The sequence below is a fragment of the Heteronotia binoei genome, chromosome 2 (genome assembly GCF_032191835.1).
Source record: "Heteronotia binoei isolate CCM8104 ecotype False Entrance Well chromosome 2, APGP_CSIRO_Hbin_v1, whole genome shotgun sequence".
Lineage (NCBI taxonomy): Eukaryota > Metazoa > Chordata > Lepidosauria > Squamata > Gekkonidae > Heteronotia > Heteronotia binoei.
The window spans coordinates 198,404,668-198,475,885 of record NC_083224.1 but is presented as its reverse complement, the minus strand read 5'-3'; the positions used below and the strand labels follow the sequence as shown (position 1 = coordinate 198,475,885).

Here is a 71,218-nt window from a genome sequence, read left to right as displayed (position 1 = left end):
CAAAAAAAACAGGCGCCCTCAGGAGGTCCATCAGTGGGGCCAGGACAATAGAAGCCCTCCCACTGTGCCCCCCCCAACCACCAAGAATACAGAGCATCACTGCCCCAGACATAAGAACATAAGAGGAGCCATGTTGGATCAGGCCAATGGCCCATCCAGTCCAACACTCTGTGTCACACAGTGACCAAAAAAAACCCAGGTGCCATCAGGAGGTCCATCCGTGGGGCCTGGACACTAGAAGCCCTCACCCTGTTGCCCCTCCCAAACACTAAGAATACAGAGCATCACTGCCCCAGACAGAAAGTTCCAACAATACGCTGTGGCTAAGAGCCGCTGAGGGACCTCTGGAGTCCATCGGAGGAGGAGATTGGATTTATACCACACCCTTCACTTGGAGTCTCAGAGAGGCTTACAATCTCCTTTCCTTTCCTCTCCCCACAACAGAGTCCATTGGCACCTTCAAGACCAACAAATCGGACAGAAGAGGAAGTGTGTGTCCTCATGAAAGCTAAAACTTTGTTGGAATAAAAGATGCCACTGGATTCAAACTTTGTTCTAAAGGTTGCCAGATTTTGAAAAGCGAAAAGGAGGACATATTTCCTGACGGACAAGTCATCACCAGTGTTCCCTCTAAGCTGAGTTAGCATGAGCTAGCTCTGAGACTCTTAGCTTCCAGCTCACACATTTTTGTCTTAGCTGAGGAAAGATGACCCCAGAGCACACTAATTTATGCAACTTTAAGGCTAGTCGCTCACAAAGCAGAATTTTTGCTCACAAGACTCTGCAGCTTAGAGAGAACATTGGTCATCATCACTGTGACAAATCTAATTTGAAATACCCCGAGCATTTAAGCTGTGATAATGGCTACTAACTAGGAATATTCCTAACCTGCCAACTCCCAAAGTGGTAAGGTTGCCAGCCTCCAGGTGGGGCCTGGAGATCTCCAGATCTTTTCCAACTGATCTCCAGCTGGCCCAGATCAGCTCCCCTGGAGAAAATGGCTGCTTGGAAGGGTGGTCTCTATGACATTGTACCATGCTGAGACCCCTCTCCCTTCCCCAAAGCCCATCCTCTCCCATCTCCGCCCCCAAAGTCTCCAGGTATTTTCCAGCACAGACCTGGCAACCAGTGTTCCCTCTACGCTGAGTTAGCGCGAACTAACTCACAGATTTTTAGCCTCCGGCTCACACATTTTTGCCTTAGCTCAGGAAGAATGACCCCAGAGCACACTAATTGATGCAGCAGCTCATACCTTTAATACCAGCAGCTCACAAGATACAATTTTTGCTCACAAGATTCTGCAGCTTAGAGGGAATCGCGCGGGCAACCCGACAAAGTGGTCGTTTTCATCAGTTTTTAAAAGCAAAAGCCTAAAAGAGAAGGATGTGGTCTCTTAAAAAGTGGGCATCTGGTAACCAGTGGTGGAGTGGGTCTGAAAATATTGGTTGCCAGAAGACAAAGGGGGCCCACCCACAACTATGAGGCTATCATTTAATTTTTATAAGAAATAAATAAAATATTCAAAAAACACACTAGTGGAAAAAAGGTACAATTAAAACTTTTGCAAAATAAATGTTATTATTCTTTCCATTAAAATAGTAATACAACGTAAATGTTAGTCGCACTACAGTAATAATATTGGGACTTGTATTACATTTTCAAGCTACCGAAAAGTCATTAACACTTTTAATGTATTGCCTAATGTTTAAGGAAGAGCCCCGTGGCGCAGAGTGGTAAAGCTGCAGTACTGCAGTCGGAGCCCTCTGCTCAGCCTGAGTTCGATCCCGGCAGAAGCTGGTTCAGGTATCTGGCTCGAGGTTGACTCAGCCTTCCATCCTTCCAAGGTCGGCCAAATGAGTCCCCAGCTTGCTGAGGGTGGGGGGTGGGGGGAGTGTATGTGACCGGGGAAGGCAATGGCTAACCACCCTGTAAAAAGTCTGCCGTGAAAGCATTGTGAAAGCAACCTCACCCCAGAGTCGGAAACGACTGGTGCTTGCACAGGGGACTACCTTTACCTTTTATTATTATTATATTTTCAAGCTACTGAAAAGTCATTAACATTTTTAACGTATTGCCTAATGTTTAAGGGGGCCCACTTGCCACGGGGCAAGCTAACTCCCTGGCCAGTCCACCACTGCTGGTAACCCCAGCAGAAATGCAATACCTGATCCCCTCATCCGATGAAGTGTACTAAGGAAAGGAAAGGTCCCCTGTGCAAGCACCAGTCGTTTTTGACTCTGGGGTGACATTGCTTTCATAATGTTTTCACGGCAGACTTTTTACGGGGTGGTTAGCCATTGCCTTCCCCAGTCATATACACTCCCCCCCCCACCCCCAGCAAGCTGGGTCCTCATTTGACCGACCTCGGAAGAATGGAAGGCTGAGTCAACCTCGAGCCGGCTCCCTGAAAACCCAGCTTCCGCCGGGGATCGCGCTCAGGTCGTGAGCAGAGCTGAAGGACTGCAGCACTGCAGCTTTAACACCGTGCACACGAATTCCATTCAAGCATTCGCCAAAGCTTACAGTTCTAAATAAAACTGGGTCTTAAAGATACCCCTTGACTCCTGCTTTGTAGAAATGCAATACAATAATGCACGGTTTTCCTCCTGCTGTGGGTTTGGGTTTTTTTTTTTTTTTGCAATGGACTCACCCCCTCCCTTTGAGCTGAATTCCATGAGAACTTCACACACACCCAACTCTCCCCCCACCTTGCAGGGGGAGTCTCTCTCTCTCTCTCTCTTGCTGCTTAGGCTTCACGTGTTCCCTATTAGGCCGTCGGCACGCTTTGGGGGCGCAGCAATAAATTACGTTAATGAGGCGGGGCGTGGAAAGGTCGGTATCCGCCCTGGGGGAGCTGGGGGGGGGGGATGAAAGGGAAAGCCGGGCGGGGGGAGGTAGGCGGAGTTTGGAGCCGGACCCGCTGGAGCACGTGGAGCCATCAATCTCGCCCGCCAGCCGGGGGAGCGGCCCGGGAAAGGCGATCTAGAGCTCGGGGAGTTTCCAGGCGCCGCTTTCCTGGAGCAATGAAGCTGCGGGGGAAAGGAGGGGGAGGCCTGGGGTTGCCAGTCTCCCGCCGGGAAACAATTCGTTAAATCATTAGCGGCTCTTTCAGTGCGAAACGTCAAAGCGCCGATTATTATAATCCAGTTCAACAACTGATACATCGAGGCCAGTACACGCGAATCGTTCCCAAGAGGCATCTGAGCGGGCGCTTCATTAGAACGAATTGCTTAAAGTGCTTAGTGCTACAAGGTGCCTGTATATAAGAACGTAAGAGAAGCCCTGTTGGATCAGGCCAGTGGCCCATCCAGTCCAACACTCTGCGTCACATAAGAACATAAGAGAAGCCATGTTAGATCAGGCCAATGGCCCCTCCACTCCAACACTCTGTGTCACTTAAGAACATAAGAGGAGCCATGTTGGATCAGGCCAGTGGCCCATCCAGTCCAACACTCTGTGTCACATAAGAGAAGTCATGTTGGATCAAGCCAGTGGCCCATCCAGTCCAACACTCTGTGTCACAGAAGAACATAAGAGAAGTCATGTTGGATCAGGCCAGTGGCCCATCCAGTCCAACACTCTGTGTCACATAAGAACATCATAAAAGCCATGTTAGATCAGGCCAATGGCCCCTCCACTCTGTGTCACATGAGAACATAAGAGAAGCCATGTTGGATCAGGCCAGTGGCCCATCCAGTCCAACACTCTGTGTCACATAAGAACATAAGAGAAGCCCTGTTGGATCAGGCCAATGGCCCATCCAGTCCAACACTCTGTGTCACATAACAACATAAGAGAAGCCATGTTGGATCAAGGCAGTGGCCCATCCAGTCCAATGCTCTGTGTCACATAAGAACATCAGAGAAGCCCTGTTGGATCAGGCCAATGGCCCATCCAGTCCAACACTCTGTGTCACATAAGAACATAAGAGAAGCCCTGTTGGATCAGGCCAGTGGCCCATCCAGTCCAACACTCTGTGTCACATAAGAACATAAGAGAAGCCATGTTAGATCAGGCCAATGGCCCCTCCAGTCCAACACTCTGTGTCACATGAGAACATAAGAGAAGCCCTGTTGGATCAGGCCAGTGGCCCATCCAGTCCAACACTCTGTGTCACATAAGAGAAGTCATGTTGGATCAAGCCAGTGGCCCATCCAGTCCAACACTCTGTGTCACAGAAGAACATAAGAGAAGCCCTGTTGGATCAGGCCAGTGGCCCACCCAGTCCAACACTCTGTGCCACATAAGAACATAAGAGAAGCCCTGTTGGATCAGGCCAGTGGCCCATCCAGTCCAACACTCTGTGTCACATAAGAACATAAGAGAAGCCCTGTTGGATCAGGCCAATGGCCCATCCAATCCAACACTCTGTGTCACATAACAACATAAGAGAAGCCATGTTGGATCAAGGCAGTGGCCCATCCAGTCCAATGCTCTGTGTCACATAAGAACATCAGAGAAGCCCTGTTGGATCAGGCCAATGGCCCATCCAGTCCAACACTCTGTGTCACATAAGAACATAAGAGAAGCCCTGTTGGATCAGGCCAATGGCCCCTCCAGTCCAGCACTCTGTGTCACATAAGAACATAAGAGAAGCCATGTTGGATCAGGCCAATGGCCCATCCAGTCCAACACTCTGTGTCACATAAGAACATAAAAGAAGCCATGTTGGATCAGGCCAGATACACACACACACACACACTGTGGCTAATAGCCACTGATGGACCTCTGCTCCATATTTATAAGAAAGGTCAAAGTACCTGTGCAGATCTGTAGATCAAAGTGCCTGTGCAGATTTTTCTTCCCAAAAGAAAGAAATCCGAAGATTCCCCGACATCCCTCTGACGAAGCTTGTCGCACTGTTTCCACTGTCTTTCTCAAAGGAAAGGTCCCCTGTGCAAGCACCAGTCGTTTCCGACTCTGGGGTGACGTCGCATCACAAAGTTTTCACAGCAGACTTTTAACGGGGTGGTTTGCCATTGCCTTCCTCAGTCATCTACACTTTCCCCCCAGCAAGCTGGGGATTCCTTTTACCGACCTCGGAAGGATGAAAGGCTGAGTAAACTTCGAGTTGGCTAAATAAATAAATAAATAAACTACCTGAACCCAGCTTCCGCCGGGATCGAACTCAGGTCATGAGAGGGATATCCAAAGTGATGTATTTCACGATGGCACTATTAGCAAAGACTAAAGCTAATACAATCATGCAGTATCGTTCCTAAGGCGTTTTAGGAAGGGACGTCCAGGGAATCTACAGGCACTAAGCACTTTAAGCCATTTGTTCTAACGAAGTGTGCACTTAGATACGTTTTGGAAATAATTTGTATGTACTTACCTTGATATATTAATTGTTGAATTGGATTATAATAATCAGTACTTTGAAGTTTCATACTTAAATAATTGTAATTGATTTAACAAATTGTGTTCGTTATTTTGTCACGGTTTCTCTTTGGGTTTTCATTCTCTCCGTGATTCTCTCGATTGTAATTCTAATCTGCAGGTGGGGGCAGGGGATCTCCCGGTTTGGAGGCCATCCACCCCCCATACACATCATCAGAAAGCAGGGGGAGGAGGAAAATGTCTGCTAGGCACTCCATTATTCCCTATGGAGACTGAGGGTAATGGAAAATCGATTTGTGGGTATCTGGGGCTCGGGGGGGGGGAGCTGTTTTTTGAGATAGAGGCTCCAAATTTTCAGCATAGCATCCGGTGCCTCTCCTCAAAATACGCTCCAAGTTTCAAAAGAATTGGACCAGGGGGCCCAATTTTATGAGCACCCAAAGAAGGTGCCCCTGTCGTTTATTATTTCCAGTGGAGGGGAGGCATTTAAATGGTGTGCGGGTTCCTTTAAATGTGATAGCCCGAACTCCCTGTGGAGTTCAATGATGCTTGCCACACCCTTGCTCCTGACTTCACCCCTGATGTCTCCTGGCTCCACCCCCAAAGTCCCCAGATATTTCTTGAATTGGACTTTGCGACCCTACTTCTGCCAACTCACACGGTAAAATCCAGCTGGAAAGTGCATTGTTGAAAGGGCATTATTTCTTGCATGTGATTGCAGCCAAGGTTTCCAGGTCCAATTCAAGAACTATCTGGGGAATTTGGGGGTGGATTTATATGGTCTCGTTGTTTACAAACAGAGCCCGTGGTTCAGAGTGGTAAAGCTGCAGTACTGCAGTCGGAGCCCTCTGCTCACGACCTGAGTTCGATTCCAGTGAAAGCTGGTTCAGGTAGCCGGCTCCAGGTTGACTCAGCCTTCCATCCTTCCGAGGTCGGTCAAAGGAGTCCCCAGCTTGCTGGGGGGGAAGTGTAAAAGACTGGGGAAGGCAATGGCAAACCACCCCGTAAAAAGTCTGTTGTGAAAACGTTGTGAAAGCAACGTCACCCAGAGTCGGAAACGACTGGTGCTTGCACAGGGGACCTTTCATTTCCTTTTTTGCTAATTATTTAGCTTTGTCTTAATTTATGTAACATTACTGGTGAGTTCATGTTGTTTCATATTTTGGAACTTTATGTTTTTCTGTAAGCTGTTTGAGTTTATAATAAAGAAAAAAAATATTTAAAAAAAACCCCTAAGACCTCCTACAGACTTTCCTGGGCTTTCTCTTTAGCTAACCAATAGATAGGTTACAGTAAAGACATGTGACTTCCTGTTGACTAACAAAAACAAAGTTAACTCTGTAATTACTGAAGTGTTGCAAACTTGCTATTCCCAACAAAATGCCATCTAAAGTCCCATCTCTGCACATTTCAGTCTGCAAGGAACTTTCTGCCCCAGGAGCTGCTACTAGTCACAGTGAGTGGACCAAGGGTTGGAACAAAATGGCATAATAAATCAGCTTTCTATGTCTAGTAGGCTTGCCAATCCCCAGGTGGGGGCAGGAGAGACCCTGGTTTGGAAGCCCCCCCCCCCCGCTTCAGGGTCATCAGAAAGCGGAGGGGGGGGAGAGAGGGAAATGTCTGCTGAACACTATGGAGACCGATCCCCATAGGGTATAATGGAAAATTGATTTGCGGTATCTGGAGCTCTGTGGGGGCTGGTTTTTGAGATAGAGGCACCAAACTTTCAGCATAGCATCCAGTGCCTCTCCCCAAAACACCTTCCATGTTTCAAAAAGATTGGACCAGGGGGTCCAATTTTATGAGCCCCCAAAGAAAGTGCCCCCATCTTTCATTATTTCCAAAAGAAGGGAAGGCATTTAAAAGGTGTGCGATCCCTTTCAATGTGATGGCCAGAACTCCCTTTGGAGTTCAATTGTGCTTGTCACACCCTGGCTCCACCCCAAAGTCTCCTGGCTCCAACCCCAAAGTCCCCAGATATTGCTTGAATTGGACTTGGCAACCCTAATGCCCATTGTTCTTTCCCTGTCTTGCTAGCTAATTGAAGGTTGGGAAGTTCGCAAAGACCAGGGAAAGAGTTCCAGTTATGGGGGATCGTGAAGCTGTTTTGTCTGCCCTCAGACTTCAGAAGGTTTTGCAGAAGGGCAGGAAATATGCTTAACAGCTGTACTGTGCTCCAAACAATGGCAAACTATAATGTATGTTATAACCTCTTGAGAAACCGTACCCTCTATTTAAACTAACAAAGCCAGAATGTTACCTAGATTTATGGTACTTCGCACCCACAACAGAATCTGCTTTTTATCACCCTCCAGTGTTGTCTCAGCCCTGCTTTGTTCTAACCCTAACAAACACAGATCCCTATTTGTGACCCTTTTAATCTGTTAAAACATTTCCATGATTCCACGTACCAACTAGGGTTGCCAATCCCCAGGTGGGGGCAGGGGATCCCCCGGTTTGGAGGCCCTCCCCCTGCTTCAGGGTCATCAGAAAGCGGGGGGGAGGGGAGGGGAATGTCTGCTGGGATCTCTATTATTCCCTATGGAGATTTATTCCCATAGAAAATCATGGAGAATTGATCTGTGGGTATCTGGGGCTCTGGGGGAGGGGGCTGTTTTTTGAGGTAGAGGCACCAAAATTTCAGTACAGCATCTAGTGCCTCTCCCCAAAATATCCCCGAAGTTTCAAAAAGATTGGACCAGGGGGTCCAATTCTATGAGCCTCAAAAGAAGGTGCCCCTATCCTTCATTATTTCCTATGGAAGGAAGGCATTGAAAAGGTGTGCCGTCCCTTTAAATGTGATGGCCAGAACTCCCTTTGGAGTTCAATGACGCTTGTCACAGCCTTGATCTTGGTTCCACCCCCAAAGTCTCCTGGCTCCACCCCCAAAGTTTCCTGGCTCCACCCCCAAAGTCCCCAGGTATTTCTTAAATTGGACTTGGCAACCCTAGTACCAACTCACTGCCCACTTATGTTAAGAATCGCCGCTTGCCATTCCCATTTTGTCTGATGAAGCCTGCTTAAGAGCATACGAAAGCTTCCATTCTGAATAAAACTTAGTTGGTCTTAAAGGTGCATTTGTCTGTTGCTGTGTTCTTCTGCTCCAAACAGCACAGCTTGAAAATGTGCGAGAGTTTTCTGCTGAAGCCAGGGTACAGGTAGGGGAATGAGGGGCTCTGCTTTGGGTGCACTGTGCAAAATGTCCCAGGTTCGTTCCCTGGCATCTCCCCTTAAAAGGATCTGGAAGGAGGTGATGTGAAAGACTTCCAGTATGGGTAGACAATACACACCTTGTCAGAGCGATGGTCTGATTTAGTATCTTCAGGCCTCAGATTCAGCCGGAGCTCACGGGAGCACAGCTCCTGCACCTTTCTGAAGGTTCCCCCTCCTCCTCCCCATCTGCCTTGTCCATTGAATAGGAGGTGCAGCTGCAGAACAATCGAGGGTTGCCAAGTCCAATTCAAGAAATATCTGGGGACTTTGGGGGTGGAGCCGGGAGACTTTGGGGGTGGAGCCAGAAGAAAGCTTGCGACAAGCACGATTGAACTCCAAAGGGAATTCTGGCTATCCCATTTAAAGGGACCGCACACCTTTTAAATGCCTTCCCTCCACTGGAAATAATGAAGGATAGGGGCACCTTCTTTTGGGGCTCATAGAATTGGACCCCCTGATCCAATCATTTTGAAACTTGGGAGGTGTTTTGAGGAGAGGTATTGGATGCTATGCAGCAAATATGGTGCCTCTACCTCAAACAACAGCCCCCCTAGACCCCCAGATTCCTGCAAATCAATTCTCCATTATACCCTATGGGAATTGATCTCCATAGGGAATAATGGAGTGCCCAGCTGACATTTCCCTCTCCCCTTCCCGCTTTCTGATGACCCTGAAGTGGGGGGAGGGCTTCCAAAACGGGGGATCCCCTGCCCCCCACCTGGGGATTGGCAACCCTATAACAATCCCTGGATTAGGAGAGCAGGCAGCCAGCCAGCCAGCCACCAGGGGCTTTGCCACACCCCCAGCAGCCCTCATTAACCTCTTGAGAAGCCCAAACCACCCTTTTCCCACTTCTTATGTGATTTTGGGCTGGCTTTTTGACTGGGGGGGTTGACCCAGGAGAGCCCCAGGCGAGCGAGGCCTGCTTGGGCTGGCTGGATCTCTAGCCAGCCCAAGCAGGCCTCGCTTGCCTGGGGCTCTCCTTTCTTCCATCAGGTTGCTTTTGGCTGGTGGGGGCATACACTAGTGAGTTATGCTAATGAGCCCCACCAACTATTTTTCTACAAAATTACCCCTGGGTATCTTCATATGTGTTTGAGAGGAGATGGTCCCCAAACACCAAGAGTACAGAGCATCACTGCCCCGTCAATACCTTGTGTCTAATAGCCACTGGTGGACCTCTGCTCCATAGGTTGATCCAATCCCCTCTTGAAGCTGTCTGTGCTTGTAGCCACCGCCACCTCCTACAGCAGTGAATTCCATGTGTTAATCACCCTTTGGGTGAAGAAGGACTTCGTTTTGTCTGTTCTAATTGTCGCATATTGTGATTTCACGGGATTAATGGAAATAGACTAGCTACTGTGAATTTCGATTATGGACATTGTTGTTGTTGTACATCAAATATTGAATGATATGAATTCCTAACTGTATATACCTGCTCTGTTTAGCGTTCATTACGGTTGTATTATTTGTTGTGATAAATTGTAATTCATAGTAATTTGAGTCACAGTAGCCATTTTAGGTTAGCGTTGTCTTTGTCCTCAACTGGAGGCGGTCAACCTTATGCCTTCCTTCCTTCCTTCCTTCCTTCCTTCCTTCCTTCCTTCCTTCCTTCCTTCCTTCCTTCCTTCCTTCCTTCCTCCCTCCCTCCCTTCCTCCCTCCCTTCCTTCCTTCCTTCCCTCCCTCCCTCCCTCCCTCCTTCTCTCCCTCCCTCCCTCCCTCCCTCCCTCCCTTCCCTCCTTCTCTCCCTCCCTCCCTCCCTCCCTCCCTCCCTTCCTTCCTTCCTTCCTTCCTTCCTTCCTTCCTTCCTTCCTTCCTTCCTTCCCTCCCTCCCTCCCTCCCTTCCTTGCGGCTCTCAAACATCTAACTTTATTCTACGTGGCTCTTAAGTTAAGCAAGTTTGGCCACCCCTACCATAGCTTAAACTAAAGCTGTTTTGGTTCTGGGATGTTGCCATAGAGATAAAAACCGGGTGGGGAGGGGGGAATAAAAGAGTAAAACCGTCTCTTTTTAACAAACAGGAGCCATCTGGGTTGCTGAAATGGCACCTTCTTTCCCACCTCCTTTGGCTTCATGAAACTCTTATATCCAGGGAGGTTTGGCTAATCTGCAAAAGGCTTTAAATCAGGGGTGTCAAACGTCTGGCCTGGGGCTGAATCAGGCCCCCGGAGGGCTCCTATCAGGCCCCCAAGCAACTGGCTGTCATCTGCTTCCTTCTCCCTCTCTCTTGCTTACTTCTGTGTAACGAGGCTTGCTCAATCACACAGAGCAAATAGAGCAATAGAGCAAAACCTCTGTTTTCTCCGCTGGCTGAGGCTCTTCACTTGGGGAGGAAGGGGAGGGGGAGAAAGAGCTTGCTTTGCCAGGCTATCACAATCACACAGCACAGCTACTGAGCCAAGAGTCTCTTGCTTCTATTGGCTGAGGCTCCTCCCCCTCCTGGTCCCCTGGGAAAGGAAGGAAAGAGCCAGAGCTTCCTTTGCCCAGTTCCCTGGATCCCATGGGAGAAATACAAAGAAAGCACCTTTAAGACCAATGTGCTAATGTTTTAAGCATGTCTTAAGTGGGCTTTTTAAATCTTTAATTGTGTTTGTCTGTGTCCTTTATAAAGTTTATATCTCCTCTGCTATCTAATCTTAAATAGGTACACACATGGCCCGGCCCAACAAGGTCTCATTATGTCAGATCCGGCCCTTGTAACAAATGAGTTGACACCCCTGCTTTAAATGACTGTTAAAATCAATGAATCGGATAAAGGAGTCTTCCACGAAGCAGCTCCCGCGTATTCCCAGGGGCCATTCTCTAGGCCTCCACTATACCTTTGCCCCCTGGTCCCTTCATGTGCAACACCTCTCCCGTCTTCTGAGTGGGATCTAAGGACCCAGGATCTCCATTCCTGCTTGTGCCTGCTGAAGGGAGCTTTGGTTCTCAAATGCTTACACCCCGAAAGTCCTGTTGGACTCAAAGGTCCTACTGGACTGAAATTGAACACTTTGTTGTGCAGAAACATCATTAGTAGGGTTTAGGAGGAGAGAGAACGGAACCGTAGCAGAAGCAAATCCATTGTGCGTCTTTCCACAGTGCATCAAAATCTGGGCTGTGCAGAGATTCAGGCAAGCTGGGTTAGCGTCGGACTCCGAGTCAAGAGACCCAGGTTCAGACCTCCGCTTAGCCAGGAACCCAACCACAAGCCTACCCAGTCTCTCTTTGCTGACCTTACAGAGCTGGTGAGGATAAAATGTAGGGAGAGCCATCTGCGCCACTGTGAACTCCATGGAGGCAAGGTGGGCTAATGTGGGGTGTCAAACCTGCAGCCCGTGGGTCAGATCAGGCCCCCGGAGAGGTCCTATCAGGCCCGCGAGCAAATCAAAAGTAGGTTTGCAACTTAACAGATACACACTTGAACAACACCTGAACAGCATACTCAAGATTGCTGCAGCACAGATGACATCTTCAGTTTTTGATGCAATAATTCAGAGCGAGAGCTGTTAGTTATCAGTTTATTTAAAATAAACAAAACATTGCAAGAGTGCTAATCTTTTAAGCATGTTTTATTGTAAGCTTAAAAAAAATTCTTTGTGTTTGTCTGTTTCTGCTACCTAGCATTACAATTAATTACACACTTAGCCCAACCCAACAAGGCCTCGTTTATGTCAAATCCAGCACTTATAACAAAGGAGTTTGACACCCTGAGCTAATGATACAATAAATAAGAAGCTCCCAAGCTGCGAGGAAACTGCTGGCATTACTGCAAAAAAAGGAGGAATTAAAAATGCATGCAAGTGGAGGATGCTGCCTGCTGTGTCTCTGCAAGAGTCCCAGCTCTGAACGTGACTCCTGGAGCCGACTCTGCTTTGAAGGTGGTTATATTGCCACAGTTCAATTGTTCAGTGATTCCTGATGTGTCTATGCATGAACCCCTGTTCTAAGCGTCCCTTTTTCCTCCCAGCTTGCGGATAATTCTTGCAACACTAACTCTCACGCATGCTAAAAATGAATGGGGGTGTAAGAACCAAATGCAATTAATTCAAGGAAACTGCATGCCCCATCTGTATAAATTCGGTGTCACCGCCAGCTCTAAATCATTGCCTTCCCCTTTCTCCCCTCTTCCCGTGGGGTGTGCTGGAGCCGTCAATACCCGAGGGCTCCGGCGCTGTTCAATTAAGGTTAACGGCTTTTGCTCAGCCGGACATAAAAATTAATGAAGACGTTGTTAAAAGGACAGAGGGGGGAAAGGCCGTTAAATTTTCATAAGGCAGGATGAATCAGGATTCAGCTGTGAAAGAACAGGAACCAGCCAAATTTGGGGTTGTAGGCACAGATGTGTTCCCTCCCCAAAAACACTCCGCTCAACCTAATCAACAATAACCCAATTTTTAGGCACAACGCTGACAAAAGCCCTGTTTCTCACAATGGGATTTACTTCGAAGGGAGTATGATTGTGGCGCAGTCAAAATATTGGGCCTGGCACGTGCCTTCCAGGACTAAATTGGATCCCCGTCCATACAAGAGTGCCAGTTAAAGTGTCCTGCTATGATCTGGGAGACCCAGGTTCAAATCATTACTCTGCCATGGAAACTTATGTTCTTATAGACAGCTTCAAGAGGGGATTAGATCAATGTAAGGAGTGGAGGTCCATGATTGACTCTTAGCCACAAGGTATAGAGGGAACCCTGTGTCTGGGGAAGTGATGCTCTGTATTCTTGGTGCTTGGGGGGGCAACAGTGGGAGGGCTTCCGGAATTCTGGCCCTGCTGGTGGACCCCCTGATGGACCCTGGGTTTTGGCCACTGTGTGACACAAAGTGTTGGGCTGGATGGGCCATTGGCCTGACCCAACAGGACTTCTCTTATTTTCGTATTACCTTGGGCCAGTTACAGACTGAGCTACTTCACAGGGTTGTTGTGAAAATAAAAGAGAAGAGAGGTGGCAGATGTGAGCTACTTTGGGTCCACATCAGGGGCGGAATTCTAGCAGGAGCTCCTTTGCATATTAGGCCGCACACCCCTGATGTAGCCAATCCCAAGCTTACAAAAAAAAGAGCCTTGTAAGCTCTTGGAGGATTGGCTACATCAGTGTGTGTGCAATCTAATATGCAAAGGAGCTCCTGCTAGAATTCCACCGCTGGTTCACATCATGGAGAAAGACAGGGTATAAACAAAGAATAACAAGGGGTGGGGGGTGGGGAAGGGCAGATTATGGGAGCGATCCTAAACAGGTCTACTTAGAAGAAGAAGATATTGGATTTATATCCCGCCCTCCACTCCAAAGAGTCTCTGAGCAGCCTACAATCTCCTTTCTCTTCTTCCCCCACAACAGACACTCTGTGAGGCGGGTGGGGCTGAGAGGGCTCTCCCAGAAGCTGCCCTTTCAAGGACAGAGTCCCAGAGTGGCCTACAATCTCCTTTATCTTCCTCGCCCACAACAGACACCCTGTGAGGCGGGTGGGGCTGAGAGAGCTCTCACAGCAGCTGCCCTTTCAAGGACAACCTCTGCCAGAGCTACAGCTCACCCAAGGCCATTCCAGCAGCTGCAAGTGGAGGAGTGGGGAATCAAACCCGGTTCTCCCAGATAAGAGTCCGCACACTTAACCACTACACCAAACTGGCTCTCCCAGAAGATGGGTTTAACTCCCAAAAAACTGTTTTTAGGATTGCAGGCATAGGATTGCATTCAAAGAAAAATGCACCACTTTAAAAAATATATTATTTTTATTTTTAAGCGAACAAAAACAGAAAAAAAGATATGCTACTACATTTTTACATGCGCAATTGTGTTTAGTGAACAAAAACATGAATATAAATAGCAAGACCATCATTCATACTCACCTATGTTGTCTATTATACCTAGCTGCAGTTTTCTATCTGTCAGTTATCAAACAGATTTTACTTTATTACATACAAATGACTTACTTTTATTTTAATTTGTGTCATCATTTTTTCGGTCCTTCATTTCTAATATTTAATCACCATAAACATATGCTTAGTTCTGCTTTTTAATAATTCCGCACTTTATCATTCAATTCTTGTTATAATCCAGGGGTGGCCAAACTACAGCTCGGGAGCCACATGTGGCTCTTTCACACATGTTGTGTGGCTCTCAAAGCCCCCACAGCCCCATCAACTGACTTGGAGAAAGCATTTCTCTCTTTAAATCATTTCTCCAAGGCAGAATGCATTTCAAATTAAAGTCGCTTTCTTTCTACCTCTTCCTCCCCATCTACTTCTCCCTCCATGTGGCTCTCAAACACCTGACATTCATGTTCTGTGGCTCTCAGACATCTGACATTTATTTTACAGTACATTAAGCAAGTTTGGCCACCCCTTTTATAATCCTTATTGTTCAGTCCTGGTTTCGATCTATATAGTAAAAAAATACATTCAATTTTTCTTGAAATTCTGAATCTAATATGTTGAGCAAGTAAGATGTTAGCTTTGCCATTGTTGCATATTCAGTTAGTTTATTTTTCCAGTCATTCTGGACACTTTCCAGCCTTCCATTTAGGCGCCAATACCACTCACTGCTGCTACTATATATTTAAATTGTACACTGTGAATTCTTAAGATATTAATAACATTTTTTTGGGATCCATTGGAAATTTGACTTTTAATATATTTCGTATTTCTTCATGAATCTTTATCCAATACTTTTTTGCTTTATCACAATAATAATGTTGTGTCTGTAGTTTGACATTCCCAGTGTTTAACATTAACAGATTTTGTTAGCTTCTGCAATTTCTTTGGGTGTGATGTACCATCTGAAAAACTGTTTATACCAGTTCTCCTTTAGCTTTTGGGACTCAGTCAATTTAATTTCTTTGATCCACAGATTTTCCCACTGAAGCAAAATCTCAAAAGGTATAATCCTACAGGTGGTGTGGGGGAGGTAACATTCCTCTGGGGGGAGGGGAAGAAGCAAAACCCAAGCCTTGAAGCCTTTTTGACTGTTAATCCAGTTCATAAACATAATAAAAGAAGAAATTGGATTTATACCACTCCCTTCACTACCCAAAGAAGTATCAAAGTGGTTTACAATCTCCTTTCCCTTCCCTTCCACACAACCGACACCCTGTGAGGTAGGTGGGGCTGAGAGAGCTCTCCAAGAACTGCTCTTGAGCAGAACAGCTCTGAGAGAGTTATGACTGACCCAAGGTCACTCCAGCAGTTGCATGTGGAGGGCAGTGTTCCCTCTAAGCTGAGTTAGTGAACATATGAACATATGAAGCTACCTTATACTGAATCAGACCTTTGGTCCATCAAAGTCAGTATTGTTTTCTCAGACTGGCAGCGGCTCTCCAGGGTCTCAAGCTGAGGTTTTTCACACCTATTTGCCTGGACCCTTTTTTGGAGATGCCAGGGATTGAACCTGGGACCTTCTGCTTCCCAAGCAGATGCTCTACCACTGAGCCACCGTCCCTCCCCAGTGTGAGATGGTTCACAGTTTTTTAGCCTCCAGCTCACACATTTTTGTCTTGCCTCAGGAACAACGGCCCCAGAGCAAACTAATTCATGCAGTAGCTCACAACTTTAATGCCAGTAGCTCACAACGTAGAATTTTTTCGCAAAAGACTCCATAGCTTTTAGGGGGAGTATTGGTAGAGGGGTGGGGAATCAAACCCAGTGCTCCCAGGTAAGAATCCACGCACAGAACGATTACACCAAACTGAAAATGTGAACCTCACCATTTCCTGGGAAACCTTTATTAACGTTTACGCAAGCCCAGTTTAATTCCATTCGAGAACAGCTGTGTTTCCTCATTCAAAGAGAACTATGTGGCTGATAGCTCATGACAGAACCTATGCCACGTGAATTTACCAGTCCCGTTTCAAACCTTGGGTCTGCTGCTGCATCTTGTGAAAGCGAGTTCTGTAAGCCTGTGTGAAAATTTTTTTCTTTAGCTGGAACCTTTTGGCATTGCAAGGAACACAGAGAGAGAAAAGTCGCATGCTCTTTATTATTATTATTATTATTATTATTATTATTAATATATTGCATTTGATTAATCGCCCTATCCCGGCTAGTGCCAGGCTCAGGGCAATGTACAACAGTAAAAACACACATGTATAAAATCAATTATACTAAAATTTACAGACCCTGATGGCATCTTTAAAGTGCTCTTAGTTATTACATCACGTCAGGGGTGGGGGAATCCCCCCAAGAGGAGGTGGAGAGAAGAAGGTGCCACAGCAGGCAACCGTTGCTGTCCTTATACAAAGGCTTGATGGAAAAACTTTGCCTTACAGGCCCTGCGAAACTGTAATAGATCCCGCATGGCCCTGACGTCTTCCGGCAGAGCGTTCCACCAAGTTCATCATTTCTATGCCATTCATCATTTCATAAACCTCTGTCGTGTCTCGTGCTTTGCTTGGCGCCCTTTGTTCCTAAGCTAAAAAGCCCCACATTAGTCAGGCCCCTTCGTTTCTTCCCTGGTAGGGGGTCTCTCATTGCTGGTGGAGGGAAGAAGAAAGAGAACAAGAGCCTGCAAGAACACAGGGAGGGACTGAGCAGAGTCTTCATGCTGACAGAAACATAGTTGGTCTTTGTTTTATTTTGCTACAACAGACTCAACGCAACACCCTCTTTGCAACCGAAACCCCCGTTCTTCCCAGGGCTGAAAGTAGGGATGCCAATCCCCAGGTGGGGCAGGGAACAAGGTATACACCTCCGCGAAAAACCAGCCTCAAAAAAATATAACAAATAATACAAATGGTTATAAATATAGCAACCAAACATATAAAGTGAAATTAATCATGAAATAGACAAAGACCACGTTCACACTCAAGTCCCTTTATAAAGTAAAGTAAGTAAAGTAAATTTATTTTTATATCCCGCCCTCCCCCGCCAGAGGCGAATTGACGCCAAGAAGATGAGAAGAGTAGCCCAGGTCGTGGCAAAGGTAGTTTCTTCTAGGGAGTCCAACGCTCCAGGACGTCTTCACAAATTTTAAAGATGAAATAATCCAGTGCGGCAGGGCACAAGAAACGCAACAGGGCCGTACTTGATTCCGTTTCACTAACAAGCTTCTACGAGCTTCAATTTGTTGCCCCTTGTCCAATGCACCTCCAAACAAGACTTAGGGACTCCACCCCACCTTTCCTTGCTTCCTTCTCTCCTGAGTGGAAAGGAGAGAAGGAAGCAAGGAAAGGTGGGGTGGAGTTCCTACCTTTCCCTGCTTCCCCACCTTTCCTTGCTTCCTTCTCTCCTTTCCACTCAGGAGAGAAGGAAGCAAGGAAAGTTGGGGCGGAGTTCCTAAGTCTTGTTTGGAGGTGCATTGGACAAGGGGCAACAAATTGAGGCTCGTAGAAGCTTGTTAGTGAAACAGGGGATCAAGTACGGCCCTGTTGCTTTTCTTGTGCCCTGCTACACTGGATTGTTTCATCTTTAAAATCCGTGAAGACGCCCTGGAGCATTGGACTCCCTAGGAGAACCTACCTATGCCATGACCTGGGCTACTCTTCTCATCTTCTTGGCATCAAGTCGCCTATAAAGGGACTTGAGTGTGAACGCGGTCTTTGTTTTTTCATGATTAATTTCACTTTATGTTTGATTGCTATATTTATAACCATTTGTATCATTTGTTATATTTTTTTTGAGGCTGGTTTTTCGCGGAGGTGTATACCTTGTTCCCTGCTCCATTTTTCTGCAAGTCTCTGTTGGTTGCCTAACCCCAGGTGGTGGCAGGGGACCCCCCGGCTTGGAGGCCTTCCCCCCGCTTCAGGGTCCTCAAAAAGCGGGGTGAGTGGAGGGAAGTGTCTGCCGGGAACCCTATTATTCCCTATGGAGACTTATTCCCATAGGAAATAATGGAGAATTGATATGCGGGTATCTGGGGCTCTTGTAGGGCTGTTTTGTGAGATAGAAGCACCAAATCTTCCATATAGCATCCAGTGCCTCTCCCCAAAATACCCCCCAAGTTCAAGAAGATTGGACCAGGCGGTCCAATTCTATGAGCCCCCAAAGAAGGTGCCCCTATCCTTCATTATTTCCTATGGAAGGAAGGAATTGAAAAGGTGTGCTGTCCCTTCAAATGTGATGGCCAGAATTCTCTTCAGAGTTCAGTTATGGTTGTCACACCCTTGGTCCTGGCTCTGTTCTTTATGATGAACATAATTAATTAACTATATTATTTTGTTATAAACGGAAACAAATAGGAGATAAAGCAGAATATCTCAAAGAGAAGTGCATATATTGCATAACAGCCAGCTACTTAAAATTGGTATTTGAATAAATTTATAAATTATTATAAAATGAATGCACATAATAATTTTTAATACATTTTTATTTCATTGTTAACAGAAATATCACCGCTTGAGTTGTACACAATTGATGTCCTGGATATAATTGATTGAAGGTCAGCCTGTATGAATAATAATACAATATGATATTAATTATAATGTAATTAATTTTATTTTACATGTGATTAGTGTAGAACAGGGGTGGCCAACGGTAGCTCTCCAGATGTTTTTTTTTGCCTACAACTCCCATCAGCCCCAGCCATTGGCCATGCTGGCTGGGGCTGATGGGAGTTGTAGGCAAAAAACATCTGGAGTGCTACCGTTGGCCACCCCTGATGTAGAATTATGTATCAGATTTTAGAGCCCTAAGCACTGTGGAAGAAAAAATTTAAACGGAGTAAAAAAAAACCCAGGAACTTCATATGGAACTGGGCTATAAGACTCAGTTTTTTAAATAATTAATAATTTTATTATTGTATTTTTTGCCTAAGTGTCGGGTTTTCCTACAAACTGTTTTGAACCGTCACTCCCATCATTATTTGTCATAAAATGCAATGCCAGGCAGCGGACACAGACAAACACTACTATCCACTCTCTTGGGTCTAGAATTGGGCATCAGTGAGATGGGAAGTCCATGATCAAATCTGACCTCTGCAATTAATTTATCCAGGTCCGGATCTGCATGTTTTTTGAGGGGGGGGGGCGGAAATTAAAAAATGGCGCCCCATTATGGGCCCATAGAATAGAATGGACTCCATACCCAATTTGGTGCCTCCCCCTCCGGTGGGGCTCGGGGCAAGCACCCCCCTCTGCCTTCCCCTATATCCGGCCCTGAATTTATCAGAGTTTTAACAGTGAACATAAGAGAAGCCCTGTTGGATCAGGCCAATGGCCCATCCAGTCCAACAGTCTGTGTCACATAAGAACATCAGAGAAGCCCTGTTGGATCAGGCCAATGGCCCATCCAGTCCCACACTCTGTGTCACATAAGAACATAAGAGAAGCCCTGTTGGATCAGGCCAATGGCCCATCCAGTCCAACACTCTGTTTCACATAAGAACATAAGAGAAGCCATGTTGGATCAGGCCAATGGCCCATCCAGTCCAACACTCTGTGTCGCATAAGAACATGAGAAGCCATGTTGGATCAGGCCAATGGCCCATCTAGTCCAACACTCTGTGTCACATAAGAGAAGCCATGTTGGATCAGGCCAGTGGCCCCTTCCGTCCAACACTCTGTGTCACATAAGAACATGAGAAGCCATGTTGGATCAGGCCAATGGCCCATCTAGTCCAACACTCTGTGTCACATAAGAGAAGTCATGTTGGATCAGGCCAGTGGCCCATCCAGTCCCACACTCTGTGTCACATAAGAACATAAGAGAAGCCCTGTTGGATCAGGCCAGTGGCCCATCCAGTCCAACACTCTGTGACACACAGTGGCCAAAAAAACCCAAGTGCCATCAGGAGGTCCACCAGTGGGGTTAGAAGTCCTCCCACTGTGCTGCCCCCCAAGCACAAGAATACAGAGCATCACTGCCCCAGACAGAGAGTTCCAACAATACGCTGTGGCTAATAGCCACTGATGAACCTTCGCTCCATATGCTTATCCAAACCCCTCTTGAAGCTGGCTATGCTTGCAGCCGCCGCCACCTCCTGTGGCAGTGAATTTCACATGTTAATCATACTTGGGGTGAAGGACTTCCTTTTATCAGCTCTAACCTGACTGCTCAGCAATTTATCAGCTCTAATTCGACTGCTCAGTAAGATGGAAAGCCACAAAGAGACAGATGCAATATCATTAAAAAAAAAAAAGAAAGAAAGAAAAGATTTGATCCTTAAGAGGGTGGAGACCTGTTTGTCATCTCCCCCAAAATGAAGAGTATATTTAACTGGAATGCTACCCAATTCTGTGGCTGTGCTGTTTTGACTGGAAAATTGTATTGGTATAAACACATAATTTATTAGGAATCATGAATACAGCTTTTCCCCTGCAGTTTTGAAAAAAACTTTTGTCATTTGACAGTTTGATAATAATGTTTTTTGAGGAAACTCCCTCCCCCCCCCCCAAAAAAAAATGTGCAAGGTGCTCTTGGGTGAGGTAACAGTTCCGTTTGCAAATTGGGTATGTGTGTGCATGACTGCTTTGACTTGCCTTACAGGGCCATTGTTGTGTGGTAACACAGTCAACACAAGATATTAAAGCATCAGCATAGACACTGTAAACATCAGTAGTTATTCTTTTGCTGAATCTTTCAGCAGCGAGCAAGATTTTCAGGGTAGTTTTTGAAAGTTAAAGTTCTCTCCATCAGAAACCAGATCTGATGAAGAGAAGAACCTAAGAAGACCCTGGCTGGATCAGACGGGTGAAGGTCCATCTAGTCCAGCATCCTGTCTCACTCAGTAGCCAACCGGTTCTTCTGGACAGCCAAGAACAAGGCATAGAGGCTGAGGCCTTCACCTGATAAGGACATAAGAAGAGCCCTGCTGGATCAGACCAGGAGCCCATCTAGTCCAGCAACCTGTCTCACGCAGTGGCCAACCAGTTCCTCTGGAGGACCAACAACAGGGAAGAGGCCAAGGCCTTCACAAGAACATCAGAAGAGCCCTGCTGGATCAGGCCAGTGGTCCATCAAGTCCAGCATCCTGTCTCACACAGTGGCCAGCCAGCTCCACTGGAAGGCCAACAACATGGCATAGAGGCTAAGGCCTTCACAAGAACATGAGAAGAGCCCTGCTGGATCAGACCAGTGAGGGTCCATCTAGTCCAGCCTCCTGTCTCACACAGTGGCCAACCAGTTTCTCTGGAGGGCCAACAATAGGGCAGAGGCTGAGGCCTTTTCCTGATGTTACCTCCTGGCTCTGGGATTCAGAGGCTAACTGCCTCTGAAGTAGGGTTGCCAGCTTTTAGGTGGGGCCTGGAGATCTCCGCTTTTACAACTGATCTCCAGCTGGCAGAGTCCAGTTCCCCTGGAGAAAATGGCTGCTTGGAAGGATGGACATTGCACTATGCTGAGGCCCCTCCCCTCCTCAAACCCCGCCCTCTCCCAGATCCACCCCTAAAGTCTCCAGGTATTTTCCGACACAGACCTGGCAACCCTAGAACCTTTAGGTTCCTTTTAGTCACCATGGCCAGTAGCCACTGATAGACCTCTCCTCCACAAACCTATCTAATCCCCTTACCTAGCTGTTTATTCCTCTAGTCCAGGGGTGTCAAACATGCAGTTCGGGGGCCGAATCAGGCCCCCAAAGGGCTCCTATCAGGCCCCCAAGCAACTGGCTGTCATCTGCTTCCTTTTCCCTATATCTTGCTTCCTTCTGCATAACAGCTTGCTTTGCTTTTGTGTATTCCCCCTTATCTGCCTATATCATATCCTAAATAAACACTTGGCTATACACCAACCTCACAGTATTCTATCGCTCAGAACTCCACCATATTAACACGTCGCCGCAGTTTCAGCTGTAAGTAATAACTTCCAGATGGGGGCACGCCATGCAAAACAGAGCTACAGAGCAAAACCTCTATTTTCTCCATTGGCTGAGGCTCCTCCCTTAGGCAGAAAGGAGGGGAGGGATACCTTGCTTTGCCAGGCTCTCTCAATCACCCAGCAGAGCTACTGAGCCAAGCCTCTCTTCCTTCTATTGGCTGAGGCTCCCCTCCCGAAGTCCCCTGGGGAAGGAAGGAAATAGCCAGAGCTTCCTTTGCCCAGTTTCCTGGATCTCATGGGAGAAATACAAAGAAAGCATCTTTATGACAAATGAGTGCTAACGTTTTAAGCATGTTTTAATTTTTTTTATATATATATATATTTGTGTTTGTGTTCTTTATAAAATTAATATCCCTGCTTTTGTTGTTCAGTCGCACAGTTGAGTCCGACTCTTTTGAGACCCCATGGCCAAAGTCACGCCAGCGCCTCTTTATAAGAACATAAGAGAAGCCATGTTAGATCAGGCCAATGGCCCATCCAGTCCAACACTCTGAGTCACATAAGAACATAAGAGAAGCCATGTTGGATCAGGCCAATGGCCCATCCAGTCCAACACTCTGTGTCACACAGTGGCCAAAAAAAATTATATATATATATACACATATACACACACACTGTGGCTAATAGCCACTGATGGACCTGTCTTCCACCATCCTCCGAAGTCTGCTCAAATTTGTGTTTGTTACATCAGTAACGCTGTCCAGCCATCTCATCTTTTGCCATCTGTCTTTCCCAGCATCAGGATCTTCTCCAGGAAGTGCTCCCTTCTCATTGGGTGGCCAAAGTATTGGAGCTTCAGCTTCAGCATCTGACCTTCCAGGGAACAGTCAGGGTTGATTTCCCTTAGGATTGACTGATTGGATCTTCTTGCTGTCCACGGGACTCTCAAGGTATCCCTGCTACCTAATCTTAAATAGGTACTTACATGGCCCAACCCAACAAGGTCTCATTGATGTCAGATCTGGCCCTCATAACAAATGAGTTTGACAGCCCTGCTCTAGTAATCACATCTTCTGGCAGCAAATGTCACATTTTAATCACTCGCTGTGTAAAAAAAGTCTTTCCTTTGGTCCGGCATGAATCTGCCCTCAGCTTCACCGGGTGGCCTCAAGTTCTAGTATTTGGGGAGGAGAAAAAGTTCTCTTTGTGTCCACTCTCTGAACCCTGCAGATGGTTTTCTAAACCTCTTTCACGTCAAGGGAGCCTGGGTTTTTGCAAGCTTACTCTCTGCAAACCTTGTTGGCCTCTTAAGGTGCTAACTGGACTCGAATCGAGTTGTTTGACTGCGAACCAACATAGCTACCTTCCGAAACGCTGATCGGTTCACAAGTGGCGCGCGCTGAATAGCTCGAGGACATAAGCTACAGACTGAACGCCCCCCCCCCTTTGACCCCCAGCTCTGCATCTGCTCCGTGTCAGTCCAGAGCAAGAATGGATGAGTGAGACACGGTGGCTCCAGGGTGGCCTATAAGCTTGGGTGGGCCACAGGTTGTGCTCTGGCAGCAAAGCGGCCTGCTGGGGACCCAAATGGGAAAGGCACGGTGCCCCACCGGTTGTTGCCCGTTGGCCAACACGGAACAGATGGTGTTTTGTTGGAGCAGAGAGAGCCCCACACATTCCTGGGCGATTATACCACTCTGGCTCGCTTTCACCACCTCTGAAGATGGATGAGGCGCCCGCAGAATGAAAACCCATCTCGGGCCGGGTGAACAACGGGAGAGGTCAGACCAGAAAGGGGAGGAGTCATGACATCATGGCTGGCCAATAAAAACCAACGCACCTTGCACCTTCCATTGGCACGGGAGTGACATCATTGGCGGCCAATCGGAAAAAAGCCACTTGCGTCCCTCGAGCGGCTAAAGTTTTCCTAGCCACGTCAGCTGAGGGCCTCTCCGTGTTCAATTCAGAAAAGGATATGATTTCAGGATTTCCAGTTTTGGAAGAGGCAAACCAGTTTGGGTTGAACGGTTCCAGGTTGTTTCACGCATCCATCTCTACATTTCAGCAACTGGGTCAAGCGTAACTCCAACAACACACCATGTTCCGGATGATCATCAACCCAGCGATCCACAGATGGTACTCATATGGTCTTCTTTGGCACTGTAAGAAACGACTGCAAACAAGTTCTCTCTCCCTCTAAGCTCCTTGCGCAATCTTTCAAATGTGCCGACAACCCAGGCACGCGCTCCATGTACTTTACACAAATAGAGAAGGACCAGAAGATCTGGTTGTGGCTGCAGAATTTGGCATCCTAACAAAGTGGGAGTCAAGTATCACCTTTAAAACAAGCACGCTTTCATTCAGAATGCAAGCTTTTGTGTGTATGCACACTTCTTCAGACAAGGAATGAGGTACAGTAAGCAGAGCTACATAGAGCTGGCGGGGTTTAGAATGAAAAGTGGTACAAAGTGAGAATCCAATAGCAGAATAATAAAATAAACAAATTCAGAAAACTTTTGATCTGGGTGGCATTCGCGTGGGAAACGAATAAAACAGTAACCCGTCAGAATGTGAGAACTCGTCTGTTAATTATTCTTTTGCTAATAAGCCTGGGTCAAAATGGGTCAAATTTCTTTCCCAGAAGTTTTTCCTGCCCAACTAATTTACCTTTTAACATGTAACATAAATATATACATCATTCTAGTTTGCCATTAGAAAAAAAAATACGTTAAAATATAGTGGAAGATGGGTTTAGTAGATGTAATGAGATAAAACAGCCAAAAAAAAATTGACTATTTAGTTCTTGTGCCTGAGGAAGGAAGCTATAATCAAAACCTGAGTGCCGTCTGATGAAATCTCTGCAAAGTGTATTCTTAAGTTGTTTTTAGATGGTTTCTATTTGGTATTTATGTTGTTGATGTAGAAAGGAAAAATACAAATTGCCTAAATCAGGGGTATCAAACATGCGACCTGGGGGCCAAATCAGGCCCCTGGAGGGCTCCTATCAGGCCCCCAAGCAACTGGCTGTCATCTGCTTCCTTCTCCCTCTCTCTTGCTTCCTTCTGCAAAACAATCGTACAGGAACTACGGAGCAAAACCTCTATTTTCTCCATTGACTGAGACTCCTCCCTTGGGGAGGAAGGTGGGGAGACAGAGCTTGCTTTGCCAGGCTCTCTCAATCGCACAGCAGAGCTACTGAGCCAAGCCTGCCTTCTATTGGTAACATAAGGAAATCACCGGAAACAATGTAACTTTCACAAAACCATGTACAAATATATTTAGTGCAAACTGAATTGAACAAAAAGAACAGAACACTGAGTATACAGTATAAGTAATGTCCCCTCAAAGTCTTTCCACAGCCTGTAAGTCGGCTTCTTCTGATAGACACGGGGGGGGGGGGGGGGGGGTAAAATCCCTTGAACTCAGCGTTCAACTCCAAACGGCACGGAGAAAGTAAAGAGGAACTGCTTATTGCAGGACTCCTTGCGATTTTGATAGAATGTACTTCATCAGCCTCCTCCTCTCGATATTATGCGGAGCCTTAGCGAAATTTCTTTACACATGGATTAACGCATGTTCTTCTACAGGCGTCGCGCACCATCCCTGTAATCAGGGGTCGTTTTGCAGAAAAATAGGTGGTGGAGCTCATTAGCATAACTCATTAGCATATGCCGCCTCCCACCAGCCAAAAGCAACCTGACGCAAGGAGAGTCCCAGGCAAGTGAAGCCTGCTCGGGCTGGCTAGAGATCCAGTCGGGCCAAGCAGGCCTTGCTCACCTGGGGGTCTCCTTGGCCGCCGCCTCACCCCCCCACAGTCAAATGGCCAGCAAGCCACCCGCTGTTTAAAATCACATAAGTGGAGAAAAGGGGGGGCTTCTCCAGGGGTTAATGAGGGCTGCTGGGGGCGTGGCAAAGCTCCTGGTGGCTGGCTGGCTCCTAATCCAGGGATTGTTATGCGGCTGCACCTACTACTCAATGGACAAGGTAGGTAGGTGGAGGGGAACCCTCAGAAAGGTTCAGGAGCTGAGCTTCTGCTGAATTCAAGGTCTGCCTGTAGTGCAGTTTTGGGTTTCTTTTTTCCCCCTTATATTTTTTAGTGGCCATGCACTCATGCACCTAGGGCAGTTTTGTGTGTGTGTGTTTTTTAAAGAATACTGGTGTGTGTCCAGAGTGGGCGGGCAGGTTCACACCACCAATCCACCTCGCTTGCACGAGCCACCGTCCCATTTTAGAATGGGTTTAAATTCTCATAGATATGAACATATGAAGCTGCTTCATATGTAGTGCCAGCTTGGTGTAGTGGTGAAGTGCGTGGACTCTTGCCTGGGAGAACCGGGTTTGATTCCCCACTCCTCCCCTTGCAGCTGCTGGAATGGCCTTGGGTCAGCCATAGCTCTTGCAGGAGTTGTCCTTGAAAGGGCAGCTGCTGTGAGAGCCCTCTCAGCCCCACCCACCTCACAGGGTGTCTGTTGTGGGGGAGGAAGGGAAAGGAGATTGTAGGCCGCTCTGAGACTTTGTCCTTGAAAGGGCAGCTGCTGTGAGAGTCCTCTCATCCCCACCCACCTCACAGGGTGTCTGTTGTGGGGGGAGAAAGTATAGGAGATTGTAGGCCGCTCTGAGACTTTGTCCTTGAAAGGGCAGCTGCTGTGAGAGCTCTCTCAGCCCCACCCACCGCACAGGGTGTCTGTTGTGGGGGGAGAAAGTATAGGAGATTGTAAGCTGCTCTGAGTCTGATTCAGAGACAAGGGCGGGGTATAAATCTGCAATTCTTGTTCTTCTTTCTACTGAATCCGAACCTGGGTCCATCAAAGTCAGTACTGTCTACTCAGACTGGCAGCGGATCTCCAGGGTCTCAAGCTGAGGTTTTTCACGCCTATTTGCCTGGACCCTTTTTAATTGGAGATGTTGGAGATTGAACCTGGGAGCTTCTGCTTACCAAGCAGATGCTCTACCGCTGAGCCACCGCCCTACTTTAGAATGGGTTTCAGTTCTCATATATATGAACATATGAAGCTGCCTTCTACTGAATCAGACCCCCCTCGGTCCATCAAAGTCAGTATTGTCCACTCAGACTGGCAGCGGCTCTCCAGGGTCTCAAGCGGAAGTTTTTCTTGCCTACTTGCCTGGACCCTTTTTTGCTGGAGATGCCGAGGATTGAACCTGGGACCTCTTTTTAAAAGACATGGCTGGCTTTGTCCATTTGCTGCGCTTTCCACCCCTCCTCCTTTGTCTCCTTCCATTCCTAGGCTGCCTGAGCATTGGGTTGCCAGCTCCAGGGCAGGAAATTCCCAGATGCTGGAGGTGGAACCTGGAGAGGGCAGGATTTGGGGAGCGGAGAGGGCTTGGCAGGGATGTGACATCAGAGCCCACCCTCTAAAGCAGGGGTGTGAAACATGCGGCCCAGGGGCCAGATCAGGCCCTCGAGCAACTGGCTGTCATCTACCTCCCTCTGTTTCCTTCTGCAGCACAGCTTGCTTTGCAAGGTTTGCTCAATCACACAGGAGCTTCAAGCAAGGCCTCTATTTTCTCCATTGGCTTAGGCTCCTCCCTTGGGGGGGATGGGAGAGCTTGCTTTGCCAGGTACACCAGAGCTACTGAGCCAAGCCTCTCTTCCTTCTGTTGGCTGAGGCTCCTCTCCTTCCTGGTTCCCTGGAAAGGAAGGAAAGAGCCAGAGGTTCCTTTGCACCAGTTCCCTGGATCGCACTGGAGAGATACAAAGAAAGCACCTTTAAGACCAACAAGTGCTAATATTTTAATCATGTTTTATTTTATTTTTATTTTATTTTATTATTCATTGAAATCTGCCTCCATTCCTGAGGACTGGAAGGTAGCAAATGTCACCCCCATCTTTAAAAAAGGTTCCAGAGGAGATCCGGGAAACTACAGGCCAGTCAGTCTGACTTCAATACCGGGAAAGTTGGTAGAAACCATTATCAAGGACAGAATGAGTAGGCACATTGATGAACACGGGTTATTGAGGAAGACTCAGCATGGGTTCTGCAAGGGAAGATCTTGCCTCACTAACCTGTTGCATTTCTTTGAGGGGGTGAACAAACATGTGGACAAAGGAGACCCGATAGATGTTGTTTACCTTGACTTCCAGAAAGCTTTTGATAAAGTTCCTCATCAAAGGCTCCTTAGAAAGCTTGAGAATCATGGAGTAAAAGGACAGGTCCTCTTGTGGATCAAAAACTGGCTGAGCAATAGGAAGCAGAGAGTGAGTATAAATGGGCAGTCTTCGCAGTGGAGGACGGTAAGCAGTGGGGTGCCGCAGGGCTCGGTACTGGGTCCCATGCTTTTTAACTTGTTCATAAATGATTTAGAGTTGGGAGTGAGCAGTGAAGTGGCCAAGTTTGCGGATGACACTAAATTATTCAGGGTGGTGAGAACCAGAGAGGATTGTGAGGAACTCCAAAGGGATCTGTTGAGGCTGGATGAGTGGGCGTCAACGTGGCAGATGCGGTTCAATGTGGCCAAGTGCAAAGTAATGCACATTGGGGCTAAGAATCCCAGCTACAAATACAAGTTGATGGGGTGTGAACTGGCAGAGACTGATCAAGAGAGAGATCTTGGGGTCATGATAGATAACTCACTGAAAGTGTCAAGACAGTGTGCGTTTGCAATAAAAAAGGCCAATGCCATGCTGGGAATTATTAGGAAGGGAATTGAAAACAAATCAGCCAGTATCATAATGCCCCTGTATAAATCGATGGTGCGGTCTCATTTGGAGTACTGTGTGCAGTTCTGGTCGCCGCACCTCAAAAAGGATATTATAGCTTTAGAGAAGGTGCAGAGAAGGGCAACTAGAATGATTAAAGGGCTGGAGCACTTTCCCTATGAAGAAAGGTTGAAACGCTTGGGACTCTTTAGCTTGGAGAAACGTCGACTGCGGGGTGACATGATAGAGGTTTACAAGATAATGCATGGAATGGAGAAAGTAGAGAAAGAAGTACTTTTCTCCCTTTCTCACAATACAAGAACTCGTGGGCATTCGATGAAATTGCTGAGCAGACAGGTTAAGACGGATAAAAGGAAGTACTTCTTCACCCAAAGGGTGATTAACATGTGGAATTCACTGCCACAGGAGGTGGTGGCGGCCACAAGTATAGCCACCTTCAAGAGGGGTTTAGATAAAAATATGGAGCACAGGTCCATCAGTGGCTATTAGCCACAGTGTATGGAGCACAGGTCCATCAGTGGCTATTAGCCACAGTGTATGTGTGTATATAACATTTTTTGCCACTGTGTGACACAGAGTGTTGGACTTGATGGGCCGTTGGCCTGATCCAACATGGCTTCTCTTATGTTCTTATGTTCTTATTTTAAGGTTTTAAAAAATCTTTGTTTGTCTGCGTCCTTTTATAAAGTTTATATCTCTGCTACCTGGCATTACACACACGGCCCAGCCTGACAAGGTCTCATTTATGTCAGATTCGGCCCTCATAACAAATGGGTTCAACACTCCCGCCGAAAGCAGCCATTTCCTCCAGGGGAACTGACCTCGGCCATCTGACGATCGGTAGCAATTCCAGTAGATCCCCAGGCCTCAGCTGGAGGCTGGCAACCCTACAACCCACCATCTCTTCCCTTTTCCCCTCACAGCACATCTCAGCCATGCCTAGGTTGGTTCCATCTCCTCTGAGCCCCACCACCTCTTCTCCCAGCATCTCTCTCTCTCTCTGTAGGCACTCCTTGCTTGTTTCCATCTTCCCTGAGCCCCAGCACCACTTGGTCCAGCAGCTCTGTCTCTGTAGCCGCTCCTGGCTTGGTTACAACTTCCCTGAGCCCCAGAACCTCTTGTCTCAGCATCTGTCTTTCTCTGTAGCCACTCCTAGCTTGGTTCCATCTTCCCTGAGCCCCAGCACCTCTTGGTCCAGCATCTCTGTCTCTGTAGCCACTCCTGGCTTGGGCACAACTTCCCTGAGCCCCAGAACCTCTTGTCCCAGCATCTCACTCTCTCTCACTCACTCTCTGTAGCCACGCCTAGCATGGTTCCCAAATTCCTCTTGGTCCAGCATCTCTTGTCTGTGGCCATTCCTAGCTTGCTTACAGCTTCTCTGAGCCCCTGAACCTCTTTCCCCAGGATCTCGCTTTCTCTCTCTCTGTAGCCCTTTTTAGCTCAGCTCATCTTCCCTGAGCCCCAGCACCTCTTGTCCCAGCATCTCTCTCTCTCTCTGTAACCACTCCTAGCTTGGTTGCAACTTCCTTGAGCCCCGGTACCTCTTTCCCCAATCCCCTCCCCTCTGTAACCATTCCTAGCTTGGTTCCATCTTCCCTGAGCCCCAGCACCACTTGTCTCAGCATCTGTCTTTCTCTGTAGCCACTCCTAGCTTGGTTCCATCTTCCCTGAGCCCCAGCACCACTTGGTCCAGCACCTCCCTCTGTAGCCACTCCTAGCTTGGTTACAACTTCCCTGAGCCCCTGAACCTCTTGTCTCAGCATCTCTCTTTCTCTGTAGCCACTCCTAGCTTGGTTCCATCTTCCCTGAGCCCCAGCACCTCTTGGTCCAGCATCTCCCTCTGTAGTCACTCCTAGCTTGGTTACAACTTCCCTCAGCCCCAGAACCTCTTGGTCCAGCATCTCCCTCTGTAGCCACTCCTAGCTTGGTTACAACTTCCCTCAGCCCCAGAACCTCTTGGTCCAGCATCTCCCTCTGTAGCCACTCCTAGCTTGGTTACAACTTCCCTCAGCCCCAGAACCTCTTGGTCCAGCATCTCCCTCTGTAGCCACTCCTAGCTTGGTTACAACTTCCCTCAGCCCCAGAACCTCTTGTCTCAGCATCTGCCTTTCTCTGTAGCCACTCCTAGCTTGGTTCCATCTTCCCTGAGCCCCAGCACCTCTTGGTCCAGCATCTCTGTCTCTGTAGCCACTCCTAGCTCGGTTGCGACTTCCCTGAGCCCCTGTGCCTCTTTCCCCAGCATCTCTCTCTGTAGCCACTCCTAGCTCGGCTCCATCTTCCCTGAGCCCCAGCACCTCTCTCTTTCTCTGTAGCCACCCCTCGCTCGGCTCCATCTTCCCTGAGCCCCTGTACCTCTCTCTCTTGAGGCCCGGCTCCTCTCGTTCCAGCGTCTCCGTCTCTCTGCGCATTCGTCCATCCATCCTGAGCCCCGGCACCTCTCTTCCCTCGCTCGCTCGCCCGCCTTCCTTCCTTCCCCTCCTCCCAGGCTGCCGGCGCGCCCCTGACGCGCCACCGACGCCTCTCCGCCTCCTTCCCTTCCTCCTCCTCCGCCATCGGCGGCTGCCTGCCTGCCTCCTCGCCCTCTTGCCGCAGCCCCCTTCCTCCCTCCCTCCCTCCCTTCCGTCCACCCTCCCCGGCCTCAGGATGGCCGCCCGCCCCGCTCTGCCCTGCCTGGCCCTCTGGCTGGCCTTGGCTTGCGCCTCGCCGCCGCCCGACGGCGACCCCTTCGCCGCGCAGCTGGGCGACATCTCCGCCTGCCAGGCGCGCTGCGCCCACAGCCTCCAGCCGCCGCCGCCGCCCGGCCCGGCCGCCAAGGTAGGGGGGCGAATCCGCCTGGCCGCTGCGTTGCATGCGCGCTGCATTGGATGCATTGCAGCAACGCCGGCGGCCTGGCGCTTGCAGCCGTCCCAGGAATCCCATTGCATGGCTTGCATTGCATTGCAGCAACGCTGGCGGCCTGGCGCTTGCAGCCGTCCCAGGAATCCCATTGCATTGCAGCAACGCTGGCGGCGTCCCAGGAATCCCATTGCATGGTTTTCATTGCATTGCAGCAACGCCGGCGGCCTGGCCCTTGCAGCCGTCCCAGGAACCCCATTGCATGGGTTGCATTGCATTGCAGCAACGCCGGCGGCCTGGCGCTTGTAGCCGTCCCAGGAACCCCATTGCATGGGTTGCATTGCATTGCAGCAACGCCGGCGGCCTGGCGCTTGCAGCCGTCCCAGGAACCCCGTTGCATTGGATGCATCGCATTGCAGCAACGCCAGCGGCCCGGCGCTTGCAGCCGTCCCAGAAATCCCTATTGCATTGCATGCATTGCAGCAACGCCGGCGGCCTGGCGCTTGCAGCCGTCCCAGCATTGCATTGCAAACGTGGAGCCGTCTAAGGTTGCAACGCGTGCTGTGTCTTTCGTGTTGGGGGAAGGGGGGGTCGGTGTCTTGTTTTTCTTCTCGCCTCCTCTCCGCCGGCAGTAGGGACCGCGAAGCACAAGGCGTCCATCTTCGCAAGTGTGTGTGTGTGTTGGGGGGATGGGGGAGGTTCCCATTTTGTGCACGGCCCTTTTCGGCGACGCGGGCTGCTGCAGCCTTGCCTGGGGAAAAGCAGGATTTCGGATCCCCGCTCCGTCCGCGACGCTGCAGTTATGCCAAGCTCAGTGCGGGTCTTCTTCGCCTCCGGCTTTGGGCAGGGGCTGCCCGCTTCTCCTGCCTCCCCGCGAATCCCAGCGTGGAAAGCCGCCTGCTTGCACAAACGCGCGTGGAAGCACGATCGGTGTTTGTGAGCGCGCAGGAGCGTGCAAAAAAGGCTGCAGCTGTGTGCCTTTCCCCCTTGTCGCGGACAGAACTCTTTATTATTATTTTGAAGCATCAGGATTTATCCCCTGCGGCAAAGCGGGAGAAATTCAGCTCTGAAAGCCCAACCTGGGGCGAAGGGCGTGTTGTCTGTGCCGGGCTTTTTGTGCACCCAGAGGGGTGTGCGGTTGGATGTGTTTCTTTTAGAACCGGGGTGGCCATACTGTGGCTCTTTCACACATATTTTGTGGCTCTTGAAGCCCCCACAGCTCAGTCGGCTGGCTTGTAGAAGGCATTTCTCTCTTTAAATCACTATATTTAAAGTTAAAGTTGCTTTCCTTTTTCTTCTCCCTCCCCATCTATTTTCTTCCCTTCCTTCCTGTCTTGCACCTCTCAGGCATCTGACATTCATGTCTTGTGGCTCTCAGGTCTCTGACATTTGTTCTGTGTGGCTCTTGCATTAAGCAAGTGCAGCCACCCCTGTTTTAGAATAAAAACACGCAGGGCCTTTTTTGTAGTTGCCCTTCTAGTTGCCCTTTTCTGGACTTTCTCCAATGCTATAATATCCTTTTTGAGGTGCGGCGACCAGAAATGCACACGGTGCGGTCTCATTTGGAGTACTGAGTGCAGTTCTGGTCGCCGCACCTCAAAAAGGATATTATAGCATTGGAGAAAGTCCAGAAAAGGGCAACTAGAATGATTAAAGGGCTGGAGCACTTTCCCTATGAAGAAAGGTTGAAACGCTTGGGACTGTTAGCTTGGAGAGGCGTCGACTGCGGGGTGACATGATAGAGGTTTACAAGATAATGCATGGGATGGAGAAAGTAGAGAAAGAAGTACTTTTCTCCCTTTCTCACAATACAAGAACTCGTGGGCATTCGATGAAATTGCTGAGCAGACAGGTTAAAACGGATAAAAGGAAGTACTTCTTCACCCAAAGCGTGATTAACATGTGGAATTCACTGCCATAGGAGGTGGTGGCAGCCACAAGTATAGCCACCTTCAAGAGGGGCTTAGATAAAAATATGGAACACAGGTCCATCAGTGGCTATTAGCCACAGTGTGTGTGTGTATATAAAATGTTTTGCCACTGTGTGACACAGAGTGTTGGGCTGGATGGGCCGTTGGCCTGATCCAACATGGCTTCTCTTATGTTCTTATGTAGCAGGAACTCCTTTGCATATTAGGCCACACACCCCTGATGCAGCCAGTCCTCCTGGAGCTTGCAGTAGGCCCTGTACGAAGAGCCCTATAAGCTCTTGGAGGATTGGCTACATCAGGGGTGTTGATGTGGAATCATTTTTCCACGTATACCCACTGCGTGCTCCAGTGGTCCTATCGGTCATAAATCGGATTCCTCTTCAGGAACAAGCTTGGTTAAAGATCTTTTTAAAAAGATTAAGTTGATAGTGTTTAGAGATCTCTAACAAAGATTGAGAACAAAGCAGGAGTCAAGTGGCACCTTTAAGACCAACCAATTTTTCTTTAGACAGTCAGCTTTCGTGTGCTCTTAAGCACGCTTCATCAGACGAGGAATCCAGCACAGTGAGCAAAGTCATACATAGCTGAGCAGAGCTGTACATAGCTGGTAGGCAGTGGCCCAGAATGCAACATGGTACAGATTTAAGAACCAATGACGGTGAAGTAAAATTATCTATTAGGCAGTGGTTTAGAATATAAAATGGTACAATGACAGAACAGTAAAATTAACCAATTGAGCAAACCTTTGATCTGAGTAGAATGAGCATGCAAAAGCAACAAAACAGTAGTATGTCAGAATGTGGGATTGTCTGTCAATGACAATGGGGGATGGGTTCAATATATGTAATGGGATAAGCAACCAAAGTCCCTGCTAAAGCTAAAAGAGAAATACATTGGATAGTGATGTTCTTGTCCACCTAATTTACTTTTTAACATGTAAACATAATTCAAGTTTGCCATGGCTAAAAGGAATACAATAAAATATGGTGAAAATGTGTAAAGTATGTGTAATGAGATATACAGCCAATATCCCTATTTTGAGCATGTCAGTACAAATAATTATACTGATACACAATTCTAAAAGAGAAACGCATTGCAATATTGTGGATGTACAGCTGTACTCACTGAGAGTGGGTTTAGCATCTGTAATGAGATAAAAAACCAATATCCCTGTTCAGTCCTGGGGAGGCGTTTGTTCCAAGTTTCATAACAATTTGTAATTCAGCAATTTCTCTCTCCGTTCTGTTCTTGAAACTCCTTTGCAGTAAAACAGCTACCTTGAGGTCACCCATTGAATGCTTTGGAAGGTTAAAGTGTTCTCCCAGAGATTTCTCAGTTCTGTGATTCCTAATGTCAGAATTGTGTCCATTTATCCTTTGGCCTAGGGTTTGTCCTGTTTGATTGAGAATATAGAATCGTAGCTGCTACGCTTGAGCACATTTAGAAATCTGGCAGGCAGTGCCGACCCTTCCAGTAGGCAAACTAGGCGGTTGCCTAGGGCGCTGAGAGGTGGGGGGCGGTAAATTGGGCTCCCCCCCCCCCGGTGCCCTAGGCAAACGCTTAGCTTGCCTCCCTCCCCACTGCTGCTGTCGCTAGCCCCCTCCGGGCCGCTGCCGCCCGCCCCCACCACCCCCGGCGTGGTGTCCCGCCCCCCCCCCAGACACTCCGCTTGCCTTGCTCCCTTCCCCCTGCTCGCCGGCTAAAAGTAAGCTTGAGCTGGCTACCTGAACCCAGCTTCCGCCAGGATTGAACTCAGGTCGTGACAAAAGTTTTAACAAAAGACAAAAGCTTTTAGCAGTGGTGGGCAGGCGAGCGGAACGCTGTGGGGGGGGCAGGGGGGACACCATGCAGGGGAGGGGGCGTGGAGCTGCAGGGGAGGCTGGGGGGGCGCTTTGGGGGGGGCACCAGGCAGCAAGTCTGCCTAGGACGCCCCAGGAGCGGGCCCTGCTTACAGGTATTAAACTGTATGGGATTTGCTCTCTAAAGAAATAGAGTGTGCCAGCCTAGCTACTAAAACTGGAAATTATTTTAAGATTGTAAGATTATTGTAAGATTGTATAAGGGTTCTAAGTATAAGAGCATAATGTGTGAGTTTGCTGTCTGTTTTGCTTTTTATATATCGCCTAAGCGCGGTATCTTGAGAGAACACCGGAGAAAAATAAAGCTTATCTGTTGTTTATGGGAAAGTCTTTGTGTCCCATGCACTAGATCAGAGGTGGACAGACTGTGACTCAGAAGCGTTGTGTGGCTCTTGAAGCCCTCACTGCCCTGTTGGCCAGCTTGAATGCATTTAAAATTGCTTCATTTCCACCTCTCTCTCCCTCCTCCCTCCCCCATCTATTTCCCTCCCTCCCTCGTGGCTCTTAAACGTCTGATGTTCATGTCTAGTGGCTCTCAAACATCTGATGCTTATTCTGCGTGGATCATACATTAAGCAAGTTTAGCCACCCTTGCACTAGATTCTGTGAGAAGCAGGATGGTTTGGGGGTTATATGGTAAGAGTATGGTAGTAAATAATGGAGAAGGGTCAGAGTAGTAACCTGCCAAGTGGCCAGCCATCTCTAAGAAATGGCCGGGGCTTGACACAGACCTCCAGAAGGCCTCCCACTGTTGCCCCCCCCCCAAGCACCAAGAATACAGAGCATCACTTGCCCCAGACAGAGAGTTCCATCTAGACCCTGTGGCTAATAGCCACTGATGGACTTTAGTTCCAGTCCCCTCTTGAAGCTGCTTGGAGTCACCACCACAGCTTGTGGCAGTGAATACCATGTGTTAATGACTCTTTGGGGGAAGTCAGGCTCCTTATTATCCGTCCTAAACCTACTGCTCTTTAATCTCATCAAATGCCCACTTGTTTCTGTACTGTGAAAAAGGGAGAAAAGTACTTCTTTCTCTATCTTCTCTATCCCATGGATGACTTTGTAAAACACTGTCACGTTGCCCCTCATAATAAAATCACAAATTCAAAACCTGATAGCTAAGAACAGAAGAGAAGCCACGTTGGATCAGGCCAATGGTCCCTCCAGTCCAACACTCTGTGTCACAGAAGAACATAAGAGAAGCCCTGTTGGATCAGGCCAGTGGCCCCTCCAGTCCAACACTCTGTGTCACAGAAGAACATAAGAGAAGCCCTGTTGGATCAGGCCAGTGGCCCCTCCAGTCCAACACTCTGTGTCACATAAGAACATAAGAGAAGCCATGTTGGATCAGGCCAGTGGCCCCTCCAGTCCAACACTCTGTGTCACAGAAGAACATAAGAGAAGCCCTGTTGGATCAGGCCAGTGGCCCCTCCAGTCCAACACTCTGTGTCACATAAGAACATAAGAGAAGCCCTGTTGGATCAGGCCAGTGGCCCCTCCAGTCCAACACTCTGTGTCACAGAAGAACATAAGAGAAGCCCTGTTGGATCAGGCCAGTGGCCCACCCAGTCCAACACTCTGTGTCACATAAGAACATAAGAGAAGCCCTGTTGGATCAGGCCAATGGCCCATCCAGTCCAACACTCTGTGTCACAGAAGAACATAAGAGAAGCCCTGTTGGATCAGGCCAGTGGCCCATCCAGTCCAACACTCTGTGTCACAGAAGAACATAAGAGAAGCCCTGTTGGATCAGGCCAGTGGCCCACCCAGTCCAACACTCTGTGTCACATAAGAACATAAGAGAAGCCCTGTTGGATCAGGCCAGTGGCCCATCCAGTCCAACACTCTGTGTCACAGAAGAACATAAGAGAAGCCCTGTTGGATCAGGCCAGTGGCCCATCCAGTCCAACACTCTGTGTCACAGAAGAACATAAGAGAAGCCCTGTTGGATCAGGCCAGTGGCCCATCCAGTCCAACACTCTGTGTCACAGAAGAACATAAGAGAAGCCCTGTTGGATCAGGCCAGTGGCCCACCCAGTCCAACACTCTGTGTCACATAAGAACATAAGAGAAGCCCTGTTGGATCAGGCCAATGGCCCATCCAGTCCAACACTCTGTGTCACATAAGAACGCAAGAGAAGCCCTGTTGGATCAGGCCAGTGGCCCACCCAGTCCAACACTCTGTGTCACAGAAGAACATAAGAGAAGCCCTGTTGGATCAGGCCAGTGGCCCATCCAGTCCAACACTCTGTGTCACAGAAGAACATAAGAGAAGCCCTGTTGGATCAGGCCAGTGGCCCATCCAGTCCAACACTCTGTGTCACAGAAGAACATAAGAGAAGCCCTGTTGGATCAGGCCAGTGGCCCACCCAGTCTAACACTCTGTGTCACATAAGAACATAAGAGAAGCCCTGTTGGATCAGGCCAATGGCCCATCCAGTCCAACACTCTGTGTCACATAAGAATGCAAGAGAAGCCCTGTTGGATCAGGCCAGTGGCCCACCCAGTCCAACACTCTGTGTCACATAAGAACATAAGAGAAGCCATGTTGGATCAGGCCAATGGCCCATCTAGTCCAACACTCTGTGTCACACAGTGGCCAAAAAACCCAGGTGCAATCAGGAGGTCCATCAGTGTGGCCAGGACAGCAGAAGCCCTCCCACTGTGCCCCCCCAAGCACCAAGAATACAGAGCTTCACTGCCCCTGACATAAGAACATAAGAGAAGCCATGTTGGATCAGACCAGTGGCCCATCCAGTCCAACACTGTATCACACAATGGCCAAAAAACCAGGTGCCATCAGGAGGTCCATCAGTGGGGCCAGGACACTAGAAGCACTAGAAGCCCCTCCCAAGCACCAAGAATACAGAGCATCATTGCCCCAGACAGAGAGTTCTAACAATACGCTGTGGCTAATAGCCACTGATGGACCTCTGCTCCAGATGTTTATCTTTTCCTCTCTTGAAGCTGGCTATGCTTGCATCCGCCACCACCTCCTGTGGCAGTGAATTCCATGTGTGAATCACCCTTTGGGTGAAGAAGGACTTCCTTTTATCTGTCCTAACCCGACTGCTCTAACCCTATCGAAGGCTACTGAAGAACCTTCATCGGAAGAGCCCTGTTGGATCAGACCAAACATTTCTCTGGCTCTGCGTCCTCAGTTCGAGGTCTCCAGGAAGCCTGCAAACAGAGTGTGGGGGCTCTTGTCATTTTAGGCCCCTTTGTCCTCAGCGTCTGGAATACTGCCCTTGTACATGGAGGTTCTGTTGTGTCAGCACCGTCGATGGTACCCTTGAAGAATCAGAGCCTGGCTTTTTGTTGGCCAGCCGGATGGAAGCTTTGCAGGCAGGCCTGGATTATTATTATTATTATTATTATTATTATCATCATCATCATCATCATCATCATCATCATCATCATCATCATCAAAGATTTCAGGTTTTCACGGCTGGTAACATCATTAGGGTTTGTAGAATCTTTCGGGCTCAAGTGCCGTGTTCTACTGGAGAAAGTTTTCTAACACAGAACAATGGTCACATTCAACAGCCAGTTTCCTTATCACTACCCTTCCAGGAATCCCCACCAAACAATGGGCACATCCACAAACCAATTGCCCTCTCACCACACCCCCTCCAGCCTAGAAATAGCAGCTCTCCAGCAGGCCTGGCCCCACTCAACGCACAGCAGCCAAGAAGGTCAGAGCGCCTGCTCCGGCTGCAACGCCGCTGAGGATGTTCTCCGCAGCTGAGAACGAAACGTCTGGAAGGAAAACTTTCTCCAGTAGAATACGGCACTTGAGCCCGAAAGATTCTACAAACCCTAATTTATTATTATTGTTTGTTTATTTATATTCCACCCACTCCCCCATTGGGGGCTCAGGGCGGAGTACAGCAAATAGGAATAAAATCCCACTAAAATCATAATAAAAACCAGTTGCAACATTCCTCAAAGCGCAGCAAGATGACATGACAGCAAGGTGGTATAGCACAAAACAGTGCCGCAGAGCAGCAGGGGAGAGGCCAACCAATCGATCAATAGACGCCCACCGCCTCATCCAAAGACCTGGCGGAACAGCTCCGTTTTGCAAGCCCTACGAAAGGCCAGCAAGCCAGGTGGGGCCTGGATCTCCGTAGGGAGCTGATTCCACCAGGCCGGGGCCAGAACCGAGAAAGTCTTGACTCTGGTAGAGGCAAGACGGGCATCTCTTGGGCCGGGGACTATCAGAAGATCCTGGGAGGCCGAACGAAGTGACCTCCGGGGCGTATATGGGAGGAGACGGGTTAATAAATAGGCCAAGTAGGCACCAGCCTATGGGCCCCCAAGCCTTTAGGGACCACGGGCCAGTTTTTTCTGCCGGTTCCCCCCCCCCCCCCTGTTTGCAGCCCTCCCAGCCTGCACACGCAGCCAGCGACTGAGCCGTTCTTTGCCCAATTTGCCTGGGGCTGCATTGCCAAGTTTGCCCCTCTCTCGGCCTCTCCGCCGCAACTCTGTCAAAGGGGCTTTTGAGAAGATGCCTCCAAGGCTGCAGCGGGGGCTAGGGGCAGCGGGGTGGATGCTCCAGCATCCCCCCCCCCCAAGATTTCATCTCCCCCCCCCCCCCCCCAAGATTTCATCTGCCTAGGAGCCTCCACAGAGTTTTATCCGGCACTCTTTGTGTGCAACTGAAATCACTTTGTTCTCTCTCTCTTTCTCTTCCTCTCTTGGAGGGCTGGATGGATCCCCCCGGGGGGGGAAAAACCCTTAGAAGGAGATGGCGGGTCTGATCCTTCCACCCACCAGCAGTCTGTTGTTTGTCCTGGGGGATGGTAAAGAAATGTAAAAATGCAACCTTCCTTCGGAGACTGATCTCCTCCTCCTTCCTTCTCTGCCTGTGGCATCAGGAAGAGGTGGCTGTGCCTCCCAGCCCCCCCCCCTTTGCATCTTCCCCATTGGAGCTAACCAGACTGCTCTTCCCACCAGCTTTTCGGCTGGATCTCCAGTTAAAGCAGGGGTGTCAAACATGTGGCCTGGGGGCCGAATCAGGCCCCGCGAGCAATTGGCTCTTGTCTGCGTCCATCTCCCTCTCTTGCTTCCTTCTGCATCTCAACTTGCCTTGCAAGGCTTGCTCAATCGCACAAGAGCTACAGAGCAAAGCCTCTGTTTTCTCCATTGGCTGAGGCTCCTCCTGGTCCCTTGGGGACGGAGGGAAAGGGCCACAGCTTCCTTTGCCCAGTTCCCTGGATCCCATGGGAGAGATACAAGGAAAGCGCCTTTAAGACCAACGAATGCTAATGTTTTAAGCATGTTTTATTTTAAGGGGTCTTTTAAAAAAAAAATCTTTAGTCGTTTTTGTCTGTGTCCTTTAAAAAGTTTATATCTCTGCTACCTAATCTTAAATAAGTACATACACAGGCCAACTAGGTCTAATTTATGTCAGATCCGGCCCTCATAACAAATGAGTGAATGAGTTATCGCTTGGCTGGTTACCTATGGTGAGTGGAGGATTGTCTCCAGGTGAGCAGAGACATAAAAAAGATTGCTTTTCTGCTACAGACTAACATGCAGATAGCAGCCCTGTGGTGCAGAGTGGTAAAGCTGCAGTACTGCAGTCTGAGCTCTCTGCTCACGACCTGAGTTCGATCCTGGCAGAAGCTGGGTTCAGGTAGCTGGTAGCAGCCTTCCATCCTTCCGAGGTTGGTGAAATGAGTCCCCAGCTTGCTGGGAGAGAAGTGTAGATGACTGGGGAAGGCAATGGCAAACCACCCTGTAAAAAGTCTTCCGTGAAAACGTCATGATGCAACGTCACCCCAGAGTCGGAAACGACTGGTGCTTGCACAGGGGCCACCTTTACCATTTTTTTAACATGCAAGTAACTGTTCTGTTGTGTGCTAGACTCTTTTGTAGGTTTCATCCCAAAGCGGTGTTAGTATCCCAACTGATTCTAAAGTCCTTTACTGGGCCATTGGCTTAGCCCTAAGAATAAGCTCATTTTTGTTTTATTAAGCACTATTTTGGAATTGCGAGACTGTTAAATTGGAGGCGAGAGAAGGGCTCTTTTCCTGCCCATACTTGGTAACGGACTTTGTAAGAAAACTGTTGGCACAGATTCGACACTAATGTTTGAAATATAAGGCAACTCAAACGTGAATTGTTTGGGGTTCAAAATAATAATATGATTTTATTTTGAATGCAAACTTGATCTGTATTCCCTCCCCACAGACGCACATCCTTGCTGGGTTATTTTGTTCCCTCGGATTCGTATACTAAACCATCATTTTGTAGCAGCAAAGGTATCTTGGACATCTTACAACAGCCCTGTAGAGGAGGCCAGTGCCTTGGTGACATTGTGAGCTCCTAGGGCAGACGTCCTTTGTAATTCTGACAGAGCCCAAAATGGCCACCGTGGGAGGTGGAGCCACGTGCACACGTACGCACAGAGGAACCCTAAGTGCAGGGGACAAGAAGAGTAAATTTTAAAAGTCAACTGAGGGAGAAGACTGAGAGAGAGAGAGAGCAAAACCAGCCCTGTGGGGGAAGCTGCCATGGAAACAATATTAGAACATAAGAACCTAAGAGAAGCCATGTTGGATCAGGCCAGTGGCCCATCCAGTCTAATACTCTGTGTCACACAGTGGCCAAAACACCCAGGTGCCATCATGAGGTCCATCAGTGGGGCCAGAACTCCAGAAGCCTTCCAACACCAACAATACAGAGCATCACTGCCCCAGACATAAGAGAAGCCATGTTGGATCAGCCAATGGCTCATCCAGTCCAACACTCTGTGTCACACAGTGACCAAAGAAACCCAGGTGCCATCAGGAGGTCCATCAGAGGGGTGAGGACACTAGAAGCCTTCCCGCTGTGCCCCCCCAAGCACCAAGAATACAGAGCATCACTTGCCCCAGACATAAGAGAAGCCATGTTGGATTAGACCAATGGCTCATCCAGTCCAACACTCTGTGTCACACAGTGACCAAAAAACCAAGTGCCATCAGGAGGTCCATCAGTGGGGCCAGGACATTAGAAGCCCTCCCACTGTGCCCCCCAAAGCAGCAAGAATACAGAGCATCACTGCCCCAGACAGAAGAACCTAAGAGAAGCCATGTTAGATCAGGCCAGTGGCCCATCCAGTCCAACACTGAGTCACACAGTGGCCAAAACACCCAGGTGCCATAAGGAGGTCCATCAGTGGAGCCAAGGACACTAGAAGCCCTCCCACTGTGCCTCCCCCCCAAGCACCAAGAATACAGAACATCACTTAACCCAGACATAAGAACAGAAGAGAAGCCATGTTGGATTAGGCCAATGGCCCATCCAGTCCAACATTCTGTGTCACACAGTGGCCAAAATACCAGGCGCCATCAGGAGGTCCATCAGTGGGGCCAGGACACTAGAAGCCCTCCCACTGTGTCCCCCCCAGGCACAAAGAATACAGAACATCTTTTGCAGCAGACATAAGAACATAAGAGAAGCCATGTTGGATTAGGCCAATGGCTCATTTAGTCCAACACTCTGTGTCACAGAGTGGCCAAAAAACCAGGTGCCATCAGGAGGTCCGTCAGTGGGGCCAGGACACTAGAAGCCCTCCCACAGTTGCCCCCCAAGTACGAAGAATACAGAGCATCACTGCCCCAGACAGAGAGTTCCAACAGTACTCTGCGGTTAATAGCCACTGATGGACCTATGGTCCAGATGTTTATCCAATCCCCTCTTATTTTATTTATTTATTTCTCAGATTTATATCCCACCTTCCCCACCAAAGCAGGCTCAGAGCGGCTCACAACAGTCAAACTAAAACAATAAAACAGTAAATAAACAATTAAAGTTTTAACAATTAATTAATACCAATTAGATCATTTTAAAACAATTTTGGTGCTAGTGCCGATTTCATTAAGTTCAGCAATGCTGGGCATCTACTTATACTGTGATTCAGCAGAAGGCAAGTCAGAATAGGACTGTTTTACAGGCCTTGCAGAACTGAGCAGGGCTGCGCAAGTCCCTTACTTCTTCTGGAAGTTGGTTCCACCAGTGGGGGGCCGCAACTGAGAAGGCTCTTTCTCCGGTAGAAATCCACACAGCCGATGGGGTCTCCAGCGTCCAATCAGAAGCCTTGCTGGGCAGGAGACTCATCCAGCCACATCCATTTTCTAAAAAGCTGGGCAACTGTAAAGGTGCCAGTGGGGACCACATTGGGGATGTAGCCCTAAACGCAGAGCATTGATTTTCTTGCTTTTGTGCTCACGAACAGGGATGGCCACACTTGCCTAAGGTAAGAGCCACACAGAATAAATGCCAGATGTCTGAGAGCCGCAAGACACGAACATCAGAGGTTTGAGAGCCCTGAAGGCAGGCAGGCAGGCAAATGGGGGGAGAGAGGTAGAAAGAAAGCAACTTTAACTTTAAATGCATTCTCCAAGCTGCCAGTTGGCTTGGCTTGCAGAAGTGATTTAAAGAGACAAATGAACATATATATATATATATGAAGCTGCCTTCTACTGAATCAGACTCCCCTCGGTCCATCAAAGTCAGTATTTTCTTCTCAGACTGGCAGCGGCTCTCCAGGGTCTCAAGCTGAGGTTTTTCACACCTATTTGCCTGGACCATCTTGAGCTGGGGATGCCGGGGACTGAACCTGGGACCTTCTGCTTCCCAAGCAGATGCTCTACCACTGAGCCACAGTCCTTCCCTAAATGCCTTCTCCAAGCCAGCCAGTGGAGCAGCGGGCCACACTTTCAAGAGCCACACAATATATGTGCAAGAGCAACATGTGGCTCTCGAGCCATAGTTTGGCCACCCCGGGCTATATTAATGAGATGATGGTGGGGAATTGTTGGTAGGAAGGCCTACAAGCAATGTTCCCTCTAAGCTGCAGAGTCTTGCGAGCAAAAATTCTACTTTGGGAGCTACTGGCATTAAAGTTGTGAACTACTGCAGGGGTGGCCAACGGTAGCTCTCCAGATGTTTTTTTGCCTACAACTCCCATCAACCCCAGCCAGCATGGCCAATGGCTGGGGCTGATGGGAGTGGTAGGCAAAAAAAACATCTGGAGAGCTACCGTTGGCCACCCCTGAGCTACTGCATCAATGAGTGTGCTCTGGGGCCATTTTTCCTGAGCGGAAACGAAAATGTGTGAGCTGGAAGCTAAAAATCTGTGAGCTAGCTCACGCTAACTCCGCTTGGAGGCAACGCTGCCTGCAAGTGATTGGTGGGGGGTGCGGAGCTGTTTGTTTGGGCTAGCCTCCTCTGCACACCCCCGGCCCAGTTCTCGGTTCCCGTTCATCCCAGTGAGCCTTCATATATGTGTGATTCTCTGGCAACACGGACTGATGCTGGCGCTGGCGGATATCGTCTCCCACGTGTACCCCTTGCGAAGCTGAATTGTCGGAAGTGCATCTTTTAGTCCAGATCTCTCTTCTTTTTCCATCCCTCCTCCTAGGATGCCGTTCTCAATGCCTGTTACCGCGGCTGCCGGCTGTTTTCCATCTGCCATTTTGTGGATCCCGCCGCTGAGCTGAATGCAACCAGAGCCGAGTGTGAATCAAGTAAGGCAGCGTCCCCAGCTCCTGTTCCTTTACCCTATCCAGGGCCCCTTCTCCATGTCGGGCTGCTGCCCGTCTTGCGCTTTGGGCCTTCTGTGACAGATTCTTAAGGATGCCACGCAAAATTTGGGAGCAGATACAGCAGACCTCTCTCTCCGCCCCCCCCCCCCCGACCACATAACTTTCTTGTTCTTTTACCAGGATTGCTGTGCATATGTGAATTGTTGGAAAGAAACAGTAGAGCTAGCTTGGTGTAGTGGTTAAGTGCTTGGATTCTTATCTGAGAGAATTGGGTTTGATTCCCCGCTGCACCACTTGCAGCTGCTGGAATGGCCTTGGGTCAGCTCTTGCAGGAGTTGTCCTTGAAAGGGCAGCTTCTAAGAGAGCTCTCTCAGCCCCATCCACCTCACAGGGTGTCTCTTATGGGGGAGGTAGGGAAAGGAGATTGTAGGCCGCTCTGAGACTCTGTCCTTGAAAGGGCAGCTTCCGGGAGAGCCCTCTCAGCCCGACCCACCTCACAGGGCATCTGTTGTGGGAGAGAAAGGGAAAGGAGATTGTAGGCCGCTCTGAGACTCTGCCCTTGAAAGGGCAGCTCTGGGAGAGCTCTCTCAGCCCCACCTGCCCCACAGGGTGTCTGTTGTGGGGGAGGAAGGGAAAGGAGATTATAGGCCGCTCTGAGACTCTGTCCTTTAAAGGGCATCGTCTGGGAGAGCTCTCTCAGCCCCACCCACCTCACAGGGTGTTTGTTGTGGGGGAGGAAGGAAAAGGAGATTGTGAGCCGCTCTGAGACTCTGTCCTTGGAAGGGTAGCTTCTGGGAGAGCTCTCTCAGCCCCACCTGCCCCACAGGGTGTCTGTTGTGGGGGAGGAAGGGAAAGGAGATTATAGGCCCCTCTGAGACTCTGTCCTTGAAAGGGCAGCTACTGGGAGAGCTCTCTCAGCCCCACCCGCTTCACAGGGTGTCTGTTGTGGGGGAGGAAGGGAAAGGAGATTGTAGGCCGCTCTGAGACTCTGCCCTTGAAAGGGCAGCTTCTGGGACAAGCCTCTTAGCCCCACCCACCTCACAGGGTGTCTGTTTTTGGGGGAGGGGAAAGGTAAAAGGAGATTGAGACCGCTCTCAGATTCTGTATAGGGCGAGATATAAATCCAATATCATCATCCAAGAATTTACAGGGCTCTTAGTAGAGGGCCTAGCGTAAGCTCATGGAGGATTGATTGGCTACATCAGGAGTCTGTGGCCTAATATGCAAAGGAGTTCCTGCTACAAAAAAAAGCTCTGGCCATAGCTAACGTCTCTCAGAGGGCCTGTCCACTTTGAATTTACCTACCTATGCAAGTCTTGTCAGTCCGTACACAATGTTAGTATGTCTTGCTGGCCGAAAGGTCCATTGGCTTTGCATTCTCTTTCTAGCACTGGCCAATCAGTAGTCCTTACGGAATCCTTTAAAGAGAAACCCTCTTCCTACGTTGTTTTACCGCAGCATCTGATATTCTGGGGTAGAGTATATCTGGCTGTGGAAGCTCTATTTTTACTGTCAGGCTCATTTTTTTTCCTGTCTTTTGCGTGTGCGTATGTGCACACATGTCTGGAAGTCTGGCGACCCCTGCTGGAGCATGGAGTACGTTCAGGGAGGTAGCTTGATACAGCCTGCCTTGGCCTCCCACTCCTGGTATTCCTTGGGGTCCTCCCATCCAAGCACTTGCCAGGGTCCGCCCTGCTGAAATCTGATGAGATCGGGCTCGCCTGGGTTTGATGTGAAAAGGGCTTTCTGATGGATCGTACCAAAGGTCCGTCTAAAGCTGGGATCCAGTTTCCAGCCAGGTCTCAGCGATTGTCACTCACTCCCTGATTGTCCCTGTTGAGTATTCAGAGGTAGACTGTCAATGGATGTGGAGGTTCCCATTTTAAGAACCACAGCCAATAGCCACTGGGTGGGAGGACTTTGGAGGTCTGGATGAGGGTGGAATTCCATCAGGAGCTCCTTTGCATATTCGGCCACACCTCCCTGATGTAGCCAATCCTCCAAGAGCTTACAAGGCTCTTTTTTGTAAGCTCTTGGAGGATTGGCTACATCAGGGGGTGTGGCCTAATATGCAAAGGAGCTCCTGGTAGAATTCCACCCCTGAGGAGGGGACGGAGTTGTGCTGGCCTATCGGAACCAAGAAAGGAGTGGCCAATTTGGGCAGCAGTCAGAAGGGAAACAAGGTGCCGTGACCCAGGATCAGAGAGGATGAGGCGGCTGCAGCCAGAGTGAGAGGTGACCCGAGGGGCCATTTGTTTCTTGTTTCTGCAACGCTGCACGCAGAGCAGCACTGTGTCTTTGTCCACGCGCCCTCTTGTCCTGCTCTTCTCAAGCAAAATCAGGGCTTTCTTTGTAGCAGGAACTCCTTTGCATATGAGGCCACACACTCCTGGTATAGCCAATCCTCCTGGAGTTTATAGTAGGCCCTGCAAGAAGAGCGCTGTAAGCTCTTGGAGGACTGTCTACATCAGGGGTGTGCGGCCTAATATGCAAAGAAACTCCTGCTACAAAAAAAGCCCTGAGCAAAACCATAAGACCACACTGTCGCCTCTCCCCTCTTTCCTCTTTTGCAGCTTGCGTGGAGGCTTACTCAGGAGGTGCGGAGCAGTTTGGCTGCATGACCGGGTGCAGGACGCAGCTGCCGGAGACGGAGAGCAGAGCTGAAAAGGTAACTTCCAGTCTCCATCCTGGGGTGCTCAGACCGAGACAGGGAAATCTGTTACCAGCAAGGGGTTCTTCTCCCAGTGGCAGGGAGCTTCCAGGGTTACAGGATGTTTAGTCAGATGCAAGGCAGTTTTTTTAATCTTACTTGCTGGCGTGGTATTTGCAGGCCTTTTAATGTAGCAGGAGCTCCCTTGCACATTGGGCCACACACCCCTGACGTAGCCAATCCTCCAAGAGTTTACAGGACTCTTCGTACAGGGCCTACTGAAAGCTCCAGGAGGACTGGCTACATCGGGGGTGTGTGGCCTAATAGGCAAAGGAGGTCCTGCTAGAATTCCTTACAGGACTCTTAAGTACAGGGCCTACTGGAAGCTCCAGGAGGACTGGCTACATCAGGGGTGTGTGGCCTAATAGGCAAAGGAGGTCCTGCTAGAATTCCTTACAGGGCTCTTCGTACAGGGCCTACTGAAAGCTCCAGGATGATTGGCTACATCAGGGTTGTGTGGCCTAATAGGCAAAGGAGGTCCTGCTAGAATTCCTTACAGGGCTCTAAGTACAGGGCCTACTGGAAGCTCCAAGAGGATTGGCTACATCGGGGGGGGGGGTGGCCTAATAGGCAAAGGAGGTCCTGCTAGAATTCCTTACAGGGCTCTTCGTACAGGGCCTACTGGAAGCTCCAGGAGGATTGGCTGCATCAGGGGTGTGTGGCCTAATAGGCAAAGGAGGTCCTGCTAGAATTCCTTACAGGGCTCTTCGTACAGGGCCTACCGAAAGCTCCAGGAGGACTGGCTACATCGGGTGTGTGGCCTAATAGGCAAAGGAGGTCCTGCTAGAATTCCTTACAGGGCTCTTCGTACAGGGCCTACTGGAAGCTCCAGGAGGACTGGCTACATCGGGTGTGTGGCCTAATAGGCAAAGGAGGTCCTGCTAGAATTCCTTACAGGGCTCTTCGTACAGGGCCTACTGAAAGCTCCAGGAGGATTGGCTACATCAGGGGTGTGTGGCCTAATAGGCAATGGAGGTCCTGCTAGAATTCCTTACAGGGCTCTTCTCACAGGGCCTACTGGAAGCTCCAGGAGGATTGGCTGAATCAGGGGTGTGTGGCCTAATAGGCAAAGGAGGTCCTGCTAGAATTCCTTACAGGGCTCTTCGTACAAGGCCTACTGGAAGCTCCAGGGGGATTGGCTACATCAGGGGTGTGTGGCCTAATAGGCAAATGAGGTCCTGCTAGAATTCCTTGCAGGGCTCTTCGTACAGGGCCTACTGGAAGCTCCAGGAGGACTGGCTACATCAGGGGTGTGTGGCCTAATAGGCAAAGGAGGTCCTGCTAGAATCCCTTACAGGGCTCTTCGTACAGGGCCTGCTGTAAGCTCCAGGAGGATTGGCTACATCAGGGGTGTGTGGCCTAATAGGCAAATGAGGTCCTGCTAGAATTCCTTACAGGGCTCTAAGTACAGGGCCTACTGGAAGCTCCAGGAGGACTGGCTACATCAGGGGGGAGTGGCCTAATAGGCAAAGGAGGTCCTGCTAGAATTCCTTGCAGGGCTCTTCGTACAGGGCCTACTGGAAGCTCCAGGAGGACTGGCTACATCAGGGGTGTGTGGCCTAATAGGCAAAGGAGGTCCTACTAGAATCCCTTACAGGGCTCTTCGTACAGGGCCTGCTGTAAGCTCCAGGAGGATTGGCTACATCAGGGGTGTGTGGCCTAATAGGCAAATGAGGTCCTGCTAGAATTCCTTACAGGGCTCTTCTCACAGGGCCTGCTGTAAGCTCTAGGAGGATTGGCTACATCAGGGGTGTGTGGCCTAATAGGCAAAGGAGGTCCTGCTAGAATTCCTTACACGGCTCTTCTCACAGGGCCTACTGGAAGCTCCAGGAGGATTGGCTACATCAGGGGTGTGTGGCCTAATATGCAAGGGAGCTCCTGCTACAAAAAAAAGCCCCGGTTATTTGTATTCTACACATGTTTTTTGGAGGGGCCCTTTTGCAGTCATTGTTTTCAAGCCTTTTTCTACATTCCTGAGGGCTAGCAGCTTACTGCTTAAAAACTGCCCTTGTCGTTGGGGGTCTCAGGCCCTTGAAACTTTGGAGTTTGGGGGGTTGTTGCACAGCAGGGGACCAGGGAAGGCCTCTAACGGCTGCCACCATTCTGGTAAGAGTCTGTCTGGGAGGGCCTAGGGCCCCCACCCGACCCCTCTGTCTTCCTTCTTAACAAAACACCTTCTATATGTGACCGAAGAGACATGAGGACCCAAGCAGTATAACAAGAACAAGTTTATTGTAAGTGCTCAAAACAACAAGTGGTTTTAATTGTTAGCCCAACAGTGAAAGGTAGAAACTGTGAAGGGGGTATAATGCAAAATAACAGCCCTGGCACAACTGACTAAATGTTCCCTTCTTCTAATGCCAACAGACTCGCCACTCCCTGGGGGGATGGATTCCTCCTGCTGCAACCTCTAGCCAGCTGCACATTCCCAGAGGCAACACTTTCCTGTCTGTAGCTAGCCCAGCGGTGGCCAAACGGTGGCTCAGGGGGCACAACTGGCTCTTTCACACATATTGTGCAGCTCTTGAAGCTTCCACTGCCCCATCGGCCGACTTGGAGAAGGCATTTCTCTCATTAAATCTAAGCCAAGACAGCTGGTGGCTTGGAGAATGCATTTAAAGTTAAAGTTGCTTTCTTTCCACCTCTCCCTCCATTTGTTTTCCTCCCTCCCTCCCTCCCTCCCTCCCTTCCTTCCTTCCTTCCTTCCTTCCTTCCTTCCTTCCTTCCTTCCTTCCTTCCTTCCTTCCTTCCTTCCTTCCTTCCTTCCTTCCTTCCTTCCTTCCTTCCTTCCTTCCTTCCCTCAAACATCTGATGTTCATGTCTTGTGGCTCTAAAACATCTGCCATTTATTCTATGTGGCTCTTACATTAAGCAAGTTTGGCCACCCCTGAGCTAGCCTTTTTATGCTTTTCTCCCAAGTCCCACCTCTCCAGCCTTCCCTGGTCAAGTTTTCCCTCCTAAATTTCTTCCAATCCAGTCAGAGGGACAAAAGGGATCCTGGGAAATTTAGGCTCTGTAGCTACTCTGATACAGGCTTCCCTGGAGCCTGTAGGCCACACTAGGCCTAAGATCATGACGGGTATTTCAGTAAAAGGCCTCGGCTGTTCTCCGACCAGCAGTCTGGGCTCAGTCTCGAGTGTGTCTAAGTGTGTCAAGAAGGGGTTGCCTCATTAGCTAAACCGGGCAGGAGGTTATCAGCATGATAATTGATCAATGAAATTGCTGAGCAGTTGGGTTAGAATGGTTAAAAGGAAGTCCGTCGCCCAAAGGGTGATTAACACCTGGAATTCACTGCCACAGAAGGTGGTGGCAGCTACAAGCATAGATGGCTTCAAGAGGGGTTTGGATAAGCATATCAAGCAGAGGTCCATCAGTGGCTCTTAGCCACAACAAATTGTTGGAACTCTGTGTCTGGGGCAATGATTCTCTGTATTCTTGGTGCTTGGGAGGGGAAACAGTGGGAGCGCTTCTAGTGTCCTGGCCCCACTGATGGACCTCCTCATGGAGAGCCGGTTTGGTGTAGTGGTTAAGTGTGTGGACTCTTATCTGGGAGAACCGGATTTGATTCCCCACTCCTCCACTTGCAGCTGCTGGAATGGCCTTGGGCCAGCCATAGCTCTGGCAGAGGTTGTCCTTGAAAGGGCAGCTGCTGGGAGAGCCCTCTCCAGTCCTACCCACCTCACACGGTGTCTGTTGTGGGGGAGGAAGATAAAGGAGATTGTGAGCCGCTCTGAAACTCTTCGGAGTGGAGGGCGGGATATAAATCCAATATCTTCTTCTTCTCATGGTGCCTGGTTTTTTTGGCCAGTGTGTGGCACAGAGTGTTGGACTGGATGGGCCACTGGCCTGATCCAACATGGCTTCTCTTATGTTCTTACGTGACACAGAGTGCTGGACTGGATGGGCCATTGGCCTGATCCAACATGGCTTCTCTTATGTTCTTATGTGACACAGAGTGCTGGACTGGAAGGGCCATTGGCCTGATCCAACATGGCTTCTCTTATGTTCTTATGTGACTCAGAGTGTTGGACTGGAAGGGCCATTGGCCTGATCCAACATGGCTTCTCTTATGTTCTTATGTGACACAGAGTGTTGGACTGGATGGGCCACTGGCCTGATCCAACATGGCTTCTCTTATGTTCTTATGTGACACAGAGTGCTGGACTGGATGGGCCATTGGCCTGATCCAACATGGCTTCTCTCATGTTCTTATGTGACACAGAGTGCTGGACTGGAAGGGCCATTGGCCTGATCCAGCATGGCTTCTCTTATGTTCTTATGTGACTCAGAGTGTTGGACTGGAAGGGCCATTGGCCTGATCCAACATGGCTTCTCTTATGTTCTTATGTGACACAGAGTGTTGGACTGGATGGGCCACTGGCCTGATCCAACATGGCTTCTCTTATGTTCTTATGTGACACAGAGTGTTGGACTGGATGGGCCACTGGCCTGATCCAACATGGCTTCTCTTATGTTCTTATGTGACACAGAGTGCTGGACTGGATGGGCCATTGGCCTGATCCAACATGGCTTCTCTTATGTTCTTATGTGACACAGAGTGCTGGACTGGAAGGGCCATTGGCCTGATCCAGCATGGCTTCTCTTATGTTCTTATGTGACTCAGAGTGTTGGACTGGAAGGGCCATTGGCCTGATCCAACATGGCTTCTCTTACGTTCTTATGTGACACAGAGTGTTGGACTGGATGGGCCACTGGCCTGATCCAACATGGCTTCTCTTATGTTCTTATGTGACACAGAGTGTTGGACTGGATGGGCCACTGGCCTGATCCAACATGGCTTCTCTTATGTTCTTATGTGACACAGAGTGCTGGACTGGATGGGCCATTGGCCTGATCCAACATGGCTTCTCTTATGTGACACAGAGTGCTGGACTGGAAGGGCCATTGGCCTGATCCAACATGGCTTCTCTTATGTTCTTATGTGACACAGAGTGTTGGACTGGAAGGGCCATTGGCCTGATCCAACATGGCTTCTCTTATGTTCTTATGTGACACAGAGTGTTGGACTGGATGGGCCACTGGCCTGATCCAACATGGCTTCTCTTATGTTCTTATGTGACACAGAGTGCTGGACTGGATGGGCCATTGGCCTGATCCAACATGGCTTCTCTTATGTTCTTATGTAATTCTGTGCCTGCCCACCCAATAAATTGCCTGTGTGGTGTGACTGGGCAATTTCTGGAGAGCTGCTGCCAGATTGAGTAGACAAGACCGACCTTGACTGACCTGACAACCAATTTGGTGTAATAGTTAAGAGTGGCGGACTCTAATCTCTCAGCCCCACCTTCCTCACAGGGTGTCCGTTGTGGGGAGAGGAAGGGAAAGGAGATCACAAGCTGCTCTGAGACTCCCGAGTGAAGGACGGGGTATAAATCCAATCTCTTCTTCTTCTTTGATGGACCAACTGTCTGATTCAATATAAGGCAGCTTCATATAGTCACTTGTCTTCCTTTTGGACAGGTTCAAGATCTGAAACCAGCTTCATTCTCGGTCTTTGACCTGGTCTCCAACTTCTGCAATGACATCGTCAGCTCCGCCCAAAGTTTCATCTCCTCTACGTGGACTTTCTACCTTCAGTCAGATGACGGGAAAGTGGTGGTTTTCCAGGTGAGTCAGAGGAAGAGGACAGATGCAAAGATGCAGAACTACTTCCCAGAGGCAGGGCAAGAGGGCATCTTGGCTGGGTTGGCCAAAACTGGGGGGAACAGCATGACAGGCTGTGTTGGGGTGGTCAGGGCAGGGGGTATGTGGAAGTTCTGGGGGATCCTCACCTGGAGTATTGTTTTCAGTTTGGGGCACCACATTTTAAGAAGGATCTAGACAAGCTGGAATGGGTCCAGAGGAAGGCGACAAAGATGGTGAGTGGTCTGGAGACCAAGTCCTGTGAGGAAAGGTTGAAGGAGCTGGGGATGTTTAGCCTGGAGAGGAGGTGGCTGAGAGGTGAAATGATCACCATCTTCAAGGACTTGAAGGGGTGTCATGTAGAGGATGGTGTGGAATTGTTTTCTATGGCCCCAGAAGGTAGGACCAGAACCAATGGGTTGAAATTAAATCAAAAGCGTTTCCAGCTCAACGTTAGGAAGAACTTCCTGACCATTAGAGCAGTTTCTCAGTGGAACAGGCTTCCTCGTGAGATGGTGGGCTGTCCCTCCTTGGAGGTTTTTAAACAGAGGCTAGATGGCCATCTGACAGCAGTGCGGATCCTGTGAATTTAGGGGGAGGTATTTGTGAGTTTCCTGCATTGTGCAGGGGGTTGGACGAGATGACCCTGGAGGTCCCTTCCAACTCTTATGATTCTATGAACCCTCCTCAGATATAGGGGGGAAAGGCAAAAGCGTCGGGTGTGGGGCAGCAGAGACTGGAGGCAACATGAAACCTGGCCAGAATTCGTAAGGAGAAAGAGAATATACTTGGAAACCTTGAAGTTATGGCATTTTACAAAATCATCCCTTAGTAATATTCAGTACTTTATCCTGTACAGGAGGGATAACCTGCGTGGTGCCCCTCGACACTTTTCCTGTCGCCCACCAAGTGTTTTTAGAAAATGGGTGGGACCAGGTTGGTCTTTTGCCCAGCAGGGCTTCCGATTGGCCCCTGGAGATTTGATTGGCTGTGCAGATTTTTAAAAAACACTGCTTTGGTAGCAGCCGCCACCACAGCACAAAAGTCTTCACTGGGTGACTGAAGGTAAGCTGTGGAAGCTCCCATCTCCTCTGACCTCTATTCTTGTGGCCTCCATTTTGTGCCCTCCATTTTTTGTGGCCTCCATTTTGCGGCTGAACCCACCGTGTGGTTTCAGAATTCCAGGGGTGCGTTCAGGCTTCAAAAGGTTGGGGACCTCTGCTCTCCTCCTTTACACATGTATGCGTGTATACTCATGCTCATGCACACACACACAGAGTAATAACTAGGTGAACAGAGGCTGTCATTGGGAAGGCTGAAACAAAGTAGACATCAAATTAAAAAGGTAAAGGTAGTTACCTCTGCAAGCACCAGTCGTTTCCGGCTCTGGGGTGACGTTGCTTTCATAATGTTTTCACGGCAGGCTTTTTATGGATTGGCTACATCAGGCGTGGCCTAATATGCAAAGGAGCCCCTGCTACAAAAAGAGCCCTGCCCCACCCTATCCTACAAAGTGGACTCAGAGCAGCTTACAACATTAAAACACTAAGATAACAACAAATAAAACATATCAAATAAAACACAACGAATTTAAGATATCTCATAAACATAAGGAAGAAAGGAAAGGTCCCCTGTACAAGCACCAGTCGTTTCCGACTCTGGGGTGATGTTGCTTTCATAATGCTTTCACGGCAGACTTTTTACAGAGTAGTTTGCCATTACCTTCCCAGTCCTCTACACTTCCCCCCCAGCAAGCTGGGTACTCATTTGACCGACCCTGGAAGGATGGAAGGCTGAGTCAACCTGGAGCCAGCGACTTGTACCCAGCTTCCACCAGGATCAAACTCAGGTCGTGAGCAGAGCTTAGGACTGCAGCACTGCAGCCTTACCTCTCTGTGCCATGGGGCTCTTATTCATCAAATTGAGGGATGCTAATTTCAAATAATTGCAAGGAAATTTGGGCAAGGAGAGTTTGGTTTGAAAGAGCAAAAAAAATGAAGGTTTATGAAGATGAAGATGATATTGGATTTCTATCCCGCCCTCCACTCCGAAGAGTCTCAGAGCGGCTCACAATCTCCTTTCCCTTCTTCCCCCACAACGGACACCCTGTGAGGTAGATGAAGATATTGGATTTATATCCCGCCCTCCACTCCGAAGAGTCTCAGAGCGGCTCACAATCTCCTTTCCCTTCTTCCCCCACAACAGACACCCTGTGAGGTAGATGAAGATATTGGATTTATATCCCGCCCTCCACTCCGAAGAGTCTCAGAGCGGCTCACAATCTCCTTTCCCTTCTTCCCCCACAACAGACACCCTGTGAGGTGGGTGGGGCTGGAGAGGGCTCTCACAGCAGCTGCCCTTTCAAGGACAACTCCTGCCAGAGCTGTGGCTGACCCAAGGCCATTCCAGTAGCTGCAAGTGGAGGAGTGGGGAATCAAACCCGGTTCTCCCAGATAAGAGTCCACACACTAGTTGTCCTTGATTCTAAAATTGATTTGTTTGATTCGGTTAAAAGCACATGCAAAACCACAAATGGAAAATGGAAAAATCAAAATGTGTACTCATGCATCTGAGCTGTTACTAGAGCATCCTTCTACAGTCATGGGGAGACGGGATCCCCAACCTTTACCGACAAAGAAGGTGGGCACAAATTTGTCCAATTTGATCAATTCCCCATTTTTTTCAATTAAAAAGAAAGAACCTATATCGCAGGGGTATTGAACTCATCTGTTATGAGGGCTGGATCTGACATAAATGAGAGCTTGTCGGGCCGGGCCATGTGTCACAAAATGTAATGCCAGGTAGCAGAGACATAAACTTTATAAAGCGCACATACAAGCACAATTAAAGATTTTTTTAAAAACAACCCTTAAAACATTAATACTGGTTGGTCTTAAAGGTGCTTTCTTTGTATCTCTCCCATGGGATCCGGGGAACTGGGCAAAGGAGGCTCCGACTCTTTCCTTCCTTCCCTAGGGGACTAGGAGGGGAGGGAGCCTCAGCCAATAAAAGGAAGAGAGGCTTGGCTCAGTAGCTCTGCTGTGCGATTGAGAGAGCCTGGCAAAGCAAGTTGTTATGCAGAAGGAAGCAAGAGAGAGGGAGAAGGAAGCAGATGACAGCCAGCTGCTTGGGGGCCTGATAGGAGCCCTCCGGGGGCCTCATTCGGCCCCCAGGTTGCATGTTTGACACCCCTGCTATATTGCCTTTCCCCAAAAGCACTTGGACTCCAAACTGTTTTTTGGCCTTTGCTCATTTGTGCGCCTTTCTGGACAGTGTGCCATTGCATCATTAATCTCTTGATCGTTGCCAGCCGTGACAATCAGCCCTGCCTCTCTTTTGTCTTCAGTCACAGCCGGAGATCGAGTACCCCGTTCCTGAGGTACAGGCACCCAAGTCGGAGGTGTCAGAGAAGGCCTGGACCGTCTCGAACCCAAACACCGTGAAGCCACACACAGGTCAAGGAGATGAAGACGGGGGCTTGTTAGGCAAGGGACCACTTTCGTAACACCCCTAAAAAACTCTATGGTGTAGCTGCATCTTATTTCTTATTTTTTAAATTTCATTTTTCACATGACTACGCAACAACCAGTGTTCCCTCTAAGCTGAGTTAGTGTGAGCGAGCTCACAGATTTTGAGCCTCCAGCTCACGCATTTTTGTCTTAGCTCAGGAAGGAGGACCCCACAGCACAATAATTTATGCAGGAGCTCACAACATTAAGACCAGTAGAATTTTTGCTCGCACGACTCTGCAGCTTAGAGAGAACATTGGCAACAACAATTGGCCCCCCTCCAATATTATTATGATCAGGGGTGGAATTCTAGCAGGAGATCCTTTGCATATTAGGCCGCACACCCCTGAAGTAGCCAATCCTCCAAGAGCTTACAAGGCTCTTTTTGTACGCTCTTGGAGGATTGGCTACAACGAGGTGGGGGGGTGTGGACTAAGATTCAAAGGAGCTCCTGGAATTCCATCCCTGATGATGATTATTTTGTTCTATGTTTTGGTGCAGCTGTGCTTGAAATTCCATTTATGTTTCTGATTGCCGTATCTGAAAACGGATAATGCAGAGCTGGGAAAGTTGCAGAAAAGAACAAACTGGGTCAAAGGATGAGAGCATTTTCTGCTATGCGAACAGGCTAAAGAATTGGAGACTTTCCAGTTTAGATAAAAGAGAACTGGTTGGGGTTGGGAATAAGAATAAAACCGCGCATGGAAAAAAGGTGGATAGAACGAATTCCTTTCTGCCTCTCCCGTAATACTAGGATGTGGGGGCATTCAGTGAAGTCAGTGGGTAACAGATTCCGGAAAGACGGTCCTTCACTCAACAAATAATAATAAGATACTGGATTTATTTATTACCTTAAATTTCTATCCCGCCCTCTCCGCAAGCGGTCTCAGGGCCGCTAACAGGGCAGCTAACAAGTTCAATAACTTCAAACGATAAATACAATTTAAAACCTTTTATGGTGCTGTTCAGCAGCAACGTAGGCGGGCTCGTCCTTTACTAACCGTCAGCCCATAGTGATCGCAGTTTCTCAGTAGTTGTAGGGGGGCAGTCCCCTCCTGGTTTAGCTACCAAAGGCCTGTCGAAATAACTCAAGTTCTGCAGGCCCTGCGGAATTGAGAGAGGTCCCGCAGGGCCCTTACGGCCTCTGGGAGGGCATTCCACATTTCAGGTGCTGCCACTGAGAAGGCCCTGGTCCGTGTAGAGCGCAGCCTGGCCTCCCTTGATCCAGGGATGGACAATAGATGTTGCGTCCCTGAATGCGGTGCTCTATGGGGAACATACGGAGAAAGGCGGTCCTGAAGGTAGACAGGCCCCCGATCATATAGGGCTTTAAAGATCAATACCAACACCTTGAAACGGACTCGGAATGCAATAGGTAGCCAGCGCAGTTCTTTCAGCACTGGCTGAATGTGCTCGCATTGAGAGAGCCCCGTTAACAGCCACGCTGCTGCATTCTGCACTAGCCGTAGTTTCTGAGTCAGAATCAAGGGTAGCCCCATGTAGAGAGCATTACAGGGGTCTATTCTCGAGATGACCGTGGCATGGATCGCCGTTGCTAACTAATTGTGTTCCAGGGAAGGGGCCAACTGCTGAGCCCGCCGGAGATGGGAAAAGGCGGATTTGGTAGTGGCTGCTCTTATATCCACCTGCTCTTTGCTTGTCCCATTTTTGTCTGTGTTTTTGACGGAACAACTACGTACTTCCCCTCCTCACACGCAGGTCTTCGGGAGAAACTGGAGAAACCTCCTGTCGAGGAGCCAAAGGGCAGAGTCAAAGGCCACCCTCCAGTGGAGGCCCCGCCGTCGGCAGAACACGACTTCCTGGGCTGCATGTCCAAGTAAGACTGCTTTGGGGGGGAGGGGAGTTTGGTGTCTGGTGAAGGGCTGAGCAGAGGAAGGGAAAGGCAAGGAGGAGGCGGGGGATTTGGACGGCTGTGGACGGTTTTGGTCCTCGGATCTCCAAAAGGACATTGCGGAGCCGGAAAAAGTACAGAGAAGCGCAACCAAGACTATTGGGAGGTTGGAGCACCTGTGCTATAAGGAAAGGCTGACAAGTCTGAGGCCTTTTACTTTAGAAAAGCGATAACCAGGAGGGACGGTGGCTCAGTGGTAGAGCATCTGCTTGGGAAGCAGAAGGTCCCAGGTTCAATCCCTGGCATCTCCAAAAAAGGGTCCAGGCAAATAGGTGTGAAAAGCCTCAGCTTGAGACCCCGGAGAGCCGCTGCCAGTCTGAGAAGACAATACTGACTTTGATGGACCGAGGGGAGTCTGATTCAGTAGAAGGCAGCTTCATATGTTCATATATATATATATATATATATGTTCAAACCAGGGGTGGAATTCTAGCAAAATTAGGCCACACCCCTATGATGTAGCCAGTCCTCCCAAGAGCTTACAAAAAAGAGTCTTGGAGGATTGGCTACATCAGGGGGTGTGGCCTAATAGGCAAAGGAGGTCCTGCTAGAATCCCTTACAGGGCTCTTCTCACAGGGCCTACTGGAAGCTCCAGGAGGATTGGCTACATCAGGGGTGTGTGGCCTAATAGGCAAAGGAGGTCCTGCTAGAATCCCTTACAGGGCTCTTCTCACAGGGCCTACTGGAAGCTCCAGGACGATTGGCTGCATCAGGGGTGTGTGGCCTAATAGGCAAAGGAGGTCCTGCTAGAATTCCTTACAGGGCTCTTTGTACAGGGCCTACTGTAAGCTCCAGGAGGATTGGCTACATCAGGGGTGTGTGGCCTAATAGGCAAAGGAGGTCCTGCTAGAATCCCTTACAGGGCTCTTCTCACAGGGCCTACTGGAAGCTCCAGGAGGATTGGCTACATCAGGGGTGTGTGGCCTAATAGGCAAAGGAGGTCCTGCTAGAATCCCTTACAGGGCTCTTCTCACAGGGCCTACTGGAAGCTCCAGGAGGATTGGCTACATCAGGGGTGTGTGGCCTAATAGGCAAAGGAGGTCCTGCTAGAATCCCTTACAGGGCTCTTCTCACAGGGCCTACTGGAAGCTCCAGGAGGATTGGCTACATCAGGGGTGTGTGGCCTAATAGGCAAAGGAGGTCCTAGAATTCCTTAAAGGGCTCTTCTCACAGGGCCTACTGGAAGCTCCAGGAGGATTGGCTGCATCAGGGGTGTGTGGCCTAATAGGCAAAGGAGGTCCTGCTAGAATTCCTTACAGGGCTCTTCGTACAGGGCCTACTGGAAGCTCCAGGAGGATTGGCTGCATCAGGGGGGTGTGGCCTAATAGGCAAAGGAGGTCCTGCTAGAATTCCTTACAGGGCTCTTCTCACAGGGCCTACTGGAAGCTCCAGGAGGATTGGCTGCATCAGGGGTGTGTGGCCTAATAGGCAAAGGAGGTCCTGCTAGAATTCCTTACAGGGCTCTTCTCACAGGGCCTACTGGAAGCTCCAGGAGGAGTGGCTACATCAGGGGGTGTGGCCTAATATGCAAAGGAGCTCCTGCTAGAATTCCACCCTTGGAGATGACTAAGGGGGGACGTGATCGAGGTTTACAAAATTATGCACAGGGTGGAGAGAGCTGACAGAGAGAGCTTTTTCTCCTCCTCCTAAAATACTAGAACTTGAGGGCCTCCAGCGAAGCTGATTGGCAGTAGGTTCAGGATGGACAAAAGGAAAGGCTACTTGATTAACTGTTGTGGAATTCTCTGCCAGAGGATGTCGTGATGGCCACAGGAATAAACAGCTTTAAAAGTTATTCAGTAGATTCATGGAGGATCAGTGGCAACTGAGGGGGGAGATCCGCATTCAGAGGCACGAATCCTGTGAATCCCAGAGTCAGGGGAAGGCCTCGGCCTCTCTGCCCTGTTGTTGGCCCTGCGCGAGACAGGTGATGGACTAGATGGACCGCGGGTCTGAGCAAGGCTTGAGAGTGTGACCGAACGCCAAAACCAAAACGGCCATTTTCTTTAGGAGAACTTGATCTCTTGCCTTCTGGAGACCCAGTTGTAATTCTGGGAAAGCGCCAGGCCTCACCTGGAGGTTGCAAGAAAATAAAGCACAAAGATTTAAGAGTTGGGAGTGAGCAGTGAAGTGGCCAAGTTTGCGGATGACACTAAATTGTTCAGGGTGATGAGAACCAGAGAGGATTGTGAGGAACTCCAAAGGGATCTGTTGAGGCTGGGTGAGTGGGCGTCAACGTGGCAGATGCGGTTCAATGTGGCCAAGTGCAAAGTAATGCACATTGGGGCCAAGAATCCCAGCTACAAATACAAGTTGATGGGGTGTGAACTGGCAGAGACTGACCAAGAGAGAGATCTTGGGGTCGTGGTAGATAACTCACTGAAAATATCAAGGCAGTGTGCGTTTGCAATAAAAAAAGCCAACACCATGCTGGGAATTATTAGGAAGGGAATTGAAAACAAATCAGCCAGTATCATAATGCCCCTGTATAAATCGATGGTGCGGTCTCATTTGGAGTACTGTGTACAATTCTGGTCACCACACCTCAAAAAGGATATAGCATTGGAAAAAGTCCAGAAAAGGGTAACTAGAATGATTAAAGGTTTGGAACACTTTCCCTATGAAGAAAGGTTGAAACGCTTGGGACTCTTTAGCTTGGAGAAACGTCGACTGCGGGGTGACATGATAGAGGTTTACAAGATAATGCATGCGATGGAGAAAGTGGAGAAAGAGGTACTTTTCTCCCTTTCTCACAATACAAGAACTCGTGGGCATTCGATGAAATTGCTGAGCAGACAGGTTAAAACGGATAAAAGAAAGTCCTTCTTCACCCAAAGGGTGATTAACATGTGGAATTCACTGCCACAGGAGGTGGTGGCGGCCACAAGCATAGCCACCTTCAAGAGGGGTTTAGATAAAAATATGGAGCAGAGGTCCATCAGTGGCTATTAGCCACAGCGTGTGTATATATATATATATATATAATTTTTTTTTGCCACTGTGTGACACAGAGTGTTGGACTGGATGGGCCATTGGCCTGATCCAACATGGCTTCTCTTATGTTCTTATGTGACACAGAGTGTTGGACTGGATGGGCCATTGGCCTGATCCAACATGGCTTCTCTTATTTTCTTATGTGACACAGAGTGTTGGACTGGATAGGCCATTGGCCTGATCCAACATGGCTTCTCTTATTTTCTTATGTGACACAGAGTGTTGGACTGGATGGGCCATTGGCCTGATCCAACATGGCTTCTCTTATGTTCTTATGTGCTTCCGCGATTAGCAGCCTCAGACACTAAAGACACAATAACGATTTTATCAAAAGCTTAGTGTATTCTATGTAACCTAAAGCACAGACACAACTCAATAATTTAGGAAACAGAACATCCCAAAGCAGCCATCAGAAATCAAGTCCAATTTTTAAAGCGGTCCAATGCTGTTTCCTTGATGAAAGATCTGATGTAGCCCAGGAGAAGAACCATGAGTGATGTCTAAGTAGATTCAAATTTTAAGGCAGCCAGCAGTCCAATTATTGCTATTGCGACAAGGATGTACTATTGCCTTGTTTCACAGTTGCTTCTTCAAGCATCAAGTAATCAATCTCAGATACAAGGGTATGAACACCAAGAAATTCAAGTCTCCAAACTTCAAGTCACTGTGAGCAACTTAATGCGTCATTCTTCTCCAAGGCTACATCAGATCTTTCATCAAGGAAACAGCATTGGACCGCTTTAAAAATTGGACTTGATTTTCGATGGCTACTTCGGGATGTTCTGTTTCCTAAATTATTGAGTGGTGTCTGTGCTTTAGGTTACATAGAATACACGAAGCTTTTGATAATATTGTTATTGTTTCTTTAGTGTCTGAGGCTGGTAATCACGGAAGCTTTGTGCTTTATTTTCTTGCTACCTACCACCGTGGTTCTCTTGTTGTGTTACGCACCTGGTGGTTGGCGACTCAAGGTGAAGTCAAGTTGCCGCACCCTAGCCGTTGATGTTCATCTCCTCCCTCCCCACCCCACCCCTACACTGGCCTGCTCTTTCCCCTTTACCTCTCCGTCAGCCAATTAGAAGTTTCCTCCGCCCCCATGGCCGGCCGTAATCTCGTCATCTCTCTCTGGCGGGGGGCATCTGGGTGTTACAGGCGTTCCGGGCTACCCCGCTGGATCCTGGCCGCTTGTCTCTTCCTCTCCATCATGGTGATGCTGTGGCTCAGCTGCGCCAGCCTGGTGACCGCCCCGGATCAGCACGTCAAGGCCCAGGTGAGGGGGAAACAATGGGCATTTCTGGGAGCTTTTGGTCACAAACACAAAGATGTAGCAAGAAAGTTGCGGTCGGTTATGAATGTATACATCCATTTTGTAAAAACTGGAGAAATTTGGGGTTCTCCATGTCTGGATGAGTACTCCTGAAATCCACATGGCTGCCATCCACTCCAGTGTTTCTGCGCTCACAGTTACACTGCACCATGGCCTTCCATTGTCCTAAGTCTGCATAAACATATTAACTTAAAACGGGGGAAATTTGGAGTTCTGAACGTCTGGACGAGTACTCCTGAAATCCACATGGCTGCCATCCACTCCAGGGTTTCTGCGCTCACAGTTACACTGCACCATGGCCTTCCATTGTCCTAAGTCTGCATAAACATATTAATTTAAAACTGGGGAAATTTGGAGTTCTGAACGTCTGGACGAGTACTCCTGAAATCCACATGGCTGCCATCCACTCCAGGGTTTCTGCGCTCACAGTTACACTGCACCATGGCCTTCCATTGTCCTAAGTCTGCATAAACATATTAACTTAAAACTGGGGAAATTTGGAGTTCTGAACGTCTGGACAAGTACTCCTGAAATCCACATGGCTGCCATCCACTCCAGTGTTTCTGCGCTCGCAGTTACACTGCACCATGGCCTTCTGTTGTCCTAAGTCTGCATAAACATATTAACTTAAAACTGGGGAAATTTGGAGTTCTGCATGTCTGGACAAGTACTCCTGAAATCCACATGGCTGCCATCCACTCCAGTGTTTCTGTGCTCGCAGTTACACTGCACCATGGCCTTCTGTTGTCCTAAGGCTGTATAAACAGGTTTAAAACTAGATTTAAGTCCAGTAGCACCTTAGAGACCAACAAGATCATTGGAGTGTCAGCATTTGTGACTCTGGAAAGCTCTCCAAAACTCGAATCTAGCTGTTCTGCTAAAGAAAACAACATGGTCGTCCTCTTAAACGACTCAAACATAAGACTACCAAACCTTGACGGAAGTTCTGCACCGGGGTAGACGTTGATGCTCCAAAACAGTGTTGCTCACACACCAGCAGAGGTTGGTGCTAGATACAAGTTTATTTACAAGATATATACGCAGGCCATCTAGTCAGTTGCAGCTCTCACTGACAAACTGCTTCGCCAGACACCTGATGCCACATTGGCACACCCTGGCAAGTGTAACACAGACTTATATACAGAGTTAGGAGTGCTTTTACCCAATCAGCACAAACACGCTGAGGCACTGAGATACCACCCGCAGGCTGATGCAATGTGCCCCGTCATGTGATCTTTACCTGTCAGATAGATCAACATGCTCTGTCTACAAGTTGCTGTCTTGTTAAGGCAGTTCTCCTTCATATGCCGACAAACCTATGGTGCAGTTTACTTCTGGGCAAATGTCCCTTCAACTCATAGAGAAGAAGAAGAAGAAGATATTGGATTTATATCCCGCCCTCCACTCCGAAGAGTCTCAGAGCGGCTCACAATCTCCTTTATCTTCCTCCCCCAAAACAGACACCCTGTGAGGTAAATGAAGATATTGGATTTATATCCCGCCCTCCACTCCGAAGAGTCTCAGAGCGGCTCACAATCTCCTTTATCTTCCTCCCCCACAACAGACACCCTGTGAGGTAGATGAAGATATTGGATTTATATCCCACCCTCCACTCCAAAGAGTCTCAGAGCGGCTCACAATCTCCTTTATCTTCCTCCCCCACAACAGACACCCTGTGAGGTAGATGAAGATATTGGATTTATATCCCGCCCTCCACTCCAAAGAGTCTCAGAGCGGCTCACAATCTCCTTTCCCTTCCTCCCCCCACAAGAGACACCCTGTGAGGTAGATGAAGATATTGGATTTATATCCCCCCTCCACTCCGAAGAGTCTCAGAGCGGCTCACAATCTCCTTTACCTTCCTCCCCCACAACAGACACCCTGTGAGGTAGATGAAGATATTGGATTTATATCCCCCCTCCACTCCGAAGAGTCTTAGAGTGGCACACAATCTCCTTTCCCTTCCTCCCCCACAACAGACACCCTGTGAGGTAGATGAAGATATTGGATTTATATCCCTCCCTCCACTCCGAAGAGTCTCAGAGCGGCACACAATCTCCTTTCCCTTCCTCCCCCACAAGAGACACCCTGTGAGGTAGATGAAGATATTGGATTTATATCCCCCCTCCACTCCGAAGAGTCTCAGAGCGGCTCACAATCTCCTTTACCTTCCTCCCCCACAAGAGACACCCTGTGAGGTAGATGAAGATATTGGATTTATATCCCGCCCTCCACTCCGAAGAGTCTCAGAGCGGCTCACAATCTCCTTTCCCTTCCTCCCCCACAACAGACACCGTGTGAGGTGGGTGGGGCTGGAGAGGGCTCTCACAGCAGCTGCCCTTTCAAGGACAACCTCTGCCAGGGCTATGGCTGACCCAAGGCCATGCTAGCAGGTGCAAGTGGAGGAGTGGGGAATCGAACCCGGTTCTCCCAGATAAGAGTCCGCACACTTAACCACTACACCAAACTGGCTAGGAAGGGGGTAGGAATATTTTAAATAAGAATAATTGTGTTGCACAAGGGATCAGCTCTGAAACTCAGCTGGATTTTTTTTTACTAATCCTTTTGAGAAGTGAGCAAGACAGATCAGGATATTCCCAGTGTAAAACAAGGATCCAGAATACAGGGGAGGTGAGAAGCAAAAGACCAGGGGTGTTGAACCTTGGGTCAGCCATAGCTCTGGCAGACGTTGTCCTTGAAGGGGCAGCTGCTGTGAGAGTCCTCTCAGCCCCACCCACCTCACAGGGTGTCTGTTGTGGGGGAGGGAGATAAAGGAGATTGTGAGCCTCTCTGAGACTCTTGAGTGGAGGGCAGGATATAAATCAATGTCTTCTTCTCATTTATTGTGAGGGCCGAATCTGCCATAAACGAGACCTAATTCGGCTGGGCTCATGTCTGTCATAAAATGCAATGCCAGGTAGCGCAGATATAAACTTTATAAAGGACATAAACACAAAAGATTTTGTATCCGCCGTGTAATCGAGGGAACTAGGCAAAGGAAGCTCTGGCTCTTTCTGTCAAGTCGGCTGGATTCAATAACGAGTCTTTGGTTGAAACAAAGTTGCTAGTTTATTGAAAGCAGAACTGAAGACCATGATAGAGATTGAAGGACTGGGGTACATAGACATTAACCAAGCATTTAAGTTATAGATCAAAGGATTCCTACAGGCGGGGCACTCTATGCAGTATATTTTCGCACTAGGATGTTACTCCCTCGTTCCCAAGCCAAGGCCTTGGCGCTTCACACTCCCACAGACACCCGGCCTGAGAAGGTTCCACTATCTTGTTCACATATCAGCATTTCAAAGCAGGCTACATAACAAAGGCATAGCTAGGAGGGGGGAAGGAGAGTTAGCTAGCAGCATTCGGTGTTCAGTGTGAGCTACCCAGAATCCCTTACTTCTGAACCAGAGTTAGAAAGTAGGTTGACCAAAATACAGCAGACTTGACACTTTCCCTCCCTCCCCAGGGGATAAGGAGGGGGCGGAGCCTCAGCCAGTAGAAGGAAAAGAGGCTTTGGCTCAGTAGCTCTACTGTGCGATTAAGAGAGCCTGGTGAAGCAAGCTCTTCCTCCTCCCCTTCCTCCCCAAGGGAGGAGCCTCAGCCAGTGGAGGCAAATATCAACAGGTTCCGATGTAAGTAAATAATAAAGCCAAAAGACACCAGAATAACAATAACACTTTTACGCAATATAGAGTATATACAACCTACATTTATCAAAATTCATGCATAGCAATAGTCATCGTTTGTAACTTGTTAACCACTCACGATACTTGATTCACTAACGGTCATAATACATGATACAACAAACAGGGCTGGAAAAAAAAGAAATTAGAGGCTTTGCTCCGTAGCTCCTGTGCGATTGAGCAAGCCTGGCAAAGCAAGCTGTGATGCAGAAGGAAGCAAGAGAGGGGAAGAAGACTTGCTTGTGGACCTGATAAAACCCTCTGGGGGCTTGATCCAGCCCCTGGGCCGCACGTTTGACACCCCTCCTCTATACATTTCTTCTGGCTCGCCACAGAGAGCAGGATGTTTGCTTTTAATATGCCCCACATTCTTGAGGGTAGCTTTTCAGATGAATGGCTTGTTGCATTGTTTGTACATTAACAGATGTTTCCAAGAATAAGTTCAAAATAAAGGACAGGAAAAAACGTGTTCTAGGATGGGCTCCTTCAGGACTATCCACGCCTTTTCTTTACCCATTCAGATGCATTCAATCAGTGAACTGACCGGCTGCGCACTCCTACGCAGGTTTCCTCATACGTGGGGGTGGAAAGTGCCAGGCCTTGAATTCAGCAGGAACTCATGCAGAGCACAGCTCCTAAACCTTTCTGAGGGTCCCTCCTCTTCCTCCCCACCTACTTTGTCCATTGAATAGGAGGTGCAGCTGCATAACAATCCCTGGATTAGGAGAACAGGCAGCCAACCAGCCACCAGGGGCTTTGCCACGCCCCCAACAGCCCTCATTAACCCCTGGCAAAGCCTCCCCCCCCTTTCTCCACTTCTTATGTGATTTTGGGCGGCGGGTGGCTTGCTGGCCTTTGGACTGTTGGGGGACGGGGAAGGCCAAGGAGAGCCCCAGGGGAGCAAGGCCTGCTTGGGCTGGCTGGATCTCTAGCCAGCCCAAGCAGGCCTTGCTCGCCCGGGGCTCTCCTTTCTTGCCTCAGGTTGCTTTTGGCTGGGGGTGGGGTGGCGGCATATGCTAATGAGTTATGTTAATAAGCTCCACCACCTATTTTTCTACAAAACGACCCCTGGAAAGTGGCATCAGGTCACAGCCGACTTATGGCGACCCATCATGGGGTTTTGAGGCAAAAGATGTTTCAGAGGTGGTTGGCCTTTGCCTGCCTCACTGTAGCAACCCTGGACTTTTGCGGTCGCCCATTCAAATCAGGGCCAACCTGCTTAGCTTCTGAGATCTGATGAGACTGGGTTAACCTGGGCCATCCAGGTTAAGGGCAGAGAGAACCAGAGGTGGTTTGCCATTGCTTGCCTCTGCGAAGCCACCCTTGACCTCCTTGGTGGTCTCCCACCCAAGTTCTAACCTGGACTTGATGCTGCTCAGCTTCTGAGATCTTATGAGATTGCGCTAGACTGGGCCGTCCAGATTCAGGGCAGAGAGAAACAGAGGTGGTTTGCCATTGCTTGCCTCTGTGAAGCCACCCTTGACCTCCTTGGTGGTCTCCCACCCAAGTTCTAACCTGGACTTGATGCTGCTCAGCTTCTGAGATCTTATGAGATTGCGCTAGACTGGGCCGTCCAGATTCAGGGCAGAGAGAAACAGAGGTGGTTTGCCATTGCTTGCCTCTGCGAAGCCACCCTTGACCTCCTTGGTGGTCTCCCACACAAGTTCTAACCTGGACTTGATGCTGCTCAGCTTCTGAGATCTTATGAGATTGCGCTAGACTGGGCCGTCCAGATTCAGGGCAGAGAGAAACAGAGGTGGTTTGCCATTGCTTGCCTCTGCGAAGCCACCCTTGACCTCCTTGGTGGTCTCCCACCCAAGTTCTAACCTGGACTTGATGCTGCTCAGCTTCTGAGATGTTATGAGATCGGGCTGGCCTGAGCCGGCCAGGTTCAGGCAGAGAGAAACAGAGGTGGTTTGCCATTTCTTGCCTCTGCGAAGCCACCCTGGACTTCCTTGGTGCTCTCCCATCTGAGCACTAACCAGGGCCGGTTCTACTTAGCTTCAGACACTGCATAGCCGTCAAGACTTGCTCAGTCCCTCTTATTGTCCAGGGCTTGCTCCCGTAGGGCCGAAGCGTTAATGTTGCTGTCCCGCTACTAATAAAATAAAGTTCGTCGCCAAGGTGACCTCTGTCCTTCTCTTCCCAGCCCCTGAGCATCAATGGAGATAAAGAATACCTGGACGACATTGATGGTCCCACGCCCTACTCGCTACGCCCCGTCATCGCTGTAGCCATCTGCCCGGCGGACGACAGCGAGGAAACCGGCCTGCTGCCGGTCAAAGTGGATCTGGATAAGACTGCTCTCTAAGACGCTGGTCACTCTGATTCCACCCTCCCCCTCCTCTTCCGCTCTCCCCTCCCCTCCCCTTGTGTAGCCTCACCCCCCCCCCCCCAATCACTTGCTCTTTCGCCCAGGTAGAGATGTAAAAGCCTCTGTTTGAAAGCCGCTCACAACGGCCCACGTTTTCACCAGCGGCAACATCTCAAGCTTTTTTGGGGTGGGGAGTCTGAGCTTGTGAGCAATGTTCCCTCTAAGCTGTGGAGTCTTGTGAGCAAAAATTCTGCTTTGTGAGCTACTGGCATTAAAGTTGGGAGCTACTGCCAATGTTCCCTCTAAGCAGCACAGTTTTGTGAGCAAAAATTGTGAGCTGCTGGCATTCAAGTTGGAAGCTACCGGCATTCAAGTTGTGAGCAACTGCATAAGTTATTGTGCTCTGGGGCCATTTTTCCTGAGCCCAGACAAAACTGAGTGAGCTGGAGGCTAAAAAATTGTGAGCTAGCTCGCACTAACTCAGCTTAGAGAGAACATTGCTTGCAAGGCTTTTTCTTTCTGAACGAATGTCACAAATCTGCATTCGGTGTTAACTAGCTGCAGCCATCCCCGACGTACCGTTCTGAAGATAGGAAAGGAAAGGTCCCCTGCGCAAGCACCAGTCGTTTCCGACTCTGGGGTGACGTTTTCACAACATTTTCATGGCAGACTTTTTACGGGGTGGTTTGCCCTTGCCTTCCCCAGTCATCTACGCTTCCCCACCCCCCAGCAAGTTCGGTACTCATTTTACCGACCTCGGAAGGATGGAAGGCTGAGTCAACCTTGAGCCGGCTACCTGAACCAGCTTTCGCTGAGATAGAACTCAGGTCGTGAGCAGAGAGTTCAGATCACAGTAGTGCAGTACTGCTGCTTTACCACTCTGCGCCACGGGGCCGCTGTTCTGAAGATAAGACTTCAGGAATTTTGGCTTTTTCCAGGGAGGGGGGAAACACGTGTCCCTTTTTCTGCCTCCCACCTCTGGGGCGCCCTGTGGATGAAGCCCATGCTTTGCATGCGCGAGATCTGGGATTCATTCTGCAGTTGTCTGGGGCAATTCTCCCTCTAAGCAAAAAGGTGAGCAAAAATACTGCTGCGTGAGCTACTGGCATTAAAGCTGGGAGCTGCCTCATCAATTAGTTTGCTCTGGGGCCGTTTTTCCCGAGCGAAGGCAAAAAATGTGAGAGCCGAGGCTAAAAAAAACCTGAGCTAGCTCACACTAACTAAGCTTAGAGGGAAGACTGGTCAAGGCCTTTGTTGTTGGGTTTTAGCTGAGTTCTTGGAGAACTACCGGTAGCCAGCTAGGCGGGACAACCAGGGCCTTTTTTTGGTAGAAAAAGCCCAGCAGGGGCTCATTTGCATATTAGGCTACGCCCCTGACATCGCCATTGTTTCCCACAGAGCTTTTTTGTAGGAAAAAGTCCAGCGGAGACTCATTTGCATATCAGGCCACAAGCCCCTGAGGTCAAGCCAGCCAGAGCTGCGTTCCTGCTCAAAAAAAGCTCTGGGGACAACCATCTGCCTTTATACAAGGGTTTTTGTTGTTCAGTTGCACAGCCAAGTCCGACTCTGCGACCCCATGGACAAAGTCACGCCAGGCCCTCCTGTCTTCCACCATCCTCCGAAGTCTGCTCAAATTTGTGTTTGTTACATCAGTAACGCTGTCCAGCCATCTCCTCTTTTATTTATTTATTTATTTATTAATTTCATTTATATCCCGCCCTCCCCCACCTTTTGCCGTCCCCTTCTTCTTTTGCCTTCTGTCTTTCCCAGCATCAGGGTCTTCTCCAGGGAGGGCTTCTCATTCGGTGGCCAGAGTATTTGAGGTTCAGCTTCAGCATCTGACCTTCCATGGAACAGTCAGGGTTGATTTTCCTTAGGACTGACTGATTGGATCTTCTTGCAGTCCAAGGGACTCTCAAGAGTCTTCTCCAGCCCCACAGCTCGAAATTTACAAGGGTTGCTCCAGACATATAAGTTGTGGGGTGGGCCATAATATGTCACTTACGAGAGGTTCTCAAAGAGCCAAACACATTGGGAAGATCTCCAGCCAGGGCCCCTTTTTTGT

The 71,218-nt window shown here is 49.1% G+C and overlaps 1 protein-coding gene across 1 annotated transcript; it reads left to right on the top strand.

Annotated features, from left to right (window-relative positions):
• Positions 1-31,536: 31,536 nt before the first annotated feature.
• On the top strand, positions 31,537-69,323 carry TMEM59L (transmembrane protein 59 like). Its single transcript, XM_060233439.1, has 8 exons — positions 31,537-31,707; positions 44,934-45,039; positions 47,631-47,725; positions 53,249-53,395; positions 56,757-56,865; positions 58,639-58,756; positions 62,898-63,096; positions 68,989-69,323. Exons 1-8 carry the CDS (start codon positions 31,537-31,539, stop codon positions 69,148-69,150), a joined length of 1,107 nt encoding a protein of 368 aa, XP_060089422.1. The 3' UTR covers positions 69,151-69,323.
• The last annotated feature ends 1,895 nt before the right edge of the window (positions 69,324-71,218 follow it).

Coding starts and splice junctions, on each gene's coding strand:
- TMEM59L (XM_060233439.1), top strand. CDS start 31,537: ATGGCCGCCCGCCCCGCTCTGCCCTGCCTGGCCCTCTGGCTGGCCTTG. Junction 45,040..47,630: donor CAGAGCCGAGTGTGAATCAA/GTAAGGCAGCGT, acceptor CCTCTTTTGCAG/CTTGCGTGGAGGCTTACTCA. Junction 53,396..56,756: donor GGAAAGTGGTGGTTTTCCAG/GTGAGTCAGAGG, acceptor TTTTGTCTTCAG/TCACAGCCGGAGATCGAGTA.